This window comes from Ochotona curzoniae, unplaced genomic scaffold (assembly GCF_017591425.1).
Source record: "Ochotona curzoniae isolate NIBS_2020 unplaced genomic scaffold, NIBS_Ocur_1.0 contig_883, whole genome shotgun sequence".
Lineage (NCBI taxonomy): Eukaryota > Metazoa > Chordata > Mammalia > Lagomorpha > Ochotonidae > Ochotona > Ochotona curzoniae.
Window position 1 is genome coordinate 54,600,309 of NW_024466599.1, and position 70,687 is coordinate 54,670,995.

At 54.2% G+C, this 70,687-nt stretch overlaps 1 protein-coding gene across 1 annotated transcript; it reads right to left on the bottom strand.

The window, feature by feature from the left end:
• Positions 1-19,747: 19,747 nt before the first annotated feature.
• On the bottom strand, positions 19,748-33,572 carry ATOH8 (atonal bHLH transcription factor 8). Its single transcript, XM_040993367.1, has 3 exons — positions 32,793-33,572; positions 24,190-24,381; positions 19,748-19,756 (listed from the first exon to the last, which is right to left on the bottom strand). Exons 1-3 carry the CDS (start codon positions 33,570-33,572, stop codon positions 19,748-19,750), a joined length of 981 nt encoding a protein of 326 aa, XP_040849301.1.
• Between the last annotated feature and the right edge of the window lie 37,115 nt (positions 33,573-70,687).

Here is a 70,687-nt window from a genome sequence, read left to right on the forward strand (position 1 = left end):
ACACTGAGTTCCCAACATTCGATGGATGTTTCTACAGTAGAACTTCTCAGTGCTTAGAAGGAGGACGGGCTGGGCTGTGGGCTCCAGCGGAGGGGATTGCTAAGCCTGTGCACTTACAAGGCCTGGTCTTCCCCATCCAAAACACACTGTCCCCAGCTCCCTGCTACACCGGGAAGGGGCACGGAGACCTGTGTGCAGTAGCATGCCCTGAGATGGTTTATTGTTTGATTTTTGTTCTTAAGATTGTATTTATTTTTTATCAAAACACAGATTTACAGAAAGAAGGAAAAACAGAAAGATCTTCCATCTTCTGGTTCACTCCCCAAATTGTTGCAACGGCTGGAGCCAAGCTGGGCCAAAGCCAGGAGTCAGGAGCTTCTTCTGGGTCTCCCATGCAGGCGTAGGGTCCCAAGGCTTTGGTCCATTTTCCAATGCTTTCCCAGGCTGTAAGCAGGTTGCTGGAAGGGAAATGGACCAGCCAGGATATGAACCGGTACCCATATGGCATCCTGGCATATGTAAAGCGAGGATTTAACCATTAGGCTATCATGCCAGGCCCCCGAGTTTTGTTTTAAAAATAAAATTCAGAGTCTGGTGTGGTAGTCTAGTGCTTAAAGTCCTCTCCTTGCACACACCAGAATCCCATATGGGTGCCAGTTCTAATCCCAGCAGCCCTGCTTCCTATTCAGCTCCCTGCTTGTGGCCTAAGAAAGCAGTCAAGGACAGCCCAAGACCTTGGGACCCTGCACCCATGTGGGAGACCCTGAAGAAGCTCCTGGCTCCTGGCTTTGGATCAGCTCAGCTCCAGGCATTGCAGCCACTTGTGGATTGATTCAACAGATGGAAGATCTTCCTCTCTGTCTCTCCTCCTCTCCACATATCTGGCTTTCCAATACAAACTGTAATAATAGTAATAAATTATATCAGATCATATTATATTGTTATTATTATTCAATCTAGCTGCTTTCATGGTCCTCAAAAATTTTCTTCCCTAGGGTCCAGCGTAGTGGCGCAGCAGTTTAAGACTCTGCCTGTAACACCAGCATCTCCTATGAGTACAAGTACATGGACCCCTGTCACCTACCTATGTGGGAGACTTGGACAGAGTTCCAGCCTCCTCAGCTTCAGCCTGACTCAGCCCCAGCTGTGTGGCCATCTGGGGAGTGAGGCAGCAGATGGAAGATCTCTCTTTCCCTCCCTCTCTTTCTCTGTATGTGTATGTGTCTGCTACTCTCCTTTTCAAATAAATAAGCAAATCTTTTTTAAAAAAAAATCCTGAAAGAAGATTCTTTCCTGGGACTCGAAAGCATTTCAAGTTCTTCAAAACAAAATTATGTGTTGTGCACATGTGTACACACAAGAGAATTTTCTAGAAACTTCTAGTGTGGGCTTGAATGTGAAATCCAGAGGATGAAAGCCTGCGGTCTGTGAACCAGATGGCCTCGGAGATGGTTTAGGGCAGAGGCTTGGCTCTGTCCGACTGTCTGGCGGGAGAGATGGCGTTGTCCGCTCCTCCTCCTGTGCTGCTGCCTCTGGGCAAGCCTTAGCTCCAGGGATTCGGGGAGGAGGATGTGGCTCTCCAGGGCAGGCATCAGCCCGCTCTGAGGCAGGACCCTGAGCACCTGTTCAGGGCAGGTGGGCTGAGCACCCCAACCAGCTGTCCCACTTTCTCACTGTCTTTCTCATTGCACAGTGTCATGTTAGCCCTGGCTGTGGCAGGGACACAGAGCAGCAGTGAGCACAGGAGGATGTCAGAAAAAAAAAAAAAAGACTGGATTTACGTGCTGGCTGTGGGACAACTTCAGTGAGTCACAGCCCAGAAATCTAAGCCTCAGGGTCCAAGCCAGAAGCGGAAACTGGTAACTGCCGGAAATGTGATGGGCCTGTCAGAAAGAAACACAAGATTGGCTGCGCGAAAGAAAGTCAAAAGCAAGCGCTCCTGTTGGATTTACTTGCTGAGTATTATCATTATTACTAATTATTGGGAACAGGAAAAATAGTGCCTCTCTGCACCCCTGCCTGTGTGACAGATGTTTTAGGTAAACTGAGGTAAGGTGGCAGCCTTGAGCTGACCCAAGCCAGAGGGAAGGGAGCTGACAGAGAAATGGTGAGTCCAGAGCTAGCCAGGGCACAGGGGTCCCCCGAGAACCCTCGGGGTGACTCCAGGCCTGCTTCCTGCTGTACAGGGTGGGGCGGAGACACGTTGGTTTCTGAGTGAAAGGAGATGAGTCCTTGGGGCCTAGGCATGCACCAAGGTCATGGTCATAGTGTCGCCACCAGCACAGCCACAAGCCAGAAGCAGGGCCCCTGTGACCATCCCTGGTTATGGGATTGAAAGAATTTGGTTCCCAGAAGATCCAAGGGTGGGGTATGGGTGTCCAGGACAGAGAGAAGGGAAACTCAGCCAACACAGGGCCGGGAAGTCGGCTGTTTTGTGGGCAGCCAGGGCCAAGGGACACGATGGAGGGAGGGAGGCTGAGAGCAAAGGCTCAGCATGGGATCTGGCCTGATGCTCCAGGACAGCCAAGCTGGGGGCCCAGCCAGACTTGCAGGAGACTGGGCTACGTCAGAGGCGCTGGGACAGCCAGGGAACTGTCCCCAAGGGGGCAGTCAGGGAGCCTGCGCGGCTGTCTGAAGGTCACAGTCCTGTGGACAGACTGCAAAGTTTAACCCCATCAGCCATGAGAGAGAAAGGATGGCAGACGTCAGTGGGCAACCAGAGATATAGGGAGCCAGACTGGAGACAGTCGGCTCGGCTCCTAGCATACGATCAAATCTCACCATCCTGGCAGTGGCCCAAGGGAGTCCCCAGCCTATATCCTACCTCAGGACTAGGGTGGCAGAGAGAGCTCAAGGATTCAGCTGACTTCTGCGAACTACCTGGAGCATTGTGGAGAGACGTGCCAGGGTGCCAGAGAAAAGAGCAGCAGTGGATTAGCGATGCCTGTGATGGGCTGTGAACTCATTCGTCCGTGCCCATTGGGTACACCTGCTGTGTGCCCGGAGCAGGTACTCCAAGGCTCAGGCACAGTACAGGGCAGAGCCCTGAGCTGGGCTTCCCTCCAGCAGGACCTCCTCCCTGGGAACTCCTCCTGGGCCTGGGTCGCCTCTCTGCGGGTTTTGAACAAATTCAATGTTTGGTAGTTTGTGGAAACAAAGGGGGAAAAATTTAGTTGCCGTATTTTTTCAGTTTTAGTCATTCACTCACAAAGAACTCACTTTGCCAAGGCCCTAGGGAGTGGAGAGGAACTTGAGTTCAGCTTTGCTCCCTGGAATTCACTCCCCATCCACAGCTGTAAGCCATGGAACCCATCGGTCTACAGTCTTTGGGAACCTGGCTTTGGGGAGGCTAGCAGCATTTGTCTGAGGCCCAGAAGACACTTGGGAAGATGACAACCTGGTGGGCAAAGGATGAAGCCAGTCCTCTCCCTGCCTTCTGAAAGACAAGGCTCCTTGGGGTCTCAGTGTCCTCCTGGGCAGGGAAGTCGGAAGTAGCCATGAAAGGCGAGGCAGGATCAGCAGTGTGGATCCACTCAGTGGACATGCAAGGGGATGTATGAGTCTGGCCTTTGCAAAGGACAGACTATCAGAGTGGTGATGACCACTCTGGGCTCCGGAAGGAACCTAGGAGAAGGATGCAAAGAGGAGCCCCTAAGACTGGTTCTGTGACCTCAAGCCCCTGGCCAGCCTCCTGGCAGCTGGGGGATTCGTGTTGTCGCAGAAGCTGCTTGCACAGCTGCAGAGGGTCCTTCCTTTATTCTCCTTGTCTGGGGAGGCAGCACATGGTAGCCCAAGTACTTGGGGTCCTGCCATCCCTGCCAGAGACACAGATGGGAGTTCCTGGTTCCTGACTTTGACCTCAGATCTGGTTATTGCAGCCATTTGGAGGTAAACTAGCAAATAGAGCTCTCTCTTTCCTTACCTCTGTCACTCTGCATTTTAAATAAATTTTAAAAAGAAAACCCTTGATAACAATATTTAAGCATGACCTTGGGAGACTGCAGTGTCCTACCAGGACTGAATACCTGTGCACAGAAAACTTTGACTCCTGTGCTTTGAAAACTTCTATTCATCCTTCAAGATCCAACTCTGTGGCTTCTATCCCAAGAGAGTCCAGGGAGCATTTGCTTGCTCTTCGCTAAAGTTCCTGAAGGCACTGCAGTCATCTGAGGGTGTCAGAATCTGTGGGTTCCTCTCTCCACATAGAACCACGCAGGCCACGGGACCTGCCTCTCTGCTTAGCTGGGCTCAGGGGGAACAGCAGCTGCTTGGCAAAGATGAGGTGGTGTGTGCAGAGGGCAGGGGAGGGAGGAGAGGCTCTGACTGATTTCTGCCGCAGCAGCAGGTTGGGGGACCCCACCTTCTTGTCACACAGAGGGGCCTTGTAGGTCAATAGTTTTTTGCTCTCCAAGCAAGCCCTGCCAGGGTTCCTGGGGGGCTCTGAGGGTGACTGAGTGGTGCTTTCGGTGCGCCTGGGTGAGTCCCAGGGAACCTTAGTTCCAAGGACCTGCTTCTGTGCCTATCCAGAAATTTAAGGTCGGCCCACACATCGTGGTCCCTGGCAGAGGGTGCTGCAATAGGAGGCCACAATCCACGGTCAGCCCCACCTGCAGATGCTCCTGGCACGCCAAGGAGCAGAGAGGAGACCGCAACATGGGTAAACCAATGACTGCACCATACCATGTGGCTACAGCCTCCGCCCCAACTCCCTGCCTCATTTGCCTCACCTGCCCTGACCATCCTTTCTGATTTCTTACTCAGTGTCTCCAGCCCACAGAGGCAAGGCAATGTGATAAGGCCCCACAGTGCCCCAGGGCTGGGGCTAGGCACGATGTGGGAAGCGTGTAAGAGGGGACTGGGATGGCAGCCATCGTGGCTCAGGCCTGGGCTCTGCTGTGCACTGCTCCTGTCTCAGGGTGGGCTCAATTTCCTCATCCATCAAATGGCAAGCATAACACCTGTCTCCATCTTGCAAGCTGTGGCTTAGACTGCAGTGCTAAGAGGAAAGGGCTCTGCTGGGGCTCGTGGCCAGCGCAGGCTGAGGCCAGGGTGGGGACACCCTCCACCACCCCTCTTATCTGTCATAAATACACACACTCAGCTACACAATCACACACTCAGTTACCTTACACTGACAGTATCACACTCAGTTACACATAGCCTCAGCCACACAGAGCTGCACAACTATGCACACATAGCCACACTCACACACACAGAGCCATACACATTCAGTCAGCACACACTGGCATTAACACACACACACTCAGCCAATCACACAATCACATTCATACCAACACACACAGAACCATACACCCACACTCAACTACACACACTACTCCCGGCATGGCTCTGAGCATCACAGGTGCCCACTTAACAACTGGCCCATGCCCGGGTCACCCACAGAACCCATTCAACCCAAGCCAGACTTTGTGTTACCTGTTGGGTCTTTTACTTCAATTTGAAGCAGATGGTGGAGCACAGATGTGAACAGCTTTGGCTTTTTTAGCACAAGGAAGGAGCCAGCCTTGGTTTTGAACTTGCTTCCTCCCCCCTATTCTCCACCCCCACCCTGGCCCATCCCCCTGGTCCCATCCTCCCTTTGCCAGGCCTGTACAACCAGTAATGGACAGCAGGCCTCCAAACAGGGCACTACTCCAACTGCCCAGTCACAGAAGAGGGATAAGGGCTAGGCAGCCCTGCAGAGGGGGAAAGGCAAGTCCCTCGGGGCAGGAATGGGGCGGTGATGACCATGTAGCTTTTCTTCCCCATGTCCTTTCTTCAGGGGATGCTTGAGTCTAGGTCCGGGGAGCACCAGGAATCAGGAGCAGAGGCCTGGGCAGCCAGCAACAGGGAAGAAAGAGGGCAGGGAGCCCAGCCCCACCCCTGCCCCTTCCAGGCACCTCCAGCAAAGGTCCTTCAGAGGTTCATCTTGTCCCCCACCAGAGGGGAAGATGCTGCCCATGGTTGCCAAGGACCCCGCTCCTGGCCCTCGCCATGAGTTCTTGTGGAACCGCTGACCCGTCTTTGGCTTGAGATGGGCAACAGCAGGTGGGACAGAGCCAGCGCTGTGGTTTCCCGCTTGGACTCAACACCCGTTCTGTCCCGGGTTTTTGTGGAATCTTTGGCAATGGACCTCTGCCTCTGGACAGTGTAGCCCTTGGGCCCTGAGCAAGAACACAGCCGACCTCTCCCTGCCGTGCCAGGCACAGGCACAAAATGCCAAGTCATTGTGGAAGAGCTGGGTGATGCGGGCGGTGATAGGGAGATGGGGTGGGTGTGGGGGGGGCTTCAGTCCGGCCCTGAGAGGCAGCAGGTACACTGGGCATCTGGCAGCATCTCGGAGAAAGATGACAATGGCAGCGGCGATGGCACTGGACAAGAGAGGTCGGGTTTGGCGGGCCCAGCTTCCACAGAAAGAGGCCCACAGAGACGTCCTCGGGCACCCAGGCTGGTCATTCCTGAAAGAAATAGGCAGTCAGCAGAAGCAGTTCCTGTTCCCCATCCAGATGCCTGCACAGGCACTGGCTCCCACAGCACTGCCTCACAATCCCTGGCACCCATACGGGCACCCCCTGTGCACCTGCAATGCAGCAGCTGTGGGTGCAGGGCCCAGACTGCCACGCTCCCTCTCTACCTCTGCTGATTCTGTTGGTGTAGGGAAGCAAACAGGACCACTGGAAGTAGAGGGACCCCGGTGCTGTCACTATAGTCCCCAGGGTCACTTGATGCCTCTGAGGGCTGCCAGAGCCAGGCCCACCTCCACCCTGGGCTACTACGCTCCTGCAGCCTGGGAGCCCGTCTCTTTCCCTCTACCACTGGAATGGCCATGGTCTATGGCTCCTTGCCCCCTCTACTGTTGAGACAAAAGTGCTAAACCAGAGGCTGACTCCAGCTGCAGTCACTGGCTGGCTGGGTGACCATTTCACGACCCTGGACCGCAGTCTTCCCATCTGATAAATGGCACAGCTGGAGCAGCCCACCCACTTTGTCACTCAGAGGTAAGAAGGAAGTCTGGCACTGAGACACGGAGAACTGAGAAACACAGTACTATCTGGACAAGCTGGGTAAGGGGGCCTGACAGAGGTAGGGGGGTCTGTGTTGGGGGGGGGGCCCTGGGCTCTCTGAGAACCCAAGTCAGAGAACTGCTGGACTTGACCATTTTTAAGTTCCTGGTGGCCCTGCACTTGGTGGTGTTCTGGAGAAAAAACTGACAGGAAGGTAGGCCGGGCTCCCCGGGGATGACTGCTTGGGCTGCTGGTCAGGAGGCTGTGAGAGGGCTGCAGGCTCACCCTGAGGCTGCAGTAGCCCCTCAGCTCGGTGCAGCATGGCCCGAACGTGGCCTTCGCACATACTCCCTCTCGGCCGATTCTTGCCACCCCACTCAAAACAGCTAAATGCCTGTTCAAGTAAGACATGTGCCGGGCACCTCCAACGTGGTGGACAACCTGCTCGAGCTTCCCACGGCACAGGAAAGCCACCCCAGCCTCCGAGAAAGAAAGTGTGGGATGCCAGCGGCAGCACGATCTGAATCCAGAACAGCAGCGTTGTCGATCCTACCACCCAGGGGCTGCTCTGGCTGCAGGAGGCTTAGCGAGCTGGGCCACAGCCAAACCACAAGGTTGGAGGGCCTGCTAAACCACAGACCAGGGATGGTAGGGAGAAGAGCGGTGGGGAGCCTCATAGAGCAAGGCTGCAAGCAGCAGGGCAGGCAAGGGCTGGGGTGAAGGCGGCGGGAGGGAGGCAATCTTCTCCAGTGCATAGAGTAGCAGAGCGGTTGAAGAGGGAAAAGTGAGAGGCGGGTGGGGCATGCTGATGTGGTAAGTCCCAGAGCTCCCCTGCGCAAGGCTGGCCCCAGCAGGAATCTGCTTTTCGTTACTGAGTCTGAGGAAGAGGATTAAGAAGCGGAAAGGAAACCCGTGGGGATGGCACTGGGGCTGTGGCCCGGGAGCTGATTTACTGCCCGCGTCATCCCAGTGCGGGCAGCTAGCCGGCCAGACCTACAGATCCAGCAGTGTTCAGTCCTGCCTGCCTGTGGTGTGGGGAGGGGCCCGGCTCTCATTCCCTGCTGTGGCAAAGGCCAGTGCCCACGGGAGGGGCCAGGGAGAAGGACATGGGGATCTCTCTCACCAAAGCCTGACCTACAAGATTCTTGAGCCCACCCCATCTCTGGGGTCTACACTGGACCCAATTCCCATCATCTGTGATGGCCATCTAAGCCATTGGGGCATGATGAGAAGGACACCAGGAAGCCTGCAGGGTAGGGGTTGTGCGGGGGAGGAGTCCAGCCTCTCCCCTACAGGTAGCCAGCCACGTGACCTCAGGTGACCCCTTTCCCTTTATGTACTGTGAGGGGGCATAGGAAGATTAGCAAGCCCCCAAGGGTGCTGGGCAGACCACCCACCAGGAGTGTGGGAAGCACTATCTTGGAAAGGCACTTTGCGTATTAGCCTTTCCAATGAAAGGTTCTGAAAAGTTCTGCAAGGTCAAGGCCCTTTCAAGTTTGGAGAGAGAGAGAGAGAGAGAGAGAGAGAGAGAGAGAGAGAGTGTGTGTGTGTGTGTGTGTGTGTGTTGTAACTGCACTTTTCCAATTGTTCATTCCCACCCTCTGGGAAAGGAGAGTCTATCTGAGGCTTCAATGGGGTACTGCAGAGGTCCTGAGCAGGGGCCAGGGAAGGCAGCTAAGAACTAACAGGGCTTAGCAACAGCAACCTGTGGCTCTGCCCTCCAGGTACCTGCCAGTGACAGCACTGGGCCAGTGCAGGGAGCTACCACTGCTGTTTGCCTGCCTGCCCAGCGACCCAGCCTCCGGGCATCCCAACTCTGAAGATCCAATGGAGGAAGCTGACTGGTCCAGCCTAGTTCAGCTGTCTCTCCCTACACCAAATAGTCATCAGCCATGGCTAAGGGATGGGAGACAAGCCTGCCAATGATACCCTTTTCTAAGGGGTGTGTGTGTGTAAGCAAGCACTCCCCACTGGGATGTGATACTGTCCCACAGCTCCCTTCTTTGCACAGCATCCCGCAGCAGTCCAACCTCCAGGGCACCTCTGTAGCTAGGGCCCCACAGCCCTCGCCACAGGAGCTGTCCTCCAAACAGGGTCCAATGCTACTCTAGAGGAAGCGGCATGAGCCCTCCACCCAACCTGACCTCCCGGTCCCGTGGAAGCAGTCAATGCAGTGAGCTGCTTGAGTTCATGGCCATGAGACATTATCCTGCCCTTGGTCCACTCGCTTGCAGTCATGGTGCCCGAGTACAAGGCTGGGATCTGTTTGGTTCACTGCCAGGGACACCGGTGCCAGCACAGCACCCAACCATCACTACCCAAGCCATCACTACCCAAGCAGGGGATGATTTCCAGACATGGGCATTCCCCTTCCTGTAGCATTTATACCCCATGGAATAGAGTGAGCCCTAGCGTCAAACCTCTGTATAACCGTCAGATAATTGTGGGCAACTGTTGTGAGCTTTGGAACAGCCTCATGCCTTCTGTTTTTGCTCACTTCCAGTTTCTCGTTATTTCTGATCCTCCCTCTTCTCCTCCCTCCCCAGATTCTTGACCTTGTCTCCGGCTTTCAGGGTGCCCTGCTTTCTGGGTACCACAGTGGAGTAAAGTTTACCATTCTGGCAATGTTGGCAAAATCATTTTATCTTCCTTCTCAGTTAGCTTGCCTTTCCAAGTCACATCATTCTGTGATGCTCACTTTACCTGCTCACCCATTTTGTCACCACTTTCAAATGATACATTTGTCTGTAGTTAAGCAATTTGGATACCAAATTGGGGGGAAAAAATCTCCAATGGCTTGACATCCTGAAAGCTGCTTTTTTTAAATTGGTCTGCTCTAAAAAGGGGGAATCATATCAATTGTTATTTTAAAAGTAAAAGATAGGGTCTGGCGGACTAGCCGAACTGGCTAATCCTTTTCTTGCACGCACCAGCATCCCATATGGCCACAGGTTCGTGTCCTGGCTGCTCCACTTCTGATCCTGCTTCCTGCTTACGGCCTGGGAAAGCAGTGGAGGATGGCCCAAAGCCTTGGGCCCCTGCACCTGTGTGGGAGACCCAGAATAAGCTCCTGGCTTATTTGAACATCCCATCTTGGATCTGGCACCACATCCTGCTTCCCCTTTCCCACAGCTCATGAAATTCACAACTTTCCGGTTATCCACCAATGAGATGTAACCCCATGGCCTCTTACCTGAGAATCCCATCCCCCAGTCTCTCTTGGGCCCTGCCCCCAAGTTCCCATCCACCTACCTGAGGCTCAGATAATTTCAGTCACCAGTCCTTGGGGTCAGCCCACAGCCCCTCCTCTCCACCAATTTCCCGTGCCCCCATACCCTCCAGGCTCACCGGGATTATATAGGATGAACTTCCATGTGTGCCCTCTCTCTTCTCTCCCCCTTCCCTTCTCTGCCCTCCTCTTCTCTGCCCTTCCTTTTTACCTGGCTCTCCCCCATCTTCCATCTTGCCCCTTTCCCCTGCCCTGGCAGTCCCCCATCCTCCAGCATAGCAGGAAACATGTCCCTTCTTGTTTTCTGCCCCCTCCATCTCACACTCCTGTTCCTACCCAGTTGGAATAAAAGGACCTCCCAAAGCACCTCGCTGAGTCTGGGATTTTGGCTATTTTGGCTGGTAAACTAATCGTGAAAAGAGGGCTTGGCTGTGGGAAATTTTCTGCACATAAGAACATTAAGAACTTTAAGTGACTGTAAGAATCGTAAGAACTTTAAGTGCACTTTAAAACCTAACCATGGGGCCGCCAGGACATGAACCAGCGTGGCCCCACTGGTGCACGTAAGGCAAGGACTTTAGCCACTAGGCTACTGTGCCAGGCCTTGTGCTAATCTTTTTAAAATCATGTAGGTAGTGTTAATTATAGAGAAAGGTGGGACTACAGAGAGGACAGAAGAAAAACAATGACTTTTTTCATCTCTTCACCAAGAGAAAACCCTGATAGCATTTGGATGATTGCTTCTGCATATCCCAGCGGGCTTCAACAAGTGTATGGAAATGAGCATTATCCTTGAGTTCCACTTTCCCACGAACTTGCCCAAGCCCCCTCCAGCTACTTTAGCGCTCAAGAAAGCACCTGGAGTATCGCACACAGGCTCTGCAGTGCAGTGCAAACACCACTGTCAGCTGGGGCTTTAACCAGCAGGCCCACTCATCTCATGTGACAGATCTGTTTTCACAGCCTCTCTGAGGGCCAGGCTCTGCAAGAGGTTATTTTAGGTACAAGCACAGGCCTAGGCTGCTAGCCTCCAAGCTTCCCAGGGAACTGGAAGCAGGTAGGGGCCAGTCTGCCCGCAGCGCCGCCTGCCCCGCCTGGCCCCGGGCGCCATGGGTGACAGGCAGGAAATTTATGAGCAGCTGGAGTTGGCTGCTGGCTGCTGAGGGCGGGAACATGGTGTGAATCAAGGATCACACTGTGTCCAGGCCGGGAGGGCCGTGGGAGGTTCCCAGCCTTGAAGAGTTTCAAAGCCATGGCCAAGATCTACAGGGAACCATTAGCATCTGCAAGGGTAGGGGTTAGGGGTGGGGTGCAGAAAAAGTCACTTCTGCTAAGATTGATTGACTCACTACTACAAGGTGCCAGCTTTGAGACAGGCACCAGGAGTTGGAGGTTTGGCCCAGGGAGAGAGAAGCTGGGCATGTTGCTGACATGGGTCAAGGCCATGCATTCAGCCCAGTCCTTTTCTGTGCTTTTCAATGCCACTGGCCAGGTAAAACCAGACTGCCCTGGGGTGGAGGGTTCCCAGAGGCCTCAGCTTCCCAGGCCAGGAAACACCCTCCCCAATTTGGTGAGAACAACAGATATGGTCAAACCTCAGTCAGTGGGTGACACACAGAACTCTCCAGTTGGGAGCGGCTGGCATGAGGGGTCTCTTCCTGTGCTGAGACGCCAGAGGTAGGGTTGAGAGCCAGGTACTCTGGGCAAGCATTCCTACATTGTCCAAAGTCCCTGTACCCACTGGCAGGACATGCCAGGCCCAAGACAAGTCCCAACCCCAGCCCTACCCACCAGCTCTCCATCCTCACTACAAGTTGCAGGATCCTCACCTCCCCCCCGACGCCCTTGTCTCCAGCTCTGAATTTCCAGGCACTTTGACTCTTCCTACAGCCCCAGCATGCTATGAACTCCTGTGGGCTTGAGTACCCAAACCATTCACTCACTCTACTAGCTCCCATGGGTGTCCCCCTTGGTGTCCTGGTCCTCCCACAGCCCGGCAACAGAAGCAAGTGCATGCGCACCCCCATGCTGCCCGTGCATGTGTTGGGGGCAGCTGAGCGTAGGCACAGGTACTTCCTCTGTACACCCTGGAGAGGCCACCCACTGCTCCCATCTTGCAGATGAGGAAACAGAAACCAGAATGGCTGCTTTACCTGCCCAGACCACCAGGCCAGAATATGGCAGAGCAAGGCCGACTTCTCAATCCCAAGAGCCCATAGTGTCCCCCTCACTGGCAAACCAAGCCGGCGGGTGCCCAAGGCCCCCATCCAGGTGCCGCCTCCTTGGTTCTGAAGCATCTCAGCCTCCCACTCCTGCAGCCTAAGGGAAGGTGGCCGGGGTGGGAGTCCAGAGCCACAGTCTGCGGCACGGCCACAGCGTGCTACTGCCATCTGGAACTGCAGTGCCGCCAGCCTCCTGTCTGTTTCTCTCTCCCTCTCTGGGCTCTGAGTCTCTGTGCCAACTCTTCTTTGGCTTCTGTTTTGTTTGTCTCTCCTCATCTGTCAGTTTATCTGTCTTTCTTGGCCCCCACCCCACCCCACCCACAGTCCAGGGCCCTGGAGGGGACAAGCTGGCCCCGGGTGAGGCCTGGGACACAGCTGCTGCAGCTGCCCATCTGCTTCCCATCCTGGGAGGCTGGCTGGCCATCCCCACTGAACTTGCACATGGCTCTGCCAGACCCAGCAGCTCCCACGGCCCATGACCTTAGTCCAGGCTGTAAGGGAGTCACTGGCTGGACCGACAGTGGCTCAGCCAGGCTGGAGGAAGCTCTGGCTCTTGTACCCTCCCAGAGGGTCCTGACATGGGTCCCTCCCAGACACACACACATACACACACACCCTTCCAGCCCCTTGCATCACTCCTCTGCATCTGTCCTCCCACAAAGGGACAGCAGGGGTTGGCCAGGCAGCGCTAGGTCAGTCGGTCCATGCCAATATGCTGGCCTTCACAGCCTCTGCAAAGACCCCAGTGAGATGAAAAGGAGGGGAGCTAAGTTGTGCATAGTTGAGGACCAGGGTGGGGGTCGGGGCACATACAGAGTGGCTTTGCAGACAGCACACATAATCAAATTTCAGCGCGCACACACACACACACACGCACACACACACACACAAAAGGGTATATGTCATGCAAATAAAATTTTAAGACCAGAAAACCCATGTCCCTTTTCTAGCGTCCCCCAACTGTTCCCCTCCCCCAGCTACGTTCTGGATCCAGCAGGGGACATTGGGACCTCTAACTAGCTTGTCCGCCGTGGTAAGACCATCTAGTTGCACAACGGAGAGACTGGGAATGGGGAGAGACCAGATTCTTATTCATGCATGTGTGCAGGTGCACACACACACACAGGTACACGCACACAGACACACACACACACTCAGAGGTCTCCACTCACATGTTCATTGGCAACACCACACAGTGGTCAACCACGGCAGGAAGGGCATCTGACAGCCTCTGTTGAAATCCTGACTTTCCGTTTTACCAGCCGTGGGACCTCAGCCTCTTCCTATAAACTGATAACATCAGGTATACTGCATGCACTTGTTAGGAAGGGTCAAGACCATAAAGCCATGTACTCGGTGTGTCTGCTCATGACACGTCAGCCCATTGGAAACCCCAGGACACGTACGGCGTCTCCTGATCCCCAGCACCTCCCTTGCTATGGGCCCAGAGAAGCCGCCCATCAGCAATCTATGGCAGACAACAGACAACAAGTGCATTCTCTCCCACTTCCGATCCTCCATTGTTTCAGGAAATGTGTACTGGGACCAGGCCAGGCTCCATTCAAGACTTGGTGGATTCCCATAGGAAACACGTAGTCCGGCTGCCCAGCACCTATACCCTCAGGGCACCAGCACCACTCAGCCACAGGCAAGGAAGCCTCAGGCTTCCGGGAGCTCTGACAGCCTGCAGCAGCCTGCTCCGCATCCCTGAGGCACTCCCTGCCTTCTCAGTTGTTCCAGGATGTACTTCAGCTTCCTCCTAGCAACTCAAGGTCAAGTCCAGCAGTCCACCAGGACTCCAAGGTCCCAACCTTCTCCACCCCCTCCAGGCGCCTGTGGATCTCTGGCTTTGTTCTTTATTATGTCTGTTTCTTTGCCACAACCAGACAGCTGATGGTGAATTGGGTGCCCATTTCTGTTCCTGCCCAAGAGCTAGCCCAGCCTCATGAGGGTGACCAGAAGGTCTGACACTCTAAGACAGCAGAGCATCAGTGCTGTGCACAATGGATGCAGACTAATTGCAATGGGCTCCTTTGAAGGCTGTCAGCTGCTTTCCAGTACCCCCTTCCTACCAGGCAGGCACTGTCCATCCCCATCCAGTGGTGACAACTGGGCCAGCTCGCAGAAGCAGGGCTCTAAGGCTCTGGGCAGCCCTGTGACCAGAAAATCACCCTGCCACAAATCAGGCCTCCCCAGCCCCATCACCACCACCATCCACCACCACCAGGTGGCTGAGATGAGCCATGTGGCCATTGACCCTCCTGCCCCTAGCTCACAGGTTTTCATATTTTTCTCACATTTAAGGCAAAGGAAGTGTGAGCAGGGTTGACCCCCACTAGTGAGAAAAACAATGCTGTCCCAGCATGATTCCCTTCCCTGGATGTAGCTCGAGCTGTAGTGGTCAGTGCTGTGGCAGCCTCTGTGCAGTCATGAAGCAGAGACCCAAGGAGGCGCTGGCAGCAGGAAAGCAGCAGCCAGCAAAACTATAAGATAGTTTAAACTGCTGCTTTGAGCAATTTCACAAACTGAAACAAAAAGTTTATCCTTGTCTCAATAGAACAGGAAAAGATCTAACCCCAGGGGAGCCAGAGGAACCTTTCCCTGGCCAGGTTCCCTTTCTGGAGCCCTTGGCTTAAGCATGGTAATATTCAGCCCTCCTGCGCGGACTAAAGTGGAAGGCCTGGTACATCATCATCCCGGGGACCCGCTATAAGGAAGGCAAACATGAAAAGTCTCACAAGAGGCCAGCGAGAAGCAGGCACACAACTGGCACCATGCAATGTGGTCTGACAGATGTCATATCACATCACGCAATCCCTCACATAACATCCCACCTAAAAATATAATGCAGTGCCACGTCACGACAGCTCATCTATCACACAGGGAGGATAGCACAGTCTCGGATTTTATGTCATGCTTTGCAGTTCATCACATGACGCCATCCCGAATTAGAGTGCGCACTCCCTCCTCTAAGGGCAGAGGGCAGGGTGGTGGTGGTGGTGGCTGAGCCACGGGCTAGGGGTCAAGAAGAAGCCGAGCCTTGGTCCAGAACGAGCGTGAGTTTGCCAGACAGATGGGCCGAAGGGCACTCCAGGCAGAAGGAAGGCATGAGTGCATAGGCCAAAAATAGGCCCTGGGAGCCCGGAGCTCTGCACTGCTGGAGAGTAATCTGGGACACGGGAGTGACAGACTGGGGCCAGGTCACCTGATGGGGGAGACGGTCAAGTGGCCTGCTAGTCTGACCTCATCTGCTGGCTGCGGGAAGCCCCTGGGGGGTCCTGAGCAGGGGCTGCTGTGAGGGCAGGCAGAGCTGTAGAGTGCCTGGCAAGGGCTGAAGAAGACAGGGACAGGCCCCAGGCAGCCACTAATTCTGGGCAGCAAAACAGGACAGACTTAAAGGATGGACTAGTGGGGCCGGTGCAGTGGCATTATCAGGCTATTCTCCTCCTGGAGTGCCAGCATCCCATATGAGCACTGATTTGAGTCCTGGCTGCTTAATTTTTATCCAATTCCCAATTTGTGGCCTGGGAAAGCAGCAGAGGATGACCCAAATCCTTAGGACTCTGCACCCACATGGGAGACCCGGAAGAGGTTCCTAACTCCCAGCTTCGGATCAGCTCAGCTCTGGCTGTGGTAGCCATTTGGGTAGTGAACCAGCAAAAGGAGGGACGAGCTCCCTGCCTGGCAATCTGGAGCATTTATCCTGGGAGCTCAAGAAAGACAATAGTTCCTCGCAGGCGTAGGAGCAGCAAAAGCAGGAAGGGGGTGACCTCTCCCTGGCCAGACGGGGGGGTCCTGGCACCTGCTGCCCTCCCCCATCCCACATCTTTCACTGTGCAAAGTACAAAGACTGAGTGCTAGGCAGGGTTGTCCTCTCTTTGCCTGTCCCCTTGTGCCCTAGAATTCCCAGGGAGTACTAAGCCAGTTGCGGCTCCTTGAGCCCCACAAAGACTGACTTCTGCAGGGGCAGGAGGTCCTGGGCAGGGGGCAGAAGTGTGGGCAGAGCAGAGGCCTTCAGAGTTCTCATCCTTTGAGCCATCCATACCCCAGGCAAATCCCCAAGGCACCTCGAGGTGAGTCCACAGGCTGTGGGAGGGGACAAGGCCACCTGGGCACCCAGCTCCTAAAGGCCCCTCTGGTGCACGTGGGAGTAGGCCAGGCAGACAGCCCTGGAGAAAGTGGGCTGAGTAGCCCGAGGATGTTGGGAATCAACAGGAGGACTGGGCCCAGGGGGTGGGGGGGAGCAGGGAGTTAGCCAAGCAAGAGGAATAAAGTGCAGTGGTCTGGATAAAGCACATGCAAAATGCAAAACTCCCTCTGAAGCCCCAAGTCCCAGGCTGGGAGGGGGGGAGCCGGCCACCCACATGGTGCCCCTGACAGGCGCTTTTTTTTTTTTAAGCTGGAGTGAGGGGATGCTGGGATGGGGCGGCGGAGAGTGAGCAATGGAAAAGGGGTGCAGGGGACTGAGAAAGCAAAGGAGAAACTCCAGGCCCCTGTTCTTGTCCAGGGTGTCCCCGCTACCCCCGCCCCCATTCACATCTGACACCTGGCAGCGCCTGGCAGCTCCTCCTGAAGGGTCCCCAGGGTGTGAGCGAGGCCAAGGCTGCCAGGGCCTGTTCTCTCCTTCCCCTCACCAGGGTCCACCTCCCAGCTGCCAGCCCTGGAGCCCAGAAGCCCACATCAACATCCCCCACCCCATTTCCCCTTCCCACACAGACCACTGGGTGACTGCCCCGAGGAGGTGCCCAGAGCCTCCAAGCAGACGTCTCCCAGAAGCCTTGGCAGCCACAGCAGCAGCCGGTTCTTTAAAAAGGCTTGGTGTCATACTGCAGTCAGCTGCGGGGCTGGGCACCTCGGTGAATGTGGCTGAGCTCCCTCTGGGTTCTGTGATGATCTTGTCCCACCTTGCTTGAGCATGCCTGGGCAGGATGAGGGCTGACTGCTTGGTGAGGAACCCCAACCAAGGCAGACCTGCCTTCCAGCCGCTCCGTGCACCCCCCAGGCCCACTCTCACTCATCTGTCCCCAGCTCTGGGGAAAGCAGTCACCCCTCGTGTGAACAGCTCAAAGATAGGGAGGAAGAGAGAGAGAAAAAAAAATAAAAGTATAGCAGTGTTCAGGAAACTAATTAGGTAGCCTTCGGGCAGGCAGCGTAGAGGAGAAAACATGGTCACCGCTGGTGTTAAGAAAAGGAAGAAACAATATGAAAAGCAAACAAAAGGAGGGGGAAAAAATACACACAAACCAGAGATAAAAAGTCAGGGGACCATGGGCGGGTGGCGGCGGCGCCCGGGCAGCCCGAATTCCAGCCGCCAGCTTTTACGGCGGCCAGCCCTGTGTTCATAAGCGCGTTTCCTCTCTCACAAAGAGCCTTTTGCACGCTTTCCCCTGCTGCCTCCACACCAGCTGCTCGCGCTGTTGCAGGCTGAGTGATGATGAGGCTCTGAAAGGGTTTTTTGGGAACAGATGGCCAGGGGAGAGCTGGGGAATGTGCCAGTAGAGGGCCGGGCAGGCTGCCAAGGCCTGCGGTGACTGAGTGCTCGGGCTTCCAGCTCGCGTGCTTTCCCTGCCCTCTGCCCTCCGTGGCGCCAGCAGGCCTTCCCAGCGAGCGCTCGGAACATCTGGAGTCTGGGGCTGCCAGGAGGGGGGGCAGAGAAGGGCGGGGGAGGGGGACCCGCTGTTCCCAGGGCCTCACCGCAGGCAGGCAGGCAGGCAGGCCCGCCCGAGCTGCTCCAGCAGCTCAGCTAATCAAAACCACAGCGCCCCAATGGGAACCAGGCGTGCTCCCCAGCTGCAGTCCCAGGCTGCCAGGCGACTTCACCCGGTGGCAGGCTTTGCTGGTGGTGCTGCCCTCCCTGGGGGTGGTGCTCAGAGTTGATGATGCCTCCCCCATACTGCCCCCAGCCCTGCCTGGTCCCTCACCAGCAGCAGCAGCAGCAGCAGGCTCCTGGCTCCCCATGGCTAAATGAAGCCTCTGCATGCTACTTATGCAAGAGCTGGTGCTCTAGGCAAGGGACACCACACTGGGCATCTAGGAGCCCCACACTGTCCCCAGGCACAGGCCACCACTGTGCCGGGCCATGTGTGAACTGCAGGGGGCAAGCAGGCCCCAGGGAGCTGAAGAGCTCGGAATTTGGAACCCAAGAGATGAAAGGGGCCCTGCCACACCCCAGCTGTATGGTGCCGGCCAAGTGACAGCCCATCTCCTGCCTCCGTTTCTCCTCTAACACAGGAGGCAGTCCTTGAAGGATAGGATAGGTGGGTGAGGTACACATGGTGCTCACCATGTAGTTGATATGACTGCTTGGTTGAGGGAGGGGTCCCTACTTATCAGTACCATTTTACAACCTGGGGTGAGGCAAGCTTTAGGAGAACTCACATGCTTGGAAAGCAGGGGCTGCAGCACAGGTCACATGTTGGTCCCAACTGATGGTGCAGGAGCCAGGGTTTAAGCTGCAGTGGTCAAGGGGTCAAGGGCAGAAGCCTGAGTCCTTGTCTGCCCAAGGGGCTGCTCAGCCACTCACTCACTGTGGCTCAGACCTTGGCTGAGCCGTGCCATCCTGGGCTTCCAATCAAGCTATGACACTGTTCTCAGGGGTTGGTGCTTGCTGTGCCCCTGCAGGTGTTTCCAAACTTGGGTGGGTAGGGGGTCTTGGTGCAAAGACAAGATGCAGGGGGCCGGGGTTGGGGGAGCTGCTCAGCCTTCCTGAGGCAGTCAGAAGGGGCTGTCCATGTCACTGTCTTCTCTGAGCATGAAAGTTCAGCTCTTGCTCATTGTGTACAAGGCCCACACTTGCAGGCGTTCCCCAATGTGTGGCCAAGGAAGGGTGGGGACGTGTGAGCACCTGTCAGGGTGTGGGGAGAGCAATCTGAAAAAGGAAGCGGACACAGAAAACCCCCATGTCACCCTGAGGGGACCACCAGCTCAGCCCACCTGGGAACTGCCCCACTAATGATCCTCCCCAGCTCACTTTGCCCCTGCCAGACACTGGGCCTTCCAGTGTCAAATGTGAGAGGAGAAATAGCAGCTGAGCGAGCACTCTCCATGTTCGAACAAACAGCTGGCAACAAACGTCTGTGTCATTGGAATGCCAGAAATAAATAAATAAATAAATCGCAGCCATTTTTATAACTCAAAGGAAATTTAATGGTGATTTCCCATCCCTGCCCCACTCCCTGCCTCTTTCCCTCCTTGCCCAGTGTAAGATGGATTCTATGGGCTCTGAAAGCAAATGGCTTTGAACTCCGTGACTTGGCCCAGAGGTTGGGGAAACAAGAAGCCCCTCCAACCCGCTAGCCCACCTACAAGAGGACAGGCCAGTGAGAGGTGACAAGCACAGCTCTCTTGCTAGCCAGGTGGTCACAGACAGGTTTCCCAGGCTCTCAGAGTCTGGGCTTCATGGTTCAGAACCACACCAGTTCTGACCAGGTGGGATGGGTTGGTGCGAGGGGTCGATGCTGCCATTGAAAGCACCAAGTCCAAACTTGGCATGTGACCCCTGTTCCCTGATGGTCACATGCCATCTGGACTCTAGGGCACTCTGATCTCTGTAGCAACTTTCAAAACACCCAGGTGGCTGCAGGCACCCACTCCTGGGGCCTCCCTTGCTGCCTGAGCCTCTGGGCCATGCCCCAGCCTGGCATCCATGAACCACCTGAGGGCAGGACTCACGCATGGTTCTACTGGCCCAGGCTCAGGCCACTGCTGTTATTACTCAGTGATGCCCTACACTGTGAGGGCTCCTTTCTGTTCTGCAGGTCCAGCCCAGGTGTGCAAGGTGTTCAGAGTCTGGGACCCACTCCATCCAGGTGTGCAAGAACAGTTCTGCCTCCTCCTCTTCCTCTCTTCCCTCCTCCTCATCGTCCTCAGAAGCTCCCAGAAACAGGAGCTGCAGAGACATGGCTCAGAGCCAGGTGCTTAATGCACACTTTATCTTCAGCTGCAGCTGGAGTCAGGGCTCAACGCCCCCCAGAGCTGTCCATTCCTTCTACTCTGTCTTTCTGCGAGGTGGCCTCTGACATGGGCTTGGTCCCATGGGGGGCTTCCCAGGAGGGCTCTGAACCCTCTACAACACGGCCTGGGAGGCCCAGAAAAGGAGAACTGCCTGATCTAAAGATGTGGGTCCCCTCATCCCAGCCTCAAAGGATGCACCTGGCCATGAAACAAGCTCACCTGTGATTCTGCTCTTAACTCAGACCCGGAGGGACAGGGCAGCTCATCAGAAACTGAGTTCCATATCTTAGCAAAGCACCCTGCAGGAGGAACAACCAGCCTCCCTGGGTACCTGCAAACAGCTCAAGTCATCCTGAGTCCCAGTGGCAAAAGCCGTGAGCTTCGCAGCTCCACAGTTGCTATGGCGGACACCTGCCCACAGCTCAGCAGCCTTCAGGTCGCAGACTGTGGCTCCTCAGCCTCCTGTAAGGCTATCTGACAGGTGCACGGCCGGAGTCACTCCTTCTGCCTGTAACTTCCATCCCTGGTCAAGGTCACAGAGTTAGAGGTTAACTGCATTCCCTCAAAGTTCAGTGCAGAAACCTTGGTCCCCACATTCACGTGTTAATGGTGTTCAGAGGGCATTAGGAGCAGCATGATCAGGGGCGTGAGGCCTCCACAGCATGGGGGAGCTTTACAGGAAGAAGGGCGAAAGCTGGCTCCTTGCACTGCCTCAGCATGGGATGCCGTCTGCTGTGTCATGATGCAGTGTGAAGGTCCTCGCCAGGGCCAGGGCCATGTCCTTGGATTTGCCGCTCTGTACAAGCGTGGGCCCAAACCAACCTGCCTTCTTTCTATGTTACCCACTCTATACAAGCAACAAAAAGCAAACTGGAATGGGGGAGGGGGAATGCCAAGCTGTCACACACCCATCCAGAATTGCTTTATAAGACTGGCCTCTAAGACTACAGATATGGAGTAGGTCCAGGTCCAGGGAAAAAGGACCTGATGATCAAGTAGGCTCTGGGGGTCACCTCATCTCCCAAAAGAACAAGAAAGGACCTTAGCACCCAACAGCCAGGAAGGACACAACAGCCAGCAGTCACGGGAACACAGACTAAAGAGAAAGTGTATCCCTCTCACACCAGTCAAAATCAAAGTGGACCCCCAAGCTCCCGATCCTGGGGTCTCCTCTTAGGCAACACCAATGGCAAATGGCATGGAGCTTCCCTTCCCGACACACACATCCTGCTAATCCAGACCCACTCACCTGCTTCCTGAGCCAGGAAGGACCACACTGGCCTCCCGCAGACCAGGTTCCTGACCTCACTCTCTCACTGCAGCAGATTCCCTGTGCTCCGGTGTTGCCCTCAAGGCTGCAGACTCATGAGGGGAGCCAGCGTTCTTCCTGGCTGCTCCTGGCTCACCCCTTCACAGGTGCTGCTGGCTGGCTGGACAGGGTGGGGAGCAACAGTGCACCTATGCTGCCTCCACATGCCAGGCTCACAGAGGGAGCAGGGAAGGAGGGCTCCACAGGATGACAATTCATGGCCAAGAATCCAAGAACCCAGAGGGAATGGCTTGGGGGCCTGTGGACAAAAGTTTTGGTTCCTGGGATGCCCCTGGAGCCACACCTAGAAAAGGCTGCACTGGTCCTACTGAGAAGGGATAGGGCCTGGGCTGTGAAGGGCTGGAGTTGAACATGTTGCTCCCTGTGACTCCAGAGTCCACCCAAGCGGGAAGTGTGCCACTGGTGCGGACTGGATTTGAGTATGCCGAACCATACGGGTAATCAAGGCAAGGATCACTCCTACATCCCAGCTGGGTGGCCTCCAAGACTGAGGGCAGGGGACAAGCAAGACCCCAGGCCTGAACTAGGGTACGGGGGCAAGCAGGCAGATGGGGGGAAGAGAAGTCAAGACGGAGGCAGGTTAGACAGGACACACCTGTGTTCCCATCCTGCACTGTCCACTGCAGCCCAAGATTCCCCTCCGAGGCTACGTCACGGGCTTAGCCGGCCCCACAGGAGGAGTGAGTTCAGACCACCTGCATGCCTTGTGCACCCCACTCATTCAAACTCAGGGCGCCCCACTCATTCAAACCCAGGGCTGGGGTTTCTGATGCGCTTTAACCACCATCCAGCACTTCAATCTCCCAACCTGTGCATTGGGCAGGCTGGACCAGACCCTGGGACAGAAAAGGCTTCAAGGGGCTGAGGTTTTAGAGCATCTCAGGGAAAGCCAACGCTCAGTTCTGCTCTCCTCTCCCAGGTCCCCAGCTCATGACACTGTCTGCCCCAATCAAGGATTCCATGGTCTGCCTTCAGTGGGTGGGAAAAGGGGGACAGGCGGGGGCAGAAATGGAGGGCGCCTACCCCTCTGCTGCCCATCCACAGCCTGGACTGACTGACAGAGGGACTGAAGGACAGACAGGGCAGAATGCCAGGGGAAGTTCATGGAGAGTTTACAAATCCCCTTTGTCATAGTGTGCGCCGCATGGAGCCATCAATCATGCCCTTAATTTACCCAGGCGGGCGTCACTCCCCAGAGGATGGGAGGGGGGCCGGAGCAGGCAGGGGCGCTTCCTCTCTCACTCTCTTGATGAGAAGTTCATCTAATTGGTCCGCATTAAATCACTTCCAGGAATGCAAAGCGGAATTACTGCCTGCCACAGCCGATGGAGCCACTGTCCCCACCACAGGGCGGGGGGCTGCTGCTGGTGAGGAGGTCCTCCTTGGTGATGGTCTGGGGCCCCCACAGAGGGCCTCCCTGCCCAAGGCTCTGGGGAGGGGAGCCTGGGAGAACTGCAGAGCCTCCAGAGAGGCCTGCGGGGCGGAGGGGGGGGGGAGGGCAGTCAGAGGTAAGAGAGGACCAGAAAGATCAGGAAGGAAAAAGACAGCAGGAGGGCTATGCATAGGATGCCAGCTGGTTCTGAACATACAGGGCAGGCTGCTGCTTCTGCTCACAGACAGGCCCCATTCATGCTGGGTCTGTCTCCTTCCTGCTACTCCAGAAGGCTGCATTGAGCCCAGACCAGAAACATCCAAAGCAGCAGCCATGCCCATTCCCTTGCCCCTGCACACACATCAGACTGGGCAGAACCTCTTTCCTTCAGCCCTGCCTCACCTGCCTGCTGGTGTCTCCCAGCTGTTCCCCTGGCTCCAGTGCAAACTCCACAGCCTGAGATGCCCTTTCACTCAGCAGCTGCTCTGTCCCTAACGCACCGGGCCTGCTCCTGCCCTTGCCTCACCCCTCCACAGCACAAGCCGGTCTGTCCCACCTTCATCGACCTGCACAAGCATCTCCCTGACCAGTTTGTGAGCATGGCACCCAGAATCTGGCTTGTGGTCTTTATGCCCCTGCCTGGATTGCTTGGTGTATGCTTAGAGCTTAGACAATCGCTCTAGGAGGAAAGGATGAACAAGTGAACAAAACGATGCCGATCACCCACCTTAATACACAGCTTCAGGATGCGACTTCAACTAAGTCACCTTTCCCAAGCCTGCTGATGGGCTCTCCCAAGCTGACCTGATTGGACACTCATCAGGGCCATGCAGGAAGCTCAGCACTGAAGCCCACAAGATCAGGAAGGGTTTCATTGAATTGCCAAGCAGAGCCAAGACCCAGAGACCCAGCAGCTTCATAACCCAGGCAGGATCCCTCCCACAATTCCAGGCATGCAAGGAGACCCGCATCCCTTTGGAATCCCAGGCCCAGGCAGCGTGTCCCCCAAGCTCCTTGCCCTGCCTCGCCTGTCCTCCCCGGAGACCACTACCCCTGTGACAGCAATGGCAGCTGAGTACCTTGCGTTTCTTGGCGCGTCCCTCAGCCTGCAGGGTGCGGGTGCAGCGCTGCACACACTCGGAGAAGCTAAGGTTGCTATGGTCTGCGCTGTAGTCCAGGTCAGCCAGCCGCGCCAGGGACAGGATGTAGTTACAGGCGATCCTCAGGATGGCCAACTTGGATAGCTTCTGCCCGTAGGAGTAGCATGGCACCTGCAGAGGAGGGGAGAAGGTGTCAGGAGGGCTGTGGGGAGGCTTCTGTGGGCACATGCCTCTGTCAGCAGGTGTAGCAAGAGTGGGTGAGTGAGGAGGCCTGGGGTGTTTCTGGGCTGGGGTGTTCTACCAAATTTTATTTTAATCTGTGCTAAGCACCTGCTGTTCACATACACACACACAGATAAACACACATACACGCTGAAGCATATTTACACTCCCATTATGCCGAGGAAGACATTGGGGCTCAGTGCATGCCTGTGACTCAGTTTGGATCAAAACACTGAATCTTGGCATGTATGTGTCTGGGGGAGGAGGGGCCGTCCAGCATGATGACTCAACAGGTTATTCCTCCTTTTTGCAAGCACCAGCATCCCATATGGGCACTGGTTCATGGCCCGGCTGCTCCACTTCCCATCCAGCTCCCTGCCTGTAGCCTAGCAAAGCACTGGAGAATGACCTAAAGCCTTGGGACCTTGCACCAGCATGGGAGACCTGGAAAAATTCTTGCCTTTGGATTGACTCAGCTCTGGCTGTTGTGGCCATTTGGGGAATGAACCAATGAATCTTCTGCATAGAAGATCTTTTTCTTTCTATCTCTCCTTCTCTCTGTAAATCTTTTTTTCCAATAAAAATAAAGTATTTGAATAAAAAAACACTGAATCTCCATTATGATAACTCCTCCACCCTCCCAGAGTAGACACATCCTAAGCAAACAGATAGCTAATACCCTTTTTAAAAAAATCTCTGATGCTATGTCAATTTTTTCTGTCTTTCAAATAAAGCAAAAAATAAATGGAAGTCTTAAAACGGTAACAGAGACAGGTACCTGAGACTCTGGAGGACATCCAGGGGGAAGCAACCCAGGCTCAAGTGAAAAGACACAGACATGCTGTGTCTTGTCTTTCTTTCTTGTTGGCTGCTTCTGTGCCCTCCAGAGCTGGGCGCTGCCAGACCTACAGCAGACACACAATAAGCAGAGCCCCCATCGGACTTGGCCTCACGGTCACTGACTCATCACCAAGCTGATACTTGCTAACTGCAAAGGGATTTGGTGGAGTCAAAAGACACAGCCTTTGATGGTTAACATTCTCCACCACTGTCTATGCATGTGAGTCAGAGGCAATGAGGACCGCAGCCCACGTGGCCAGCCCTCTGGGTGCTGGCGGGGAACTGTGTCCAGCAGAGGCAGCCGTAGGCATTAAGCAAGAGTCCCTGACATTCCTGCGATGATGTGTGCTTTCCCCACATGGTTGTGACACTCCACAAGCAAGCCTGGCTCTAGCTCCCTCCTCTCTGGGGACTTCAGGATCTCTATGTGGCTTCCTGGGCAACCTGGACCTTCCCACAGTGCCAGCACAGAGCAGATGCTCCCCTCATGCCAGGGGCTATCAACTAGAGACAAAGCTGTTGCTGAAGGAAGAGCTGACAACATCTGTAGTTATTCCTTTCCTTTGTTGTCTTTGTTTTCTTTGTGTGTGTGTGTTTTATTATTTATTTACTTTTTTGGAAGGCAATTTTTTACAGGAAGAGAGGGAAGAAACAAAGAAAGATCTTCCATCTGCTGGTTCACTACCCAAGTAATTGCAAAGGCCAGAGCTGAGCTGATCTGAAGCTGCGAGCAAAGAGCATCTTCCCAGCTTCCCATGTGGGTGCAGGGTCTCAAGGACTTGAGCTACCCTTTGCTGCTTTTTTCCCAGGCCAAAAGCAAAAAGCTGGATGGAAAGTGGAACAACCAAGACATGAACCAGCACCCACATGGGATACAGGTGCTTGCAGAAGGAGGATTAACCTGTTGAGCCATCATGCCAGTCCCTGTAGATATTCTTGACACTGCAAGGAGCTGGGAGAGCTGGGAGCACAGAGGCTTGGGAGCTGCCAAACATCCTACAACACACAGGATGCCCCACTGGCCCTACAACTAAAAATGACTTGGTCCCAAATGATCACTGTCCCAAGGAAGAAAACCCCCAATCTAGACTCTGGGATAAAGCACAGGTGAGAAAACCACCTCAGGTTGGGAACCACCAATGCATCACCGACTTTTAACGCTTTTAACTAATGCAGCCAGTGAAGCCACTATTTGCAGTGCCAGCAGCTCAGAGTGCCACCCAGTGTGGCTACTAGCTGCTCTGCTTCCAAGCCAGCTTCCAGATCATGTGCCTGCACAGGCAGTGGAGGAGTTCCCAAGGGCTTGGGGCTCCCTCACCCTGCCACCCGTGTGGGAAATCTGGGTGGAATTTTGAGCTCCTGGCTTCAGTCTGACCCTGACGTGGCCATAAATCACTATTTGGGAAGGGAGTCTACGGCCATACCACCCTGAATGCGCCCGATCTCGTCTGATCTCGGAAGCTAAGCAGGGTCAGGCCTGGTCAGAACTTAGATGGGAAGGGAATCCGTGGATGGAAGGGGCATGTATACATGTATGTGTGTGTGACTGATTTTCAAATAAATAGATACGGAAAATCTAAGAAAACTTTAAAAACCATCTCCCTTTGTCCAAGAGCATTCCCCGAATGCCCATCCGTCCTGTACTCCCCGTCACTGGGGCTCATTCAGCAGTCTGTATCGGCGTGATTCCCTGGGAGAGGGTCCAGGTGAATGAGCCTGGTGCAGGTCCCACCTGCACAAGCCCTCCAAAGGGTTGACAGGACAAGGGAATCGGGACAACTAAACACGTGCTCTCCCCATGCTCCTGTGACTCCAGCATCTGTACTGACCTCAGCTGCACACCTCCCCCGCTTCTCTCTCTCTGAGGATGCAGATCCAGCTGCTTGGCACCCAGCCAAAGTGCACATGTGTCTGTCAGTCACCTGGGTTCAACTCCTGGCTCAGGTCCCCGCCTAGCTACCAGAGCCCAGGCAGGCAACAAAATCTCCCTGCACCTCTGTTTCCCGTCCCACTGCTCACAGAGCAGTGAGAATGCAATGAAATACATGCATGACACAGAGTCAATAAAACCTGCTGGAGGTCAGGGAAACCCCTACCCTGGCTGCTGCAGAGGGTCCCCAAGGAGGCTCCAGAACTGGGACACTGCCTGAACTAAGGAGGGTGAGGAGGTGACAGAGCAAGCCAGCTCCCTTGCCGGTCCAAGCCGCTACCTTTCACTCCCAGCCCCTGACCACAGTTCCAAAGCCATGCAAGAAAACGCTGGCAGGACAGCATGTCAGCACGCCTTGTTTATTGTCAAGCACAGCCCAGAGAATCCTGTTTTATCAGCCCGAACAAATAAACAACCGCCTGCACTTCTGCCTGCTCCTCACCCCTAGAGTGGGGGCAGGGGAGAGCTAAGGACCCCTGGGGCCTGGTTCCAGCCTTGTGACACAGCCCAGAGCACCCCTGTTGCCCAGAGAGGGGCCCAGAATGGCTGAGTTTCCAGTGGGGCTGGGATGATTCTGCATAGGGAGGGGATGCAGCCTTGGGATACAGTGTGGCAGCTCAACTATAGAGCAAGATGAGGTCAAGGTCAACCACGGGAGAGCATCCCAGGAACACCCAGAGTCCATCCACCCACTCTAATGTCTGTGCCCACCCCTGCCAGGCCACGGTCACCTGTCGTCTGCCACAGTCAAAAGACAGAGGTCACAGAAAAGGGCAGGACCACCTAACCGCCCCCCCCCCCCGGCCATCACACACCCAACTATCAGAAAGGCAGTAGCTTGTCTCTTGCTCATGCCACAGGAATATGTAAAGGCCAGAGGTGCATGCATTAGCATTTTCAAATGTCCCATATGCTCCCAAGCTGGACTCTCTCCTGACCCCAGTCAACAGCGGCAAATAGAAGAAGGACCCTGGCCCAAGAGCCCAAAGGCCTGGCTCTACTATGAGCCACTCCTACAGGACCTTAGTTCTCCATCAGTAAAATGGGCATCAGAATATCTGTGAAAGGAAAGATGGGCCAATGTGGGGAAGCAGCACAGAGAAGCAAAGCCAGGAGCCCACCAGGGCTTGCAGGAGAGCCCACGATTCACCCTCCACCCCCTACCACGCACACACCCTCCAGCTCCTGCCCGCTCTACACGGTGCACTCATGGAAGCCTAGAGTCCTTCCTGGCTGCAGCAGCCCTGGTCACTGCACATAGCTGGGCACAGACCCCTGTTTGTGCCTACTCACCAGTCACCTGGGGAGGCTGAGCGCTGGGTTCCCAGCAAAGCTGCTCTTGTAAGGCAAGGAGGGGCAGGGCAGGGCAAGGTGCTGGGTACAGTCTATTTAAACTCAAAGCTCCCTACACAGCGAGTGACAAGAGCCTGTTGCCCTGTGACCCCGCGGGATGTGCTTAATCATCCATAAGTCTGCTCATCTGGGACTCGGGGAGGCAGCACTTGAGATGCACAGCCACAGATGCAGGCAAAGCAGCAAGTGACACCCCGAGGTACAACACACACCCCCTCTGTAGCCTCCCCCTGCCCATGTGCAGGCCCCCTCTGCACTGCTTGAGGAGGTCCGCTGAGTCTCCCTTCTGTCCCCATGAGATCTGGGAGAGAAGGAGGTAGCTCAGCTGGGGAGCACCATGTCCTCCTCCAACCCCCTCCACCACTGAGCACCTCAGTCCACTAACTGAGGTGGGACAGCAGGGGAAGTGGCCTGGATGTGCACCAGGGAAAAGCCACTTCAGCAGGTGCTGGGAGCCTTCGCCATTCCTGCTCACTGTGACACAGCTTGGTGGGGACACAGGCTCCCACTCTCAAGGCCCACATTCCTCCCCCCAACTCCAGGTTAGCCTCCAACAAGGATCCACTTTCCCTCGGTGCCCCACACACAGCCAGGCCAGGCCCAGTTGTGCACATGAAGCAGTAGCGCAGGGGCCTCAGGTACAGCTGGGGCTGGTAGCATGTGTTGCAGCCTGGCCATCTGCCCTGGACAGCCCTGAATGCCCCTGCCCGCCGACCAGAGCGCCTCTCCCCTGCCTGTGGTATCCCTCCCTCTTCCCCCATCTCCCGACCAATCTCCTTGTGGTGGACAAGATCCGGCTGGCTTCCTCACGCTCAGAGTGGACAGCTCCAAGGCCTCAGGCAGGTTGCAGGGCCGAGTTGTGAAGGGCTCCGGTGTCTGCCAACAACACTGTAAGCAGGCCTGACACAAATCCAAGCGGTGCGGTGACAGCGGCCACAGCTCTGCAGGAGCTGCCACAGCGCAGCCTGATGAAGAACATGTGACAGTGGTGCGGCCATGTGCATGGCAAAGGGCTGCATGACCTCAGCCAAGTTAGACAAACTCTCTAGGCCCAAGTGTAAAATACGGACATGAGAAGCGTGCCCAAGTCACTATGTGAACTAACACAAGCAACGGGCGTTAGCATGCCGCCTGGCACAAGGACAGAACCAGGTGAACAGCAGTTTAATCAGTGTTATTAAAACGAATAAAGCCTTCTTCTAACAGCCGGGATTGTGGCACAGTGTGTTAAGCCACTGTTTGTGGTGCTGGCAGCCTGTATCAGAGTGCTGTCTGGAGTTCAGGCTGCTCCACTTCTAATCCGGCTTCCTGCTACCATGTCAGTGCTGGCAGTGAAGGACAGTCCAAAGCCTTGGGTCCCTGCCACCCGTGTGGGAGACCAGGATGCAGTACCTGGCTTCTGGCCCAGTCCTGCGAGTTGTAGCTATTTTGATGAGTGAAACAGTAAATTGGAGTCTCCCCCTACCTTTCAAATGAATAAATGAATGAATCTTGAAAAAGATTTGTCACTGCATCTTTCCAAGTGCTCTCTGCCAAAAAAACCATTGATGGGCCCAGCACGGTGGCGCAGCGGTTAAGGTCCTCGCCTTGCACACCCGGGATCCCATATGGGTGCCGGTTCTATCCCGGCGCCCCCACTTCCCATCCAGCTCCCTGCTTGTGGCCTGGGAAAGCAGTCGAGGACGGCCCAAGGCTTTGGGATCCTGCACCGCGTGGGAGACCCGGAAGAGGCTCCTGACTTCGGATCAGCATAGTATCAGCCGTTGCGCTCACTTGGGGAGTGAATCATTGGACAAAAGATCTTCCTCTCTGTCTCTCCTCCTCCCTGTATATCTGACTTTCCAATAAAAAATAATAAAATAAATCTTATAAAAAAAAAGCCATTGACGAGGTCAGCAAGAGTTCCACTTGAGTTGTAGCAACAGAAGCCCAGAGAGGGAAAGCGGGTCAGAACTCCCCATGCCAGGAAGCTGCCCAGAGCAGTGCCTCAGACCAGAGCCCCACTGCCACCACCAGGCTTAGCGTCACTGAGGTCACCAGGGTCCTGTATCAGGAAGGCTCCACGTCTCCCCTCCCTGTCCCCTTCCTGCTTCTAGAGGGCTCACTCAGGAAGGCAGCCCTGAGCCCATCTGGCCTGGGACGGGACAGTGGGGTGAATCACACAGGTGGAGACTAGGGTACTGGGTTGCCACACAGGATGCTCACCATCAGACCAGTGCAATGTGGTCTTGACCTTGGCCGTGTGATCACAAGTGCACAGCCTCTATTTCCTTCCTTCTCAACTACAGGCAGGTATCCGCTCAGACCTCGCAGCCTTTCCAGGGAAGGGTCAGGAAGGGCAGAGGCAAGAGGAGGCAGGCAGGAGCAGGTCCTTCCGCCTGCTGTCAGGCGCACGCAGGAGGGCCATGCACCTGTCTGTGTGGGCACACACACTCGCTCCCTGGCAGAGCTGGCTTTGTGCCTCCTTGTCTCTCATGGCAGGAGTGAAGGGAGACCCTTTCCCAACTTGCAGAGCCTGTCAAGTGCACACACTGCCTCTGTTAACACAGATACCTGAGGGTGAGGAGGCAGCCCAGCAGGCCGGCCCGGACAACAGCGGAGGACAATGGGTCAAGCAGATGTTCTGGAAACCTCTGTCATCTTCCCTACCCTGCCAGGTTGTCATGCACGAATCTCTCTCCTCTGTGGCCTCAGCTTTCTAGCCCATGAAATGGACAGATCTGATCCTGGCCACATTGTGGTACCAATCCGTTAAGATGGGATTTCTCGTGGGAAAGAGTAGAAAACCACTGGACATATGAGATGTGTCAGAGCACGTAGAGCCCTGAGGATTCACTCCCTTGGCAAGGAGAGGGGCAGCTGGAGGGACAGAGAGGGCCCCAGACTGGCACTAAAAGGACCTTGGAGCCAGCCCTGCCCTGTGACTCACCAGCCGGGCAGCCGTGGGCACGTGGCTTCCCAAGCTGGAAGGGGCTTCCTTAGGTGCAAGGCAAACAGGTGCAGGCGTGTTTCTCTGCCTTCCGGGTCACTGAGCGGGCTGCAGGGCACCTCCCCAACCCCAACACTCCCAGAGCTGCTGGCCCAGGATGGGGTCGACTGCTCCTCTGGGCCCACTGCCCAGGACCCCAGCTGGTGTGGCTGCAAACACTGGCCCAGTCTGGACTGTCACGGCCATCCGGCCCCAACCTCTGTTCCCCAAACCCAAGCAAGACACATGTTTTTTTTTTCCCTTCCAGGGGTCCAATGGACACAGACACCAGTGCCCCCACACTACTCTCACAGAGAAAGAGTGACCCAGGGAGAGCCCTCATTTCACAGTATGTTGGTGGCTAATGCCTGGAGTGGTACAGTAAATTTCCTGGAGTCACACAGCAAGTCAGTGGCTGAGCATTCAAAATAAATAAATAAATACAACTCACTCTCTACACCAGCACCCCCTCCCATCCCTGCTGCATTCCCTTAGTAGGATGTGGGCACTCACCAGCCTTGGGCTCCCTTCTAATAAAATGAGAAGCCTAGAAGCATGAGGTGGTGCCAGCCTGTGGCACTGTGACCTGCCACTCCTTCCCGTGGGCGGTTCTTGGGTTAAGTGCTTCTCCTCTCCCCGCCCCCACAGCGTACTATTTGGTCACACAGTGAGGCCCACTCAGTGCAGAGCGATGCAGGGAAGATTCCCGCACCCCTAAAGCATGCTGCCTGCTCTCAGATCCCCAGGAGAAGCGACCCACCAGCACCCCCCTCCCCCGGGGTCCACAGCCCACAAGCAGCATGGACACGCCCCGCACCCCCACTAGGGAAGCTAGGGCTAAAGAAGGACTACCAGGCTCCCCCTTCCTCTGCCCTCACCCCACCCAGTCTAGAACTCCCACACCCTGCTTCACACTGTTCCTGGTCTCAACAGCACCAGCAGTGGCACCAAGACCCTCAGCCACGCCAACCAGTACGCGCTCTGAGGTGGATTCCCACATTCTCCTCTCTGCTCCCCAAGGCACCGTGGGACTCCGGGAGGCAGATATTCCCCACCAGAAAAGTGAACAAGGGCTAGAATCCCAAGCGCCAACAGGCTCGTACTCCAGGGCTGGGTTGGGGGTGAAGGACGGCAAGAAGACATGGGGGCAGCGCAGACGCAGCCCCCACATATGGACCTCTTACCCCGGGCTTGCCAAGCTGGGTCGCCCAGCCACCCGCTGGACCGCGCATCCCCACACACTGGGAAGGGTGAGCAGGGAGCCGCTACCTGCTTCCTGAGCGCCTCGAAGGCTGCGCTGATGGTGTGCACCCGCGTCCGCTCCCTGGCGTTCGCAAGGAGTCTGCGGGTCTGCTGTAGGGCTTTGATCTCCGAGGAGGTTGAGGTCGCTTCACCCGGCCGTTTCCTAGGCGACGATGAGGCATCCGGGTGGTTATTGTAAATTACGTGTGAAATTGACGAGTAGGAACTTTCCCCGGGGCGCGTGGGGGGCGCGGGGCGCACGGAGGGCTCCGGGGGTGCAGGGGGCGCGGGGCGTGCCGGCGGCGCGCAAAGCAAGATGCGGGGACGCAGGACAGGTTCGCGGAAAGATGGGACCTCGGAACCTCCGGGTGCCTGGCCTAGGGGTGCTGGAGGAGGCGGTGGCGGCGGCGGTGGCGTAGGGAGTCCCGGTCCCACTGCGCCCAGAGCGAAGCCGCGTTTCCGCGCTTCCGAGACCTCCGGCGCGCGGGCGCCCCTGCGCTCCCCGGCTGCGTCCGCGCCTCCACCTGGGGGAACGGCCGGCGCCACAGCGGCTGGCACCGGGGCTAAGACGGGGACGGGTTGCAGCCGCTGGGTCCTGTCCCGCAGCCCGTTGGTGGCGGTGGCGGTGGCGGCGACGGCGACGGCGGCGGCGGGCTTGGGCGCCTCCAAGTCCAATCGGAAAGTTTTATAGCCGTTCGCGCGCCGCGCCGGCTCTTTGCCTTTGCGTTTGAGCTTCCTGAGGCCGTTCAGCTCCTTCACGCACACGGTCTTCCAGGGCCCGTCCTCGAGGACCGGGATGTGCTTCATGGCGCGGGCAAGCGCGCGGGGCAGGGGCGTGGGGCGGCGGGTGGCGCGCCGGCTGCGCTCGCTCTGCACGCCGCGCGCCGGCTCGGCCCGGGCTGCCGCCGCGCTCAGCGCCGCCGAGTCTCGGGCGCTCCCCCTCCGGCCGCCCGCGCTCCCGCCGGCGCGCCCTCTCTCCCCCTGCGCCCCGGGGCAGCTGCGCCGCCGGCTCGGGGTAGACGCGGGACCGTCCGCTCTTGGAGCGCTCAGTGTGTCATCTCAAGTCGCTGCGGCCGCGCCAGCCCCGCCGGAGAACGCCCGCTGCGCTCCATCTGTGTTTGTTTAGCCTCAGTTTACACAGAAGCCCAGTTCGCCAGATCAGTCAGCGCCGCCGTCCGGAGAGGAGGCAGCTCCTGCCGCCGCCGTCGCCTCCCCGGCCCCGGCCGCCCGAGCCGCGAGCGCCTTTAAAGAAACAGGAAGCATTTTTCAAAACAGCGGGGCTGCCCGCCGCCTCTTTGGTCCACGTGCTCTCCTCCTCCACCCCCCCTGCCAGCTCCATCCCCTCCTCGGGCCCACCACTCGCCTCCCCGGGACCACCGCCCAGCCACTGCTGCGATAGGGACGCTGCTCTTGTCTCCGCCCCTAGAGGACCCGCGCCTGCAGGGCTCCTGCACCCAAGCACGTGCCCCCCTCCCCGATCCCCGCGCGCTTCGCCCTTCGCAGAGCAGCCTCAGGGCCTGCTGTCCTGCAGCGCCCACCGTCTCCTCTGCACGTTGTCCTTCTGCAGCTCCTCATGGGCGACCCCCACATGCACGGCCTCAGCAGCTGGGACAGCGAAGCGAGGATGTGCGAGGTAGGGAAACTGAGGCTGCCCGAGAGGATGAGCTTTCCCGAAGCAGCGACCGAGGATGGAAGCCTCGGATTTGAACAGTCCTGGCATCTGGGGGCAATCTGAAGTCAGCCCACGCCAGGGGTCCTGCTGCGTGCATGCTTCCTCTTCTGTGACCTGAGAAATGCAGACCACATCAGTGCTGAAGCCACTGCCAGGCCCGGAGGAATTCAAGCACAGCGCGCAGGCTCTAAAGGTTCTGCTGGCCATGCTTGCTGATAACAATGATAACGGAGGTTATGGTGAGGCAGCCTCACCACAGAGAGAGCTGGGGAAGTTATCACTCTCCCTCGGCGGGCCTCCTTACCCTCATGGTGAACAGGCGACGGGGTTTGGAGGGTATCATGGTCTGGCCTTCCACCAGGCTCACCCGATTGTTCCGCCCAATGCACGAGGGCAGTCAGAGCCCAGGAGCCCTGGGGTGGGGGGGAGGCTTTGAAGATGGCCCCTTAACGGTGGCCTTGAGCTCTGGACAAAGTGCAGGGGGCTGAGGCATGGCCTGGCGTGCCATCCTCATCCCCCAGGGGACAGCGACTTCAGGGCTTGAGGGGCTCTGGGCAGATGTAGCAGAGTCAAGCACCTAACCCCACCCCCCTGGGCCAGGACCAGCCAACTTCTCCAGGTAGAAAGAGATCGTGGGTGGAAAATGACTTTGACATAAGGCTTCACACACACAAGAAATGTTCAGGCATGATTGACTGCAGGAAATCCACCAAGATGGGATCCAACATCAGAAAGGGGCAAGTCCTCCAGGCACCCCTTTCTGGGCTCACCTGGCTCTCCGTGCACCTTTCCTGGGTCCTGAGATCTAAGGGCATGCTCGTGCTGCCCTACAGCCCTTGGCACCAGCACAGCCTTGGCACCCAGGCCTCCCCACGTGGGGTATACCCTTCCTCCCACCGAGCCTGCTGCGGCTCTTGCTGACCCCTGCTTGTGCTTTCTCACAATTGGCTGCACGCCAGCCAGGCCCCCCGGACCCCTGGATTCTTGAGCTTCTGAAGTGCTTACTCTTTCCTTCTTTCCTCCCCCGTGGTTGGTACCAGAGCACAAGCAGCCCTATGCCCTGCCCGTTGTTGCTCTGTGAGGAGCTCCAAACTCCAGGCAGTGGCAGAGATGGGGCCAAGGTCAAGGACCCCTTGCAGTAGTTCACGTTCTCTCAGAGCCTCGCCCGCCTTCCCGGGAGCATGACAGTGGGACTGGAGGACCAAATGGCTTGTGTCTCATGCATCTTCAAGGGGAAAGAAGGATAGCCATGGGCCCCTGCATCACCACAGCTCTCCAAGCCCTGGGTCTGCCCCAGACTCCAAGTACAAATGATGGTGAGACCGTGGCCAGTTGATGCGTGACTTCTGGGAAGGATTGTCAGCCCTGAAGATGCCAAGAAAGTCACTCATATTGGTTGTGTCCTAGAGGCCCCCGCTTGCACAGATCCCCAGAAGCAGGTCCCTGCAATTCCTGGGGGGAAGTGGGAGAAGAGATGGGCTGAAGTCACCTTGGTTGCAGGGAAGAGCTAGGCTCCAGGCTTCCCAAATAGGCTCCTTACACCCGCCCCCTCACTGTCTCTGTCCCTGGAGGTGGCAGCAGGCAGGCCTCGGCGGGGTCTTGGCTTGGCCTCATAGCAGTGAAAGTGTGTGGCTTTGTGCAGCCAGGTCACCTCTGTGAGCCTGGGTTCACTATCTAAGGAACGTCCTGTTAGCTTTAGATGGACTTGTGTGTGACAGACCCTGAGACAAGCTAAAAAGTCCAGCTGATGTGGAGGGTCCCTGCTGTGTCCATCGCAGCATGTCAAGGTACAGACCTGGATCCAGGCCGGCTGCCCACACCTGGCAATTCTAGGTGCTTAAACCCGACCGTCATCCAGCCCAGGGCTCTTAGCTGGGCTTGGCTGTGAGGCAGACCTGCTGGGCACCGCCCCCTGGTGGCAGAATACTGCCGGAATTGTGCACACAGGGATGTTTCCCCCCAAGAACCCCAACTTGGTTTTTTACCCCTGAGTGTCGGGCATGGAATGACAGTGAAGTGGAGCTGACAGTAAAAAGTCTCCCTGCATGAGATGACACAGATACCCCAATAAAATCTATGCCCTGCATTAAAAGCCTCCTTCACTGAGCTGACTTTCTGAGTCCATTGGATCCCAATACCCTGGAATCGGGTCATAGTGTGTTCCATATTCCTTGCGTGGCTGGATTCAACAACGAACAAAACCAAGACTTCTACAGGGAAAAACTTGCCAACAAGCAGTAAATAACAAGTGGGATTCGACCTCAAGCCAACTGACCACAAAACCCAAACTTTGAGCCGTTGTTTCACGGCCTCCTGAAAGCGCAGTGCTTGGCATCTAGGGGGATGGGTCACTGGGCAACCTATGAACTGCCCTTTCTGGCAGCTGACAGCCTGAGAAGTGGGGGGTGCACTTCCTGCTGTCCCAAAGCCACTGGTTTCCCCAGCACGCCTATGGTTCCATCCAGGTCAAGGGCGGATGACCTTGGACAGTGAGGAGTCTTGGGTGTCTGTCCCTCCCCCCAAGCCTTGGTAGCCAGGCACTAGAGTCTTCCTGCCTTGCCGGGGCAGCCGGCTCAGCAGTTCTGGGTGCAAGGGTGTCGCTCCTAAGTGAGGGCCAAATGGCTCTGCAGAATGAACCCAGCATTTGGGGACATAGGGAATGGAATAGGCCACACCCCAATACCCTACATTCCTGCTTCTGGCTGCTCAGATGGTTCCAAGGTAGGCATGACACCTGTTAGAAGACAGGCGGTAGAGTGGGGGTCTGCCTGGGGAGGCTGCGCTCCTGATGAAAAGAGAAGACAATGTGAAGGATGCACTGTGTGGTTGTGCTCACAGCAGCCTAGCCACGACCTGGCAGCCCCCAGAGCCAGTGCTGCGACACTGACCACCGTGATGAGACATCCAAGCAGGAAGTTCTACCACACTCCCCTCTCCTCCAGTCTTACTGCCACCTGTCTGCCCAGGTGGGAAATGGAGGTAGAGTTGGGCAAGGGCCAGATCGAGGCCAAGTGGGAGGACCAGGAATGGGACATGTGGGGGACCAGTAAGCACCAGGAGGCACTGGCATCACTCGTGTGCTGCTCACAGTGTGATCCAGGTAACACAGGGATGGCTCAGGCCATTTCTGGAACCTTCCCTGTGCCTTCCTCTTTCCCAGAGATGTGCTAAAAGCAGCTGCCAGCCCCCTCCCTTTCTGCAGGCACTGGGTGTGGAGCCTGTCCCTGCACCTGCTGCTTGCCCTCCTACCTGCCTCCCACCACTCCCTGCTACTTTGGCCACCGGAGCCCTACAGTCGTGGTACTGTGCTTTCCAGGATCTGGCCAGCTCGCTGTCTGCCATGTGAAAGGAGAAAGAGAGAGGCCCCCCTGGAGTGCCTCGTAGAATTGGACATGTGAGCAAAGCAGCACCCAGAGGAGCCTTCCGATGCCTCCGGTCCCTATGCTTCCTCCCCAGCCTTGGGAGAACCCGGGCAAGAACGGGATGTGAGGGTAATAGCCAAGATGGACACTTGGTCCCTCGCTTCCTCCCTGACCCATCCCTACACCCTGCCCTCACGACCCTGGGTTTCGTGCCGTTCCTCAAGCCACCTCAGGGCCTTAGCACTGACTGTTCCCTTTGGCATGCTCTTCCAGGCAACCTCATGGCTCACTCCTGGCTCTGGTATGCCAGGACCCCTCTAAGCGAGGCTGTTCTCTTCTCCAACTTAGGCTTTTGGTTGTCCATTGTTCCCCCATAACGCTATTAATACCTTATTTATTTATTTCTATCTCCTCCTGCTTTTGAATGTCAGAGGGGCACGGATGTTTGCCTGCCTTGTTCACGGCCACATTCCAGCTTCTAGAACAATCTATGGTACACAGTAGATGCTCCACAATTGCTTATCGGATGCACGAAGGCCCAGTCCTCAGCCTGGGCTGCTCTGAAACAAGACTAGGTGGATCCCAAGGCAGAGACCCCACTGAGCGCCCATGGTGTCTTGCAGTTGCTTGCTCTTCTGGCCTTGCCTGCCCCTCCAACCCAAGGAATGAGATGTTCACATTAGCTGTCATTCTCCTTTTGAATAAACCAGGAGCCTGTTGTCAGCATCAGTGGGTTAGGAAGATGAGCTCGGTGAGCTTTTTGCCATCGGGAGCGTGTACGCGGAGGACAAGTGGGTTTCATCCACCCGCACAGCACCCAACCGGAGCTGGGAATCCAACAGCAAAGAGCACACAAACCCAGCCTGCATGGAGCTGGCCTAATGGCAGGAACATGGTGCCCACCTCCAGGAGGTGAACGACCACGGGAGTGTGACCCAGTAAGGGGGCAGGGGCTGCAGGCAAAGTGGTGGCAGTTTGGAGTGGGGCAGAACGATGCTGGAGGACTTTCTGGAAGAAGGGTGCTTGAGCCAGGCGGTTTGCTGCCTCCCCTCCTTCAAGCCTTTGCTGCTTTGTCACATCCTGCTTGAGACCTCTGCCCCCCCCATCCCCCAGGTGCAAACAAAACTGACTCCTTGTCACCTTGTCACCTCCATACCGTCTGTGCACATCACTCTGCCCCGAGGAAGCCTGGCTGTGCCGGACCAGCCCTCGGCCAAGAGTACATGCTGGCTGCCTTCACCCTGCCCTCTCCTGGCTCGCCTCATCTTAGTGGCCTGTGGCTGGGAAGCCCCCTTCTGGCCCTCTGCCCCCTCTTCCCACTCCCCCATAGGATTCTGTTTTCAGCAAAACAGTATTCCCCATCCCAGGAACTTGTTCTCAGGCGGTTGGATCACTTTTGTAACTTTTGTTTGCCCTCGTTTACTCATTTGTTCTGGGTTTATAATTATAAGTGAATGAAAAGCACAAAGCGTAAAAGTTTCATTCAAGTCCTGGGGCTTTAGGGCCACATGTTTCTGTTCAGCACAAGGGCAGACTCAAGTTCAAGGAGCTCTAGGCTGGAGGCACTCCTGAACTGGAGTCTCCTGCTGGTCTGGACCCAAAGCACACTGTATTCTCATCCCAGGACCTGTGCCGTTCCCTTTGGGAGTGGACCTCTCAACCTCCAGCCCCTTCCCCACCGCCAGCCTCAGTACAGAGGGTGCAGGAGGAGCAGGCAGGACCTCCCGTTCTCCAGCTCATCCCAGCCTGGCTAAGGTTTCCCCCAGATCAGTTGCTACCAGCCTGAGCGGCATCTGGGGCAGGTGAGCAGCAAAGACCCTGCTGGAGCCCCCACCCCACTCCAGAACATGCAAACTGCATGTTAGGGAATGGCGTGGGAGCCAGCTGCTCGCTGGTGCTCATTGCGACCCAGTTGTCAACTGCCTAATGAGGCTTGGCCTAGCCTTGTCTCCTGAGAGCTGTTTCCAGTCCCTACAGAAGCGCCCCATGGATGGGTGTGGAACCCGAGGGTGAGTGCTGCCTGCAGCCGCCTCCTCCACTGCTTTTACAGGGAAAACAACGCTGGGTTCCCTCCGGAGCACATTCCTTTCACTGTGAAATCTTCCCTCTCCATCTTCCCAGTCCCCCTGGAAGAGCAGGGAAGCAGGGAAACAAAAAACCTGGGACTGCTGCTTCTGTGTGCGCGCACACACACACACACACACACACACCACCTATTTTTACAGCTCTCTGAAGAAGTCCCAGCTGAGGGTGGCAGGCAGAGAACCAGAGGGGACTGAATGATGCTGACACAAAGCACATTTATTAGCAGGGATTTAAAAAAATTTTTTAAAAGAGCATTAGGCACCTGCTGGGGTGCCAGTTCCACAAATCTGGGAAGCCCCCAGGGACAACTGTGGGTCGGGTTGTCTCCTGGCGGGCAGGTGCAGTCTTCGCTCAGCACAGCCCGGCGGAGGCTTGGAGAGTTCCCTGGTGTCTGGAGGGTGCATCAGCCGTGCCAAATCTAGTTGATTGATAGGGGCTGCCTGAAGCTCCAAGTTGAAAAGGATTCCGAGAGCCCTTAGGAATGAGTGCTGTAGTGGATTAATAATGTCTGCCATGGGCAGCAGAGGAGGAGCAGTCACACCGTGCACCTGGTCAAACCCAATCCTCCAGTTTCATTGTCGGGGAGACTGAGTCCCCAAGCCTGTGATTCACAGAGCTCCCCCAGCTCCGGCATCCATGGGGGTGGATCTACAGCCATCTTCAAGATAACAAAACTGCCACGGGGTTTCCTTAATTGGGTCACTCGCCAGTTTCTTGGAAATAAGTGGTCAAATCAGTCTTCTCTAACTGGCAGTCCGTTCAACCGGTGCAGGTGATCGGGTGGCCCCGGAATACCCTCCAGCTCCACTAGAAGTCACTTTGGTCAAAAGAGAGTCCACAAGTAAAGCTAAGTAACTGCTTGGGCTTGGGACCATAAAATCCCCATGCAGTCAAGGGTGTGGCTTAACCGGTCAGGTCACAGGCTGTCTGATTGCTACCCAACCTGCTTGCACCCAGCTGGTTCAACCAACCCTAATGTGCCTCATCTTCCTAACCCCCAAACTCCCCCTGCCCTCCCGGACTGGCTTGTTTCCTTCTGCTATCTGGAGTCAGGGACAGACTGTCACCTCTGGCAGGAAATCCTTGTACAGTAAGCTGGACACCCTGACACTGGTACTAGCGCGTGCACACACACACACACTCATTCACACACACAGCCACACAGGTACTCACACACACATTTGCACACACACTCATACCCTCACTGACACCTGTACTCACACCTGCACACAGCACCTATAGCCCCACTCTGCATCCTTCCAAGGCTGACTCCATTGCAATAATGCACAGGCTGCTCCTTCATCTCAAATGGCAGTGACCCACAGCTTGCTTCACATCACCCCAGAGCCTGCAGCAGTACTGAGTCTCCTGACCTTCACCTCTGGGGTGCTGTTGGTGACCCCCCCATTTCTATCTGCTTCCCCTTCATTTCCTGCCCTGCTAAGAGCAGTGAGTTCAGAGGCCTCCCCAGAGTTACGCCAACCAAAGAACAAAGCTCTGGGGGCTGTGAAGGGGGCAGAAGCCACTGGTAGGGTCAGGCTATAGGAGAGGACTTGGGGGGTGACAGGCTCTTGTCACACTGCTTCCTGGGAAGCCTGTGCCTGCATTGATGTCTTGGCAGCCCCACTGAGAAAGGCTAGAGGAGGGCATAGCCTGGGCTTTGAAGCCTGCCTGCCTTGAGCCCTGGCTTCCCATCTGCCAGCTGGGACAGTGTGACCAAGTTTCTTGACTTGTAGGGGCCTTGGTCTCCTCATTGGCCAAGTCAAGGTGGAGCAGCGCTGACCCAGATGGGGCTGTCATGAGGATTAACGGTCATCTCTGTGTCACACGGCTCAGCATGGTCCTCGGCACATGTGGCTACTCACAGTACCCCACAAACCTCAGGGCTCAGACCCCACTGCCCCTCCTCCAGGCAGCCTCCCGTGAACACCTCCAGCCCACCATGCCTCCTGCGAGGACTTCCAGGCTGTGTTCCATGAGCCTTTTTCCTCTGGGAAGTTCATAAGTCACTCAGCTCTGGGCACAGGGGGTCCTCAATCAAAAAGTCCTGGCACTGCCACAACTCCCCCTCAAACCCCCCCACACACACATACCCTGGCCAGTCTGTCCACTGTATGCCCCCAACTCCCTGGTGTTGCAGTGTTCCACCCCCATGTCTGGTTTGTTCCTAATGCTTGTCTCCATGTCTCCAGGGCTCTGCTTGCATGAGGGGAAAGTCCACACACACACACACACACACACACACACACACACACACACACACACACAGCCCAGAAAGCATCCAGTTGCTCCGGGCGGCCTGCCAGCGATTGAGTGACCTGCAGCTTCCTCCCCAAATCGCATTCCACTGGCACGAATCTCGCCCCGCCTGACGCCAGCCTCCCAACTCGCCCCCAGAGCAAACATTTCCAGTTGGCAGCTCAGCCTTGTTTTTCTGAGGCCCTCATTCAGGCTGGCCTGGTCAAAAACAGAAAACAAAATGCCTGCGACCGAAAATGAAATGAAATCGGCGAAAGAAGGGTTGAGGGGGGCAGATCTGGCCCAGAGACACTTGGAAAGTTGCGGGGGGTGGGGGAGTGGGTAGGGAGGTGCGGGCAAGGCTGTGAAGAGGCAAACACACAGGCTCTCCCTGCGCTGGTGGCTGCCTCCACCCCTGCTGGAAGCCCCAAACAATTCATCCAGGCGGCAGCCCCCTCCCACACAAGCCCTGCTCGATTCGCAGCTGCGAGCCAGCCAGGCAAGGAACGTTAAGGAGAAGGTGCTTGAGGCTACAGGCCCTGTTCCAAAAGGGGGAGGTAGAGGCAGGAGAATCCACACAGCGGGCTTTGAACCCCAATACGCCAGAGCTCAGGGCCAGGCACGTGGGAGTGCAGGGAGGCGGGTGGCAGGTGAGGAGGTGGTGGCGTATATAGGCCCCTCAAGGTTTGCCTTCTCCAAACAAGAACTGTTTGGTGGCTTTGTATCCCAGGCCTGCCCCTGGGGTCAGGGAGAGGCCAGAGAAGGAGGGGAGCGCAGCTAGAGCCCCTTAGTCAAGGGCCAGGGTGTGTAGGGGCTGGACTCCCAAGGTCAGCCCCCTACGACGAAGCACCCAGACTTCCTAAGAAGGATGAGCTCAGGCCAGGCCACAGGTGGTCACGTAGGCAGTGGAGGGCCATGAGGCAGGCCGGCAGGCCAGGGAGGGCTCTGTGAGGTAGCAGGAACCCAGTGAAGTGTGTGTGTGGTGGGCCAAGAGGGATGGAGGCTGCAGGTGAGGGCTTGAGTCTGGCCGAGCTGCAGAATGGCTGTGCAGGTGCACAGGTGCACAGGTGAGCAGGTGAGCAGGACTGTGAAGAGCCTCCCATCCAGAAACAACGTCATGGGACCCCTGTGGAGGAGAGGCCCCCACCCCCAGACCCAGAACACACAGGCCTGTGCTGAAATGGAGAGTCCAAGGCCCGCAGCAGAGGGGGAAGCGCAGGTGGCTTGAGCATACACAGGGACCACTGTGGCAAAGTTCTTTCTTCATGGAGTAGCATCCCACACAGGAACTGGCCTGGCACCAAGGGTCCCGGATGTGTAAAAGGCCCAGTGCCCTCTGCAGTGACTGCCACCTGTGTGGGAATCCACCTGGAACGTGTTTGTGCCTGCATCCTGCTGGAGCAGGGATCACGGCTTCTGAGGAGCTGAACTTGCCAGAGCCATTCCTTCCCCGCCCCCCTTGGACACCCCTGGGCATTTGGGTTGAAGCGTCCCTGCCCCAATGTTCCCAGCCTCTCTGACTCTTCTTGCTGAGTTCCTAGCTGTCAACCCAGAAACCACCAGGGTTTTCTGCTTTCCCTCTATCACAAAGCAAAATCTTAAAAAAAAAAAAAATGGTTAACAAGTGAAAACAGTGAGTCTCAAATAGTGGAAATCCAGGCCTAGTCAAAGCCAGAGGGAAAGGTTCGGAGTTAACACGGGGAGCCTTCCAACTCACTCTCAGATTCGCTGGATCATCGGGAGCCTCAAGGCCAACTTAAAAAAAAAAAAGATTCTCTCTCTTTGGTTCTCAAAAGAACAAACAGCCTCCAAAATATCTTTTTTGATTGTCATTTTAGACACATGGGATTTTGTTGTTGTTGTTGTTGTTACAATATTTGGTGCGATTCAGTTCACTGCAAGGCTTCTGCTTGTCTGTTTGGGTCTGAGCTCCCTCCGTCTTGTGGGAGCTCCATCAAGTCGCCTCCCGAGTCCTTTTGAGGCGACCCTGCTGGTTGCTTCACAGCTTTCTTATCTCTGGGACAAGATGTTCCTGACCGAGCTTGTCTGTCTGCTGCTGGGACTACAAATGGCATTTCTCCAGGAAGGGTTCACTCCCGGCAGCGAGGAACAAGACTTCAAGACCAAAGCTGGGCACTTGATGTTCTGAGACAGTTTACGGTCTTACATTTTCTCTGTTTTTGTTGTTGCTGCGATTTATTTGTGTATTTGAGAGACAGAGTTACAGAGAAAGAGGTCTTCCACGCACTGGTTCACTCCCTGCGTAGCTGTAACAGTTGGGGTTGGGTGGGGCGAAAGCCAAGGGTCAGAAGATTCTTCCACGTTTCCTCTGTGAACGCAGGAACCCAAGCACTCTGCTGCCTTTCTAGGCTCCATTAAGCAGGGAGCGGGATCAGAAGTGGGGCAGCCAGGACTGTGGTATGGGATGCCAGTGTGGCAAGTGGAGGTTTAACCTGTTGCACCACAACTCTTTGACCTGTGCCATCAAGCCAGCTGGCCACTCTGTGCCACCATTGTAGCTGCCCACGGATATCCCCGCACACAGGGGAGCATCGTGCGACTCCACCTGTACGCCGAGACACAGCCTGAAGCTTGCCTGTGCTGAGAACTGTAAGCAGAAGTGGTCAGTGTCACCTCCAACCAGAAGACGCCTGAGGGCTACCAATGCCAGCGGCCTGCTCGCCTCAGCCCACCTCTGCAACTGCACCCAACTGGAGCCTCTGTCTGCCTGGGTTCTCCAGGAGCCTTCCCTGCTGGCTGCAACCAACAGGTCAAGCACGGACAAGAATAAATTCTTGTCAGGTCACACTATGGGGACTTGGGCTTGTCCTGCAGCAGCCCCAGCCTATCCTGACTAGTGCAGCTCATTGGCTCACTCCCTGTCAATCACTTCCACCCACTTCCTTTTACCAATGAGCTCACCAGGACTCTGCAGTGCTTCTTGTCCTGTAGCCTTCACCTGCTCCCACATAACTTATTTTTGAAAGAATTATTTATTTTTATTGGAAAGGTAGATATACAGAGAGAAGCAGAAGCAGAGAGAGAAAAATCTTCCATCTGCTGCTTCACTCCCCTCCCCCAAATGACCACAATGGCCACAGCTGAACCAATCCGGAGCCAGGAGCCAGGAGCTCCTTCCAGACCCCCCATGGGGGCACAAGGGACCACACACTTGGGCCATCCGCCACTGCTTTCCCAGGCCATAGCATGGAGCTGGGTGGGAAGTGGAGCAGCCGGGATATGAACTGGCACCCATATGAGAGGCAGGTGCTTAATGGTGGAGGATTCACTTGTTGGAGCCCCGTGTCCGCCTCTCCTGTAGAACTTTTGCTCATTGAACACTTCTTCGCAGTCCTGCCTCTGTCCCCAACTGCTTTATTCTTCAAAATTTTGTTGTTTGAGACAAAGACTGCTTGTCCTAGCTGATCTTTTCATGCCAACCTATACGTGGGTTTCCCCCACCCTCCCACCACAAGCCTGGCTCTCTGAGCTAGATACCCATCCCTGGTCCAGATAACTCTGCAGCAAGGGGACAGGCGAGGCCATGATAACACCAGATCCAAAAACAAGACACCTGCCCCAGGGCGTGGGCCGCCTCAGGGGAGGGATGTGTGGGCAGGCCTTAGCTCAGGGGTGCAGGTGGCAGGTGTTTAAGCAGTAAATCCTGTTAACCTTCCATGTAGGGGGATGCTGAACATTTGGCTGAAGCGACCGTGCTGCAGCCGAACATCTGGATACGCGCTCAGCACAGTGCGAAGCAGCTGGCCCCTTGGCAGCATGTGTGGGAGTGACTGATGTGGGTCCCTTCTGTGTGTTTAACATCACATGTGTGCTGGCCTTCGCCTGTAACACAAAACCAGACTCACCCTGCTTGAAGTTTGCAAAGAAAAAAAAATCTTAGCTGGCTGGGCTGAGAAGTCCAGGGTCAAAGCAGGCTGGCTACAGCAGGGCTGTGTTCTGATAGCTGAACAATAGCACCAAGCACCTGGAGTCTTTGCTTCCTGCTGTCTGCTCTCCCCCCAGACTGGCTCTTCTCAAAGGCCCCCAAAAAGCTGCCAGAGGTGCCCGCAGTTCTGCTTGTTTAGAATTCTACAGATCCCCGAGTGCAAGCAGGAGGGTGCCAGGAAGCTGAGAAGGGAGCAGGGAGGGGAGGTGTATCTGCTGCTGTTAGACACAGGGTGGGGTGGGAGGAGGTGAAGGGGAGCCCAGAGTGCAGGATTTTGAAGGACTTTCCCCTGGGAGCCTCGCCTGCTAACCCTGCACACCCACAGCCCTACCAGGGAGCAGCCCCTAGAATTTGCATCCTGGACTCGTCCTTCATCTCAGCAAGACCCAGCTGCAGAACAAGTTACCCCAAACAAGCAAGACACATGCATGCTGCCATAGTTGCAGGGTTGGAACAGAATCTGAGAATCATTTAGCTGGGGGTTCTGGCCTGGAGACTCCAAGATGTTGCAACCCAGATGCCCAGATGGGAGCAGACATTGCTGTCCTGTCACAGCCTGACCAGGGCGGGAGAATCCATGCCCCAAATGGCGCCCCTAGTGGCTGTTGGCAGATCTCATCCCCACCCCTCTGGTCTGCCGGGGCTACTGAAGTGGTCCCCCATGATGAGTCCGCCAGAGCTTGAAATCCACGAGAGGACAAAATGACAAGCCACCCTGCCTTTTAGGGCAGTTTGAAATGCACACATCATCACCTGGTGGATACTGTTCCGTAGATTCCACCCACACCCCAAGAAGGAGCTAAGCCGCCACCTGATGCCAGAGAATTTGCAGACACATTGAGAGGTATCCCGGGAGACAGTGACACAATGACTGGGTCCCCAAAGACACCCTGAATTGTGGCTTCTTTGCTCAGCCCAAAAGATTGGGCCCACACACATGCTTGATTTTATGTGCCACAAAGAGGGATGTCTGAATCTTTGCTTACATATTTATTTGAGAGTTCAGGACAGACAGCGCTCCCATTTGGCTCACTCCCTATATGTTCATACTAGCCAGGACCGGGCAAGATCAAAGCTGGGTCTCTGGAACTCACTTTAGGTCTCCCTCACACACCAGAACCCAACTACTTGAGTCCTTCCTGCTGGCACTAGGCAGGAAGCTGGAGTCTGTAGCCAAAGCTGGGCATCAAATTCAAGGTGCAGGCATCCCAATCATAGGTAAAAACAAAACAAACAAAAACCCACTCCTGATTGATGATTGGTGTCTGCCCTGGCCCAAGCTACAGCCATCGCTTCCTATGCCATGGATAACAGAAGCTGTGCTTGTTCAGGATCCAGCCACAATATGCTCAGAAGAGAAATCAGAATCAGCCTAAACTCTCCACCCAAGGAAAATGCAGAATCCTGTTCATTCTTGCCAGTGATCGGTGTCTGGCCACGCAGGGCAAGATAAGGAGACTCCTAGTGGCCAGGTTGTGGGAAAGTTTTTCCTCCCAGATTTCCTGGGGATGAGGCTTTTATTTTCTTGGAAAGCGATTTTAGGACATTGTGCTTGGCAGTGTAGCTGCCCCTCACGACCACAGCAGAGGCTGTGAGAATTCCTTGGAGACTGTTTCCGGACCCAGGCATCACAGAACTGACCCACGAACGAACCCTGGACGTCTTGGTTTGAGGGACGATAAATGCTCTGATTGGCTCTTGTGTTCCAGGCACGCTGGCATGACCTGCCAGGCGAGCAGTCTCCACCCACCTCACAGAAGGCCCACTAAGCTCTTTCCTTAGCCTGAAAGTGTATGCCTCCATCTGAGGCAGATCCTTCTTGACCAAGAGCAGAATGCAAACTCTGCACTTGATCTTCTCCCGTGTTAGACACAGACCCTTTCTGGAAAGTTCCACCAAGGAATCCAAGCTCAATTCAGTTTGGGACTCTGTAGGGGGTTTGTTCAACTCTGGCAAGGAGAAGGGCTCCGGGGCCCCCCAAGGAACTTGCCAATGACAGGTCCCCATGGAGGGAGACAGTCGTGCTGGGAGATCAGAGCCGGCAGGGTGGCAGCTACTCTGAGCATCCTGTCCCTCCTCCCCCTGAGCACTGCCGCTCTGCCCCTGAGATCTCCCACCTCCCTCTTTCCTTCTGGACACATGGAGGCTGAGGATAAAGAACCCACGCAGCCTTCCTGGCGGCTAGATGGAGCTCTGGCCGGCAGATGCCAGCCAGCGAGACAGCAATCAACTCCCACTCCCCCAGCCTTTCCTTTACCTTGTGTGGGCACTTGGGGTCACGGGATGAGGTCAAAACGGTGCAAGACAGGGATCCTGCAGGCAGCACAATGGTTCAACTGGCTAATCCTCCTCTTGCAAACATCAGTATCCCATATCAGCTCTGGTTCCGTTCCCGCAGCCCCATTCCCCATCCAGCTCCCTGCCTGGGGCCTGGGAAGGCAGTAGAGAACGCCCCAAAGCTTTGCGACCCTGTACCTACACGGGAGATCTGGGAGAAACTCCTGGCCCCCTGGCTTTGGATCAGCTCAGCTCCAGCTGTTGCAGTCACTTGGGGAGTGAATCAGCAGATGGAAGATCTTCTCTTTCTGTCTCTCCTTCTCTACAACTCTCCCTTTCCAATAATAAAAAATAATAAATATTTTTTTAAAACAAGAAACATAAAAAAGGAAAAAGAAAAGCAGAGAAAAGAAAAAGAGACTAGGACGCCCCAGCACCAGGCCTCCTACCTGGGGCTGCCATGTGAGTGTAACTCCTGGCTCCTGTCTCACCCAAGCTACTCATCCTTCCCTCCCCCATCCTCACATGCCCTCCCCTGCCTCTCCCTTTTTCGCCCACCAGCCCCTCACAAAGCAGCAGGTGGCAAGAGCAGACAACTTCCTGCTCTCATCGCCAAAGAGCTAACCTTTGCAGGATATCCGAGGATGGCTGGCTCCTCTGGGGAGTGGGCCAAGAGCCGGCCAGGGCACCAGCCCCAGGCAGCCTGTCCCATGGCCTGAGGCCCGGGGCCAGTTCCCAGCTCATGGTTCCACAGTGACTGCTGTGACACTGGGAACTGGATGCGGGCCTGGGCCTGAGACCATCTGGCTGTGCCCTCTGGCATCCCAGAAGGGAAGCTGTCAGCTGGCTGGGACACCGAGCCAGCCTGAGCTCAGAGGTGACACCTCCTGCTCTTGTTCTTCAGCCCAGTTGCCAGCTTTGCCCTGGGTGGGTGAAGGTAGCAAGAGAGGGGGTGGGTGGGGGAGAAGCTTTTCTCTGCAGGGGTGAGGAGGCACTCAGCAAAACCCCATGCAGGTTCCCTTCCCCTCCCAGCCCTGCCTGCAAGTTCCCATTCCAGCCAGCCTGGTCTGCTCAGCCCTTGCTTGCAAACCACAGATGGTGTCTTGAAGCCCAGTCCTGGGCCAGTGCCCAGGGGTGCCCATGTCAGCAGCAGCAGGCTCTCCTTGCGTGGCCCAGCCTGTGGCCAGGGCAAGCCCAGCTCTTCGCCTGGCTCATCGGGGCTTAGCGGGGCTGGGAGACTGGCAGCAGGGGCCCCTGGGAGTGGAAGTGGGCCAGGGCAGGGACAGGAGGCCAGAACAGCTTCACTGGGTGCCCCTCCAGGTGATGACATGAGCACAGGGAGTGGAGAAAGGGCCCCCTTGCCTCAAGACTCCAACTGGTATACCCAGGGCCATCCCTCAGATCTAGACCTCTCCCTCACCCACCCCCACCCTTTTTCAAACCCAGCAAATGAGCCAATCCTTCCAGAAGCCAGGCCGGGAGAGGCTTCACCTGACTGTTCCCAGGTCACTTACAGCCCAAGCCATGTCGCCATGCGATGATGTCACCATAAAATTCCCGAAACGCTTTCTACCCGGAGTCAATGCCAGTCTTGCAGCTGCTCCTGGGACCAGCGGCAGAGTGGGATCGAGTGTCTGTCCTTTGGGAGACCGAGCTCAGGACAGGCTTGGGAAGAACAAAATCAGAGGTAACTCCAAGCTAACAGCTGCTGAGGGTCCAGGGAAGCCTTGGGGTGGAAACCCTGAGCCCAAGAGGGCAGGCAGGGCCCACGGAGCCCGGGGCTTGGCAGAGGGGCATGCAGGGGCAGCCAGAGACCAGCAGGGCTGCAGATGCTCCTGGGGGGCCAGTGTGGTGGCACAGCAGAGGAAGCCACGGCCTGTGATGCCAGCACCCCAGGGCAGAAGGCCACTCCAGCTGTACCCAGCTGGCAGCTAATGTAACCGGGGATTGGACAACACAATGGGGACATCTGGGGAGTGAGCCAGAAGATGGAATTCTGATATGTCTCACTCCCTCTCTCCCTCTGATGCTCAGTATTTCAAATTTTTTAAAAAATGTAACAAAGAGCTAACGTTGTTCTTTTCATGCAGGTTTATGTATTTTTTTAAGAGTCCCAGAAAACGAGATTAAAAGATAAGCTTACTTGTGTGCAAAGTAAGTTTGTTCCACATAGTTGAACACAGACAGTGCTTTCTCTCTCTCTCTCTCTGCCTCTGTCTCTCTCTCTTATACAGACGCACACACACACACACTCCTGATACTATCCTGAATGCTTAGGACTTCCAAGTCTAAATCCTTTTTAAAAATTTATTTATTTAACAATCAGAGTTACACAAAGAGAGCTAGGAATAGAGAGAGATTTTCCATCTGCTGGTTCACTCCCCAAATGGTTGCAACAGGTGGGCCTGGCAGAAGCCAGGAACCAGAAGCTTCTTCCTGGTCTCCTGTGTGGGTGCAGAGGCCACATGGAAGGCGCAGAGCCATCTTCTTATTTTTCTAAGTACACCAGTAAGGGAGCTGGGCCAAAAGTGGAGCAGCTGGGACTGAAATTGATGCCTGTATAAAATGCTGGCATCACAGGTGGTAGCTTAATTCTGCTCTGCCCAGAATACCTTCTGTTAAAGGCAAGTCCAAAGCCACCTCCCACGCAAATGTCCCCAGCCCCCACCATTCAGCCCAGCTCTGCAGGCAGGTTCGCTGGTGAGCACTCAAGCCTCAGCATCTCTGCCACAGCACAGCTCACGGTCTGACAGCCTGCATGTCCACGGACCTCCACCAGCCAGTGGAGCCCATCGGGTAGGCCACTGTGGCTAGCCCAGCTCAGGCCTGACGCTGTCCTACACAGACACACAGCACCCCTGGGCCTTCCTTTGGCCAATACCGCAGACAGGCAGGAGGGCAGCCCTTCACCCACCCTCGGCACCTGTTTTCCCTGGCCTAACACAGAGGTGGGACTTGAAAACTCGCTAACTGGCCTCTATTGAAGACCCACACATGTAACCCCACCCCACAGGGGTCTCCTCAGGGTCAGACACAAAAGCCTGGAGGACCACCTAGAAGCCGTCACGGGTGAGGGAGCGAATCCACGATGTCAGGTCTGTCGCAGGGGTGGACCACACCTGTCTAAGGAGCCTGGGTTTTAAAAAAGTTTCTACTGTGCAGCTGTTCCAACGCATCAAGTGTGGCCCTTAGTGAGCCAGCTGCGGAACATTCTGGATGAGCAGAGAGAATTCTGTCTGGGAAAACTCAGAGGCGAATCACAGCAAGCCTGACTTCACCCTGTGTCCCCAGCTGCTGCACAGAGCCAGAGTCACGGCCGAGTGTCGCTCGCTGAGCCATGGCCACGCTCAAGTGTTTTTAGGTGATATGCATTATCAACAATTTCCCTTACGCCTTCTCTTTAAAAAAAAAAAAAAAGTTTATTTGAAAGGGAGTGATGGGATTGGAGAGGGAGATTTTTTCATAGACTGATCCACTCATCCAGATGGCTGCCAGGTCAGGGCCAAGCCGAGGCCAGCAGCCTGGAACTCTGTCCTGGCGCCCCACGTGAGCAGCAGCTGCCCCCTTCCTTTGCCTTGCCAGCTGCATCCGCAGGGAGCTGGATCAGAAGCGGAGCAGCAACACTGGAGGCCGGTATTGCAGATGACGGCTTAACCCTCTGCATGACAAACGGGCCCCTCTTTCCACATTTTAATATTGGAAAGGCAGATTTACAGAGAAAAAGAGAGACAGAAAGAAAAAGATCTTCTATCTGTTGGTACATACCCCAAATGGCCACAATAGCCGGAGCTGAGCTGATCCAAAGGCAGGGCCCTGTAAGGGTCTTCCCTGTAGGTGCAGGGGCTCAAGGATTTGAGTGTCCTCCACTGCTTTCCCAGGCCATAAGCAGGGAGCTGGATTACAGGTGGAGCAACTGGGACATGAATCAGAGCCCATATGGGATGTCAGCACTTTCAGGTAGAGGATTAGCCAGTTGAGCTATCATTCCAGCTCCACATTTTAACATATTTAAAATCTGAACGCATCCATGTGTTTAAGGAGGTTTTTGTTTGTTTCTCCTCAAGAAAAAAAAAAAAGAGAGAGAATGTTCTTAAATTTATGGTGTTTCTTACAGTTGACAGGATCTTAGAACTGAAAAACATAAACTAGCCATTTAACTCACTTTAAATAGAATGGTGGCAGGGAGGCAGGGATAGTGTCAAAGGTTAACTGCTACTTGGACACACAGTGCCCGGGACTGGGGCTGGAGTGGTAGCAGGCTAATCCTCCACCTGCTGAGCTAATCCTCCACCTGACGGGCTAATCCTCCACCTGCTGAGCTAATCCTCCACCTGACGGGCTAATCCATCTGTCACTCTGGCATCCCATGTGGGTGTTGGTTCAAGTCCCAACTGCTCCACTTCCCATCCAGCTCCCTGCTTGTGACCTGGGAAAGCAGTGGAGGACAGCCCAATGCCTTGTGATCCTGCACCCACGTGGTTGATCCAGTACAAACTCCTGACTTCTGGCTTCAGATCAGCTCAGCTCTAGCCATTGCATCCACTTGGAGAGTGAACTAGTAGATGGAAGATCTTTGTCTCTCCTCTCTGTATCTGTTTTTCCAATTAAAAAAAAAAAAAGATCGTCTGGTAGGAAGTCTGGAATTCTCACTGGGATAAATCTGAGAGCTTTAGTTGCACAGCACTAATGGCAGGTGCTGGTCCACCTGAAGGGGTAGGCATGGCCGGCTCTCCCCCACCCACACAGTCCATGCCCCTGGCGCTTGACCCTTCTCAACATAGAGCGCTTTATCAACATCCTTATGATCAGAGTTCTCAATCCCTGCCTCTGCTTGATCTCACATGGAAGAAACCCCCACAGGGCAATGGCCTCCCACCCTGGCCCCTGGCCCCACGTGTGCTGAGACACTGTCAGCTCACCCGGAGCACCTCGCTGATTTGCTGAGCCGCCAGCCCCATGGTGGGCAAGCCCCGGGCTTGTGGCTGTTGCTTTTATCTCCCTGGTCCCATGGCTCAGTCCAGCACCTCCCACGCGGGCTGCTGCTGGAAGCATGTGCAGGAGCCTCCAACCTGTTGGGGGGAAATGGAAAAAGTGCTCTGTGAGCAGCATTATGAAATGACAAGGATGACGCCAGGGGCTTTCGAAACCCGGCCTGGAGCCGGCCCTTGTGAACCACAGCTCCTTGCTATTCTCGGCCACCACTGAGAATTCAGGCTTGCACTCATCACCGTGGTCCAGAGCGCACACAGTCAGCTGGGGACAGAGCGCAGCGTCCAACGACCGCTTGCCTCTGCTGCCCCCTTGTGGCCGCTGGGCAAAACTGCTTTGCCCCGAAACAAGGAAAGCGAAGAGCGGCCTTCAGTGCTTGCTCAAATTCCCTGCCTGGCAATTTAACTCTCCATGGGCATTGTGCTGACATCCTTCATCTTCCCAAGCCTGTTTTCCCATCCACAACATGGCGATAAGGAGATTCCTATGGGATTGCTCAGCACCTAGTAAAGATCAGAGCAGTGACCATGGCCATGAAGATGATGAGGAGAATCTGGCTGACGCCTCTGTTCCCTGTCATGTGAGACTCCTGCCTAAACCTGCATAGTCTGGAAGCCCGATCCGTGGCTGCCTTGGGAGGGTGGAAAGCTGGGGAGTCGACTTGTGTCCCTGGCTCCCACCACTAATGGGAAAGGATGATGTCTCAGTTCACGGAAGAATACATTTGTCTGCACCACCTTCCATTCCTGTTTGCATGTTTAACACAGACAAGCACACTTACTGTAAAATTTGTAGGCTGTAATATATATATATATTTTTTTTCATTGGAAAGGCGGATATACAGAGAGGAGAGACAGAGAGGAAGATCTTCCGTCCGATGATTCACTCCCCAAGTGAGCACAACGGGCCGATACTATGCCGATCCGAAGCCAGGAGCCTCTTCCGGGTCTCCCACGCGGGTGCAGGTTCTCAAAGCTTTGGGCTGTCCTCGACTGCTTTCCCACGCCACAGGCAGGGAGCTAGAAGGGAAGCGGGGCTGCCGGGATTAGAACCGGCGCCCATATGGGATCCCGGGCGTGCAAGGCGAGGACCTTTAACCACTTGCGCCACCGCGCCGGGCCCATGTAGGCTGTAATATTAAACCTCCCAGTAGGAGCAGGTGGTTAGCTCGCCGGTTACAGTGCATCACCAACCGGCGCCTGACCCCAGCTTCCAGGGAGGAAGTGGTGAGAGCTCACCTGCTTAGGTGTCCGCCTCCCATGGCAGAGAGGGCGGTCCACATACCGTTCCCAGCTCCCAGCCATCACCCCTGGCCGTTGCAGGCATCGGGAAGCAAACAATCAGATTGGAGCTATTTATTTATTTATTTTAGGTTTATTTTTTTTATTGGGAAGGAGGATTTACAAAAAGAAAGAAAGATGCATCCACTGATTCAGCCCCCCAAGTGGCTGCAACAGCCAGAACTAAGCTGATCCAAAGCCAGGAGCCAAGAGCTTCTTCCAGGTCTCCCATGTGGGTGCAGGGCCCCAAGGCATTGGGCCGTCCTCGACTGCTTTCCCAGGCCACAAGCAGGGAGCTGGATGGGAAGTAGAGCCGCCAGGATTCAAACCAGCACCCATATGGGATCCTGGCACAGGCAAGGTGAGGATTTAGCCACTGAGCGATCGTGCTGAGCCCTGTCTGCCTCTTTCTGCATGCCACACTGTCTCTCAGATGAGTCCTCCATTCATTCGCTCATCCATTCTGCAGGTACTTAGGAGTAGCCACACACCCTGGGGTGGAACAGATAAGGGATCCCATCTCAGTCTCAGAAATCCCGCCCTGGCAGTGGGACCCCAGGGCCCAGGGATAACTGTTTAACAATAATTGGATGTGTGTCCCTAAAAGTTTTTTTTTCTAATATATCCGAATTTTTATTTTAAACAACGCCAAGATCATACTGTTCATATCTACACAGTCTCGCAAAGCTATTCTGATGCATGGATTATATGGTATATTCTTTGATTTAATTTGGATGATGTTTAACATAGTTGGTTAAGGTGGGAAGGATCCAGGATTAGAGGAAAGTGTGTGAAACTATTATTTCCAAATTTTCTTTTTCTTCTTCCTTAATTTGGGGGAAAAGGGGGAGAGATAAGGGGAGAAGCCACACCCAGCTTCCCAGAAATGGGGAACGGCTCAGTACCCAGGAATGGGGAACGGCTGCCGAAGTCATCCCAGGGTCCCCGATGTGGAGCATGCTCCAAGGGTTCTGCTCAAATGGTTTAGACAGTTTGATAGTTCTGAAATGCTGTCGATCTCACTGTTCCAAGGTTGAGGAAATCCTTCTAAGGTCCACTGGCTGATATAGTCCACCCCAACATTTCCATTCACCCAGATATTTGCTGTCAACACTTAACTGGGGCAGTTGACCAAGTTGTTTTGCCTTCTGTCTTGTTATGGTACCTGATGTCCTCTGCAGGCTCAAATGGACTGCCATATCCTCCATGTGTATCTGGGTATTCCAGCCACTGCTCTATCTAAGCCACTGAGGCAGCCCAGCTCTGACACATACACTCCATGGTCAGACCACAGGTCCTGCCACTTTCCCCGTGATTGGAGTTCTGAGTCCAGCGGTTCAACTAAGGGAGATCCCCACACAAACCTAGTCTGAGGTGATCGCAGACCTGACTCTTGTGTGTGCTTGCCAGTATAGGGTCTGATTCGGTCCATCACCCATATCAGCCATATCATTGCACACACTGGTAATTGCAATTGCTGGGTCGGTCTGTCTCCAGCCTTCTGTTATATAAACCAATGGGTGCTGCAACCCAACCCGACTCTGCCATGTGGCACATTCTAACATATAAATGTCACACTGAAGTTCACGGAGCAGGTGGGTCGCAGCCATCACTGGGGTTGCCGACCATGAAGTGTCTGCCTCGCATCTCGGCTCTTCCACGTCTGACCCAGCTTCCCGATGACGCACACACTGGGAGGTAACAGATGACAGCTCAGACCCTGGAGTCTCTGCTGTCCACATGGGAGACCTAGAGGGGGCTCTGGGTCCCAGCCCTGATTATTGTAGGCATCTGAGGAATGAAGCAGCAGATGGAAGATCTCTCTCCACTCCTGCCTCTGTCTTATTACAAATAAAAAGGAATTAAAAGAAAAATTCATGAAAAGGCATTTTTGAAAAAGCTGCATGGATTTCGAAATCTGTATGCACAAATATAAACATCTGTTAATTCCATTTTTCCACTAAGAAGAACCCCTCGTAAAATGGTCTCAGCTAATCTCAGACCATTGGTAATTACTTCACATGCTGTCTCTTTGCAATTCTAAATAACACTACAATTAACTTTTTTTCAGACTGAGCTGGCACCACGGTATGGTAGGTAAAGCCTCCATCTGCAGTGCTGGTGACCCATATGGGCACCTGTTTGAGTCCCAGCTGTTCCACTTTCTTTCCAGCTCCCTGCTAATGTGCCTGGGAAAGCAAAGATGATGACCCACAAGGGTCTGAGCTCCTGTACCCATGTGAGAGACCAGAAAAGACTCCTGGCTCCTGGCTTGGGACTGGCCCAGCTTTGGACATTGCAGCCATTTGGGGAGTGAACTAGCAAATGGAAGATTCTCTGTCTCTCATCTGTCCTTGTAACTCTGCCTTTCACATAAGTGAATCTTTTAAAATTTTCTACACCCAACTGCACATCTGAAATGCTGCTTTCCTGTGAGCTTCAGCTGGCGCCCTGCCATGTGAATGAGTTGCTCTCCAGGGCTGCGGGCATCTGTGCATGCTCACTTAGGAAGGGAGACAGCTACACAACCGTTACTGTCAGAAGTCACACCCTGGGAGACAGGCTCAGACGCGCCTGCATCACGTGGCATTTTTACCTCCTTAAGAGTCCGTTCCAAGGATAAAGCTTCAATACTGACTGTCCTGGTGGGTGCGTTGTGGGCCTTTTCCTCTGATCCTCGCCTTGTCCTTCCAGGCCTCCCGTCTGTCCTGCTGCTTTTGTGTCCCCCCACCCCCCCACCCCGCCCCTCCAGGCCCATCTTAGAGCCTCACCCTGACCACATACTTGCTCAGGTCTGTCCCTTCCCTTCCTGTTTGATTGTTTGAAAAGTATGTTCACATGCCTATCAAGTGCCTGGCTCCAAGCCCCAGCTGCAGCTGCCTGCTGATGGCGCTCTGGGAGGCAGTGGGGGACAGCTCATGGTGCAAGACCTGCACTGTGCTGCCAGATCCTGGCTACAGTCCAGTCCTGGCCCCGGCCATCATCTGGGGAGTGATGGAACACTCACTTTCTTTCTTTTTTTTTTTTTCCTCTCCTTGCTTTCAAACAAAGTGGAAATATAGAAATAGTAAGTTTTTCTTTTAAGTTTTATTTTTTTTTGTAGGCTTTTTAGGATCTGGTGCTGTATCATAGTGGACAAAGCCTCTGCCTGCAGTGCCAGCATCCCGTAATGGCCTTGTTCGAGTCCCGGATGCTCCACTTCTGCTCTAGCTCTCTTCTAATGGCCTGGGTAAACAATGTAGGAAGTTTCAAGTCCTTGGGGTCCCTGCATCCACATGGAAGACCCAGAAGAAGCTTCTTGCTCCTGACTTCAGACTAACCTAGTCCTGGCTGTTGGCTGTTTAGCTACTTAGGGAATGAACCAATAGATGATAGATCTCTCTGTAATTCTGCCTTTCAAATAAATAAATACGTTTTTTTTTTAAAAAAAGATTTGTTTATTTTTATTGGAAAGGCAGATTTACAGAGAGAAGGAGAGACACAGAGGAAGATCTTCCCTCTGCTGGTCCACTCCCCAGATAGAACAGCTGGATTTGATCTGATCTGAAGCCAGGAGCGTCCTCTGGGTGTCCTACATGGGTTCAAGGTCCCATGGCTTTGGGCCATCCTTGACTGCTTTCCCAGGCCACAAGCAGGGAGTTGGATGGGAAGTGGAGCAGCTAGGATAGGAACCAGCACCCATAAGGGATCCAGCGTGTGCAAGGCGGGGATTGAGCCGTCCTCTCACGGGAATTAACTGTCGTTCATGTTTAGTGACATCCAGCCTTGCCTCTCCTGCCCAGGCCCCTTTCCAGAACCCCAGTCACATGATTCAGTCACCTCACTGGGCCATGTCCAACCCCAAGCCGTTCACTGCAGCCCCCCCATTCTAGCCGGGTTCACACCGAGTGCTCCCCAGCAGGTGGCACCACCAGTGTCTCCAGACACTCAAGTCATGGAGCTAAGAACCAGCCTGACTCAGTTTCCCTCCTCTTCCCTACACACTGCTCTTAGGGAAGACCCCACCCTTTACTACCAATACTGGCCCCGGAGCAGAGGCGGCCAGATGCTGCCAGCAGGAGCACAGCAGCCTGTCTGGCTGTGTGCCACAACCCAAGGTCAAGGTGGGCTGTTATCCGTCTATGGTAGACGGATAAACCCAGGGCAACTCCATGCCTGAATTTCCCTTTCAATCCATTTCTGGGAGCCCTGGACTCTAGCTGGGAACCCCCATTTCCAGCCATCCCTCTAGGGGTCCTTAATCCTCACTGTTCATAAGGAACTCCCAGGCCCCACCCCTTCGCCCTGCTTCCCAGACACTTTGCATGTCCACACTCCTGGGTGGTACAGACTGTGGTCCTCTCTCACAGAAATAAACCTTGTGGTGCAGGGAGATGAGGGGCTCTCTTCCAAGGCCACAAGATGAGTTGATGGGTGAACCAGGATCCAAATGTAGAGCTCCATCCCAAGTGTCTGCTCCCACCAGAGCCACCACCTTCAGCACATAGATGATTGTCACACGCCTCTCCAGTGCCCTCATCTGATGCTGCAGGTCACTTGGTCTGGGGGGAGGCTCTAGGTCTGGTGACCTCTGACCATGTCCCCTGGGCCTAGGAGCATAGTTGAGCCTCTTTAGGCACCTGCCTCAGTTGATGCCCCTGGGAGCCAGCTATTGCCTGCCTGAACCTCTGGTCCTGGGAGCTGAGTCCCTTGCCCAGCTCACTCACCAGACCCTGCAGTTGTACACACAAGCCCATTACCCTCTTCTCCAAAGCTCCTCCCACACACACTTTCTCTGGAACAGTCTCTCTTTTTTTTTTTTCCATCATCTTTTGCCTCTACTTAGTGTTTATTTTTTTTCAAGATGTGTTTGCAAGGAGGAGAGGAAAAAAGGGCAAGAGAAACAGGGAGCTGTGCCCGGCACGATAGCCTCATGGCTAAAGTCCTCGCCTTGCATCCGCTGGGATCCCTAATGGGTGCCAGTTCAAAACCTGCTTTGGGGTAACTTATTAGGTAGTTATAGCCAGTGAATACACACATCCCCCTAAAATATAATCTTTCTTAGTCAGAGATGTCCAGTGTGAAGAGGAAGTCTGACCTAGTGGGAGAAGATGGATGAAGAAAGAAAATAACAGAGGGGCTAGTGCAATTGCGGCACAGGGCGATCTTCCACCTGCAAAACACTGGCATCCCAAATGGGCACCTGTTCATGTCCTGGCTGCTCCACTTCCCATCCAGCTCCCTGCTTGTGGCCTGAGAAAGCAGTAGAGGATGGTCCAAAGTCTCAGGAGCCTGTACTCACGTTGGAGACCTGAACAAGCTCCTGGCTTCTGGCTTCAGATCAGCTCAGCTCCAGCTGTTGCTGCCACTTGGGGAGTGAACCAGTGGATGGAAGAGCTCTCTCTGTATCTCTCCTTCTCTCTGTAAATCTGCCTTTCCAATAAAAATGAATAAATCTTTCAAAAAAAAAAAAAGCGCCAGGGTGCCTGGAGCTGAGAACCGGAAACTCAACTCAGGACTCCCAATTACCTGAGCCATTCTCCGCTGCTGCCCAGGGTGGGTGTCAGCAGGGACCGGGATCATGACCCGGGCACTCCAATGCCAGATGTGGCACCTTGGCTGCCAGGGCCCACGGCTTGTCTCCTTTGCACTTTCTAAGAGAGACGCACCCAAGAATGTGTGGGCAGAGTCGGCAGTCACTAAAATGTGGCAGAAAAAATAGGACACGACATCTGTGCTTAATTTTCACTTTGGAAAAGAAAACAGTCTTTATTTGAAAGGCAAAGAGATGGAAAAAGACAGGCAGAGGTAGCCCATCTGCAGGTTCATTCCTCCAGTGCGCACTACAGCCAAGGCTGGACCCTGGCCCTGAACTCCATGTGGGTCTCCCACATGAGTGGCAGGGACCCAAGTTCCTGAGCTATCCCTGCTGCCTGCCAGGGTGGGCATCAGCAGGAAGCTGGGATCAAAAAATGGAATTGGAACTAGAACAAAAGCATTATGGGCTGCAATTGAGTCCCCGCCACCACAAGCAGCAGCTTAACCATTGGCCTAAATCCCACCCTAAGATACTTTCTTTAACTTTTTTGGTAAGCATGGAGTACTTGGACACCTGTCTTCATCCTGAAGACATCTGGGAAGTGAAAGGCTTAACTTCAGCACCCCTGACTTTTGGTTTCAGTTCATGCATGTCTCAGCACTCCCACTCAGGTCCCCAGGCTCTGGCCCCAAACCCCAGACGGCTCCTCCTGAGCCCAGCCCGACCCTCCACCCTCAGCACCTCCAGGTGCTCCTTCTAAGCCTTAAGGCCCTTCCTCCTCCCCCACCATCCCCAACCAGCTCTATGTCCTGGCCACACAGTGGACCACCTTGGGACATTCAAGCCACACCCCAGTTCAGCAACGAGGCGGGATTCAGGCATCCGTAGACACCATGATACTCTCCCAAGTGACAGTACAGTCCAGGCTGGGGGAGAAACAGAGCTCTAACCTGTACACCCTGCAGTCAGGGGAAAGTGTTCAACAATCAGAAGAACCTGGCAGGCCCAGCACGGTGGCTCCATTGACTAATCCTCCCCCCTCAAATGCCAAGATCCCATATGGGTGCCGGTTCATATCCCAGCTGCTCCCCTTCCCATCCAGCTCTCTCCTTGTGGCCTAGAAAATCAGTGGAGGACAGCCCAAAGTCTTGGGACCCCACGCCTGCATGGGAGACCCAGAAGAAGCTCTTGACTCCTGGCTTTAGATCAGCTCAGCTCTGGCCTTTGCAGGTGCTTGGGGACCAAACTAACCGACGCGAGATCTTTGTCTCTATGTCTCCTTCTCTCAGTAAATCTATCTTTCCAATAAAAATAAATAAATGTTTAAAAAAAAAGAGAGAGAGAGAGAGCTTGGCTTGTGCCGAGTGACCGACTGGTCATGTGGGCACTGTGAGAGCGAGAAGCTGGACAGCAACGCCTTAGTCACCGTAAGTTCCACGTCCCTGGCTTCAACCAACCGCAGACACAAACTATCACGGGGGGGCGGGAGGAGGACTGTGTACAAGCATGCGCTCACTTGGCTTCCTCGGTATCATGCCCTACATGACACAGTGTAACACCCGTTCACGTAGGAGTCACACTGTGTTGGATATTCATGTTGGATATTGTACTCAAAAGTGGGTTTAAAAAGGAGGGTGCGGTGTATGTGAGTATGCAATCCTATCCTTGTAAGGCGCTCCAGACAAGGGCGTTTGGCCTCCTTGGACACGTACCCCGCGGATGTCAAGGGATGCCTGCATTTCATTTCCAGCCGTTGCCCTTGGGTTTGGTCTCCAGCAGGTCATTTTGCACAGTATGACCTTAGAGAGGTAGCTGGAGAAGCTTGGGAAAATGTTCATGGCCGGGGTAGAACTTTATAGTAGAACTCTTTTCCCTTGTTCAGGGTTTCTCATCGTGGTATTGTTTCTGTGGGAAAATTAATCTCTTTTTAATTTTTTTTTTTTTTTGCTTACACCACCTTTTCCTAGAATATAACCTGCCCTGAGTGTGAACAATGCCTGCATAGTTTTTAGGTTGCACATGTGCATGTGTGGGTGTGAGAAAAGTCAACATACTCCAGGATGGGGTAGAGACCAGGGCTGGGAACCAGGCGAAGCTGGGACACCCTAGCAAGAGATGCCCCAGGCAGCTGTGGGGGTGGGCTGCCAGCTGTGTGCCTCTGATCCCAGACATTGGGCCTCTCCCCCAAGTCACCACCTCAGTACGCTGCTGTACAAGGTTGACAGAGCCTCAGTTTACTCAGGACTAGCGTGTTTACCAGGATGCAGGACATTCAACACTATGACCAGTGCTGGGAAAGTTCTGGAATATTCTGGAGAATTCTGGAAAGTTCTGGAAAACGAGGACAGCTGTGGGTTTCTGTGCATCTTTACTGTCCAAATGTCAAGTGGAGCTGGAATAAGAGCAGGATGCAGGCCTTGGCTTTAGTAGTTAAGATGTTAGTTTCAATACTTGTAACTCAGAAAGCCTGGAGGGGGCCAGGGAAAGGAGAGACTTTGGCACCTCTAATTCATTCTCCAGATACCCACAACAGTTAGGGTTGGGTCAGGCTGAAGCCAGGAGCCAGGGACCCAATGTGGGTTTCCAACAGGGATAACAGGGACCTAACACTGAGCCATCCTCTGCAGTTCCCCAGGGTGCACAGGAAACTGGACTCAGAAGTGGAGCTGCAACTCGAACCTGTGTGCTCTGAGATGGGACACAGGGTCTCAAGTGACGTCTTAACCCACCCTGGGAAGTCAGACTTTTTACTATGGCACTGACAATCCAACCACAGATTCTCTTCTTGTGAAAATTTACACTTAGAACAGTCCAATCCACTTCTGATTTGTGAATAAATACTCCACCGTATGGCGTGGATCCATGTTTTATCCCAAACCAGATTCCCTTGCCCACTCCAGCTCTCCCTCTGGCTCACGCCTCCCCAAGAATTCCATTTCTGGGTCGGCCCTGTCTCCTGGCTGCCTGCCAGCCATTACTCCCTCATCGCTGTGGTCTACCCCTCTGGGATTCAAGACCTGTCCCCGGTTCCTGTGCTGCCTCCCTGGCCATGCCCACAAAACTCCCTTCAGCCCTTTCCTGTTCCTCCCCGACCCCAGGTCCTGCCTGCCTTTTCTGGCTCTCCAAGGCTGCACAAGAGTGGATCCTCATTGCCACATGGAAGTTGGAGGGGGTGAGGGACTCTTTCCTAACCTGTACTTCCTCTCCAAAGAGCCCACCTCCAGTTCCCATGGCGCTGCACCCTTCGTCCCCACGCCTAAGAAGCACTTTAGGAAGCCCTGAAGTGGAGCACTTTGGAGAACTGGGTAAACAGTGGTTTCCTCGCTTGGCCTTTGTTCTCAAGTCTTAAGTGTCTCTACTGAAGAGCTCCTCGTGACCTCCCCCACCCACCTTGGCTGTAGCCTTGACCTTCGGGGAAGGGGAGGGAACGGTCAGGATTGCTGGGCTTGAACAAGCCATCTCAGGTTGCTTGATAGGCTTTCAGTGCGGTCCACTCTCCACACCAAACTGGTCCTGGAAGTGACAGGCCGGGGCACCAGCTCTTAGCAGGAGCTCCTCCAAGCCGCACCCCTTTGCCACAGCAGCGGCACCCAGCCTCCTCCTGGCCCAAGCCCAGACGGCATCCCTGGGTAACTCCCAGCTCAGCCCAGCCTTGCTGCACTGTCCCAGCCCTGTTAGGGCACAGGGAGCTGGCTTCACTTGGAGGATGTGGTTGGAGCCTCAGGGGAGAGGTAGAACAATGCCGAACCCCTTATCAAGCACTAATCCCCGGCCTGGCCACCTCTGGGACTTCCCTTCTCAGAAAAGCTAGCTCCTATTTTAACACATGGCCAGTTGGATTCTGACTCAGCCCCAATTGTATCTGCACTGAACAGCAGACAGTCCCTCCCTAAGGCCACAGCCAGCCTCTTCCGCCCCGGCTGGCAGGTCCGCCGGAATGGGCCTGGCCTCCTCCTGCCTTTGTCACCGGCTCTTGGTGCTTCAAGATGAAGGGGCTGCAAGCAGAGTTTCTGCTAGAGGTTATCAGTCCCCACCCTTCCATCACAGTAGGACTCACCCCAGCCCACCTCAGGGGAGCAGCACACAGGAGGGATTTGGAGGACCCTGCCCCCTAGGAATCAGGGTTGAGTTTACCTAAATGGGAGAATAACAGGAAGCTTCGTGGATCAGAATCTCTGCATTTAGGGCTCAGCACGATAGCTCCATGGCTAAATCCTCACCTTGCGAGCGCCAGCATCCCATGTGGGTGTTGGTTCATATTCATCTTTTCCCACTTTCCATCCAGCTCCCTGTTCGTGGCCTGGGAAAGCAGCAAAGGGTAGCCCAAGGCCTTGGGACCCTGCCACACATGGGAGACCTGGATGAAGCTTCTGGTTTTGGATTGGCTCAGTTCTGGCCACTGCGGCCATTTGGGGAATGAACCAGTGGATGGAAGATCTTTCTGTCTCTCCTCTTCATAAATCTGATCTGCTTTTCTAATAAAAACAAATTAATTAAAAAAAAAAGAGTCTGTGTGTTTGCATTGCTCATAACCCTCAGAGGAGAAGGCACATAACAACTGCACAGGATGGCCAAAACATAAACAGTTGCTACAAGGCCCGGCGGCGGGGCCTAGCGGCTAAAGTCCTCACCTTGAACACCCCGGGATCCCATATGGGCGCTGGTTCTAACCCTGGCAGCTCTGCTTCCCATTCAGCTCCCTACTTGTGGCCTGGGAAAGCAGTCGAGGACGGCCCAAAGCTTTGGGACTCTGCACCCGCGTGTGATACCCGGAAGAAGTTCCTGGATCCTGGCTCCGGATTGGCACAGCACCAGCCGTTGTGGTCACTTGGGGAGTGAATCATCGTACGGAAGATCTTCCTTGCTATCTCTCCTCCTCTCTTTATATATCTGACTTTCCAATAAATAAATAAATCTTTAAAAAATAATAAGTAAAAAAAGAAAAAGAAATAAAGAAAAAACAGTTGCTACAAGGGGCAGCCCCGAGCAGCCCTTTCCAGGGACACCTGCAGCCCTGCAAGCAGAGCCTGGGCTTCCAGGTGCTATCACCGCTTTGCATCCACGCCCCGTGGGAAGGGATTGTATCCAGTGCAGAAAGTTGGGAACTTCCAGTGTTGCTTGCATTCATGACCCCTGCACACTGACATCTACTCAAGCCTGGGCTCCAGCAGCAGCTGGGTGGGGTCCGTCCAAGCCTGGATCCACTGCTTCACTAGCAGAGCGACAGAGAGACTCCAGGCAATTTCCCCCACTCTGCCTGGCTGTGGGAGGCAGCAACAACCCTGCCTCCCAGGGCTGGTTGACGCCTCAGACAGTTGGAACACAGCCTGCCTCTGACAGCTTAAAACTGTCACTATCATCAATATGATGTCAAGCCCCAAGGCAGATATGATCGGCTTCATCCAACGTCAAGTGCATCCCTCCAGGGCCAACATTGTAACAGCTGGAACCTGTGAGTTCTGTGATCCTTGGGGCCATGCTGGGTGCAGCTTGGGGATGTCTGTGAAAGGAAGGGACGGAAGCCAGGCGCTGCAATCAGAGCATTCCAGAGGGTTTGGCCAGTCGTGTGTGTGTGTGTGTGTGTGTGTGTGTGTGTGTGTGTGTGTTGTGCAATTAAGCTCAAACAGCAAATGAACATTCTCTGTGTGTGTTGCCCAATGTTTGCCCAAATGCTGCCCTTCCTTCTGTGTCATGAGAAAGGTGGGAGTTAGACACATTTTCTAATCCATCAGAAAGAGAGATTTTAAAGGCCAAAGAATCTGTGTTCTGACTCAGGGGTTTCCAAACTCTGGCAGTGAAAAATCTAATACCATTTATAATGCCTTTTTAAAACTTTTTTTGTTGGCTTAACATATATTTTATTGTAAATTTGCTTTTTGCTTTTCACTTTTAAATAATTTTAAATTTCAGGAGCATTGCAGGGGCCAATACTGCAGCCCAGAGGATTAAGCCACCTACAACTCCACCTGCATCCCATATGAACACTGTTTCAAATTTCAGTTGCTTTCCTTCTAATCCAGATCCCTACTACTGGCCTGAGAAAATCGGTAGAAGATGGCCCAGATTCTTGGGCCCTTGAACTTATTGAGAGACCCAGATAAAGCCCCTGGCTCCTGATTTGGCCCAGCCCTGGCCATTGTGGCCATGTAGGAAGTGAACCAACAGTTGGAAGACTTTTCTCTCTACCTCATCCTCTCTCCATAACTCTGTTTCCAAATATGTACACCCATGCAGCATAAATTAATGCATAATTTTTTTAAAAAATAAAAAAGAGCATTGCAAAAGTAGTACAGAGAATGCCATAGGCAGTATGGTGGTGCAGAAAGTATAGCCATCACCTGCAATGCCAGCATCACATACAGGTGGCGGTTCAAGTCCAGCTCTCTGCTTCTGTGCCTAGGAAAAGCAGTAGAGGATGGTCCCTGTGCCTGAGGCCTGCTACTCACAATGGGAGACCTGAGGGAAGCTCCTGGCTTCAGTCCAGCACAGCCCTGGCCATTGTGGCCATCTGGAGAGTGAACCAACAGATGAAAAACCTCTTTCTTTTGTTTCTCTTTCTCTGCAACACTGATTTTCTTTTTTTTTTTTTTTTTTTTTTTTTTTTTTTTTTTTAGATATAAGAGTCTTTATTACTATACATCCCCTTAAAAGCCACAAAAACAGGAAAAAATTAACAATGCCATGAAGTTAAATAACATGCTAAATAATGTGTCACTGAGGAAAATCAAGAACCTTCTTGAAGAAAATGATGCTACTGTATTATCTACTTGAAGACATTAAACTTAAAAAAAAAAATCAAAATCCATGATACAGTTCCCACTAATCTTTGTTGGTGAGATGTCTCCTGTAGGCAATAGATGGGTTTTGTTTTTTTAAAAAAAATCCAGTTCACATTATGGGTCGCTCCAACTAGGTTGCAGCTCCCACTGGTTTATGTGAGGGCCAAGTGTGTGCTGGGCAGAATCAAGCTGGACTGCAACACCCATTGAGTAGAAGATACGGCTGCAAACAGAACTGACCCAGCAATCGCAACCACCAGCTAATTGGGGGATGGACTGTACCAGGCCCCGTACTTGCAAGCACACAAGAACCTGGTCTGGGTTCACCTCAATTAAACTGCCAGACTCAGATCCCCAACCATGAAAAGACAAGAGGACAAATCAATAAACCACTCCAGCCATATGTTGGCAGTGAAAAACAGGATAAATGGAGACTCCAAGATAGACAACATATGTCAACCAGTGGATTCTGCAGCAATTTCTTTGTGCTTGGAATGGCGAAATTGACAGCAATTCAAAATGTTGAACTATCAAAACCACTTGAGCAAGACCCTTGGAGCGTGCCCAACATTGGGGCCCTAAGATGGGAGGGAAACTGGGTGGGGCTTCTCCCTTTACCTCCCTTTTCACCCCAGATATTGGGGAAAAAATGTGGAAATGATCGTCTTTCCCACTTTCCTATAGCCCTTAAACCCTTGTGCCCTAATTAACTGTGTAAAGATTGTCAAAAATAAAATTTTTAAAACGGGAAAAAATCCAATTCGCTAATCTATAACATTTCATTGATGAGTTTAACCCATTTACATTCAAGGTTAATATGAATGGGTAGTAATTTGGTCCTGTCATTTTAGCAATGGGTTGTTCATTGGTTTAGTCTTCTGTTGTCATTTTACTGGGATGTTCTTCCCATTTGCCTTTGGTTTTGGTAGGTGCTGTTCCTCTTCTCTGTCAAGAGAACATCTTGAAGTATCATTTGTAGGGCAGGTTTGGAAGAGGCAAATTCTTTTAACTTTTCTTTACTGTGGAAGAATTTTATTTCATTTTCAAAGACAAAAGAAAGCTTTGCTGGGTATGTTATCCTGGGCCGACAATTTTTTGCTTTTAGAATCTGAAATATGTCACTCCATTCTCTTCTTGCTTGTAGAGTTTCCTGTGAGAAGTCTCCTGTGAGCTTAATTGGCAATCCTTTATATGTCAGTTGATTTTTTTCACGTGCACATCTAAGGATCTTTTCCCTATGTTCAGTTGAAGAGAGCTTGATAATCATGTGTCTTGGTGAAGATCGCTTTGGGTCAAGCCTGTGGGGAGTTCTGTATCCCTCCTGGATCTTGTTTCCCAATTCTATCTCTAGATTAGGGAAATTTTTCCTTAGTATTTCATTGAACACACCCTTAACCCCAGCTTCTCTTTCTGCACCTTCTGGGATTCCCATAACTCTTATATTTGGCCTCTTAATAGTGTCTTTCAATTCTTGAATCCTTTTTTGGGTCTGATCCAGCTCTGCTTCCAGCTTTTTTCTTTTTTCCCTCTGGTGACAGGAATTGTCTTCTAATGTTGAGATTCTTTCTTCTGCCTCCTTCATTCTATTTTGGAGACTCCCCACTGTACTTTCAATTTGCTCCACTCTATTCTTCATTTCTGATGTATCATCAGCCTTCATTTGCTTCACTGCCGTTACTTGCTGTGTAATACATTCCCTGAATTCCTCGAGTACCTGATTCATGTACTTCTCATAATTGATAAGTAGCTTTATAAGAAGCACTTTCAATTCTTTATCTCCCATTTTCTCGATGTCTTCCTCAGTAAACTTTGAGGTTTGCAAAGGGTTTTGCTGCTTTGCAGGGGAGTCTTCAGTAACATTCATTGTGCCACTGCTTCTTTTGCCCTTGGTCATTGTGCTTCTGGTTATCAGATTCTTTTTGGGATAGGTTTCTAAGCTGTGTTACCCACAGATCTACAGTTCAATTTTACTTATTGCAGTTGGTACCTGGTACTTTCTTTGCAGTCACTTGTACCACTCCCTTGATACTGATCTTGTCAGAACCTGTTGGCTGTTAGGTCTGAGGGCCACACAGATCTATTTTGATCTGTACAATGCCAAAGTCAGTATTGTTTCCCTGTGGGACACTGCAATGCACTGAGCTCAGCGAGTCTGTTCCCAGCTCAGCACATGTGTAGCTCACTGTTTTCCCCACACGTACAAAATGACACCCAATTTGGCTGTAGGGGATGGACTGGGCTGTTAAATTGATCCTGTTCCCTGCACTGCCTGTCTGGCACCTGCTGCTCTGTCTCTGCTCTTGGTCAAATCAAACAGACCAGCAGGATTGGACAGTTCTTTGAGTTGAGCTCCTGAGCTCCCGGTAAACGTCCCTTCCCACCTTGGTGCTGGTGGAGTTCCGGCTGCCAGTGGAGTTTAGATCATGGCTCGCTGAATGCCACTGGGGTATCAGTCACTGCAACACCACACGGTTGTGTCTGCTGCTTTCCTGTGTCTATCAGTGAATGTATTCAAAGTTACAGGATCATAAGGATGTAGATATGGTCAGCCTTGGAAGCTGCTCAGTTAGGCAGGTTTCGTGAGCCGAAAACACCAGATGCAAAAGTATCTTTGGAGGTTTATTCCAGCGGCGCAGGAACGGGATAGAAGTGGTGGGAGATCAACGCGGAAAAGAGGAAGGTTGAGGAAGCGGGAAGGCCGGAAAGAGGCAACACTGATTTTCAAACAAATAAATAAGTCTCAAAAGACAAACATGATTCCTATATTCTCTTCACCCAACTTTCTCAAGTGGTAACATCTTGCAGAGCCACAGCATGAGGAGCAGGATACGAATGTAGATACAACACCAAATTCGTTCTGTCATTCCACTGTCATTCATTTCTCTTGCACGATACACATTGCACTGGCTTGTCATGGATATTTGCTCTCCTCCAATTCACCCCTTCCATTTGGGCCATTCACTCCCTCATTCTCTTTCACAGCCAACTATCTTGCAGACGGCTCCTCGCTTCGCGTGTGTCTGGATTTTCTGGTGACTGTGGCCGTGCATTTCGGGTAAGACAGCACCCAAGGGACAATTTGTCCTTCCTGCAGGAGGCACATGGTGAGGACATTTCAGCTGCTCATTGGGACAAGGTGGCGCCTGCCAGGCAGCTCCACAGCTTTCCCCTTGGTAATCAGCATGTATCTCAAGAGGACACGCTCAGTCCTTGGGACTGCGTCCCTCTGCAACACATGTCTAGCCCTCCAGCTCTGCTTGTTCTTAGCTGCAAAGGTCACCAAGTTATGTCAGACCTATGGTGACTTCCTATCTCCATCCTCCTTTCAACAGTTATTAATTACAATTGGACAGGCTAATCCTTCATCCTGTGGTGTCAGCATCCCATTTGGACACTGGTTCGTGGCCCAACTGCTCCACTTCCCTTCCAGCTCCCTGCTTGTGGTTTGAGAAAGCAGTAAAGGACGGCCCAAGCTTTGGGATCCTGCACCTGCGTGGGAGACCCAGAAAAAGCTCCTAGCTCCTGGCTTCGGATCAGCTCAGTTCTAGCCATTATCATTTGTGGAGTGAACCAGCAGATGCAAGACCTTCTTTCTCTGCCTCTCCTCTCTATAAACTGACCTTTCCAGTAAAAATAAATAAATAAATATATATATATATACATATTTTAAATCTATTAAGGAAATAATTGTACCGCAAAGAAGAACTTTCCTTTTCTTTCTTATTTATTTATGTGTATCAGCATGGAAACAGCAAGATAAATGCTTTAGTCTATGT

What these genes read in the sequence shown, in the direction of transcription:
- ATOH8 (XM_040993367.1), bottom strand. Translation starts at nt 33,572, where the DNA reads ATGAAGCACATCCCGGTCCTCGAGGACGGGCCCTGGAAGACCGTGTGC. An exon ending in TCGAGGCGCTCAGGAAGCAG is followed by an intron (nt 24,382 to 32,792) that starts GTAGCGGCTCCC and finishes CCTCCTCTGCAG; the next exon opens with GTGCCATGCTACTCCTACGG.